A 72089-nucleotide genomic window follows, 5' to 3' on the forward strand; every position below is an offset into this window, starting at 1 on the left:
AATTCGAATATGTTGATGTCGGCATTACATATCAGTTAAATTTGAAGCGCTGACACAATACGACTCACCACGTGTCGAATATTGCCACACACAGTGACGGAATATAGGGATTTGGTAGGTTTCCATTCTAAAGGCTTTTTAATAAATATGGCAACATTTTGTGACGTTTCATCGTTGCTGACGCGTAGTGAAGTGTTTTGAGAGTCACGTGAAGGCAACAGAACTTGCTTAACGCATACGTTTTTTTTATAGTTTTTCATTTCTCGATGCGTCCTTAATGTGTCGGAATATACCACGTTTACCCTATGTAACTAGAAGAGTTCTACTACAATGCATCAAAACCTGGAGTTATTTAAAAAAAATAAAATAAATTGGAGGGGGTACTCCGACAGGCTTTAAATAATAGCTCATTTTTGTGGGTCACATTATTAATTTTTTAACCTATTAGATATGCAAACTTTTTAAATATTTCTATTGTGTTACGTAGCCTCAGTATTAGGCCTTTGATGACCATTGACAAAATTTTTCTATGTCAAATCATTTTTGACTTTTGGTGGTTTTTGTTAAAAAAATAAAAAGTGGTCAAAGTTACCCCACCGGTCAAAGTAACCCCATTTTATGGTATGTACCACTACCTCCTGGAGAAATACATTTCGTGGTACGCATATGTACCAATACGTAGCCAACGTGTTAAGGGACATCCTGCCAGGGTAGAATAGTGGACACCCCTAAAAACACATTTCTAGCAGGATCATTCCACATCAAGGGGTCTAAAATTGAAAAAAAAATTCCACCATCATGGTCTCCAATTTTCTTCAAATTTCAACTGTAGCGCTGGCCACTGGTGAAGTGCTAAACTAAGTTTTCCAAAATATTAGGCCTCTAGCAGCAATAGTTGCTGATCTAGACTGAGTAGGTAGTCCGCATACGCGGTATGCGCAACGTAGTGAACTGTGAACATACCAATGTTGAACAAAATGCCATTTTTGGGGTCTAATAAAATTAAAAACTAATTTATATGAAAGGCTAGTACAATGAGATCCTGTACAGTTTTTTGCTCTGATTCTGATGAAATTACTTTCAACATTATTCAATACTGATGCATAATTCAGCCAAACAAGCCGACTCAAGTTTTGTCATGACTCAACGCAACACATTTTGACCAATATTAAGACTGCAACAATTTCCTTGCAGATCAAGATATGGACTTGAATTTTCTAACAAGCTTTATGCTTGTGCTGGACATAATACAGCCGGATTTTTAGCTTCCCAAGTTCCCAGACCCTATAGACGTCGGTCCGTCGCGACTGGGCAGGGTGGCCCAGTGGTTAAAGTTCAGAGTACCAAGATTGGCGCAGAGAGGCGCGGGTTCGATCCCAGCTCTGTGTGCCAGTTTCTGGTCAGAATCGGCAAGGAGGCTGGGCGGTTAAGGGGATCGACCTCGTCACCTCAGCATACGAAAACTTCTACAGTTATTATCCGATTGTCATGAAACTTCACATACATACGTAAAATGTAAAAAAAAAACATTTTTACATCGAGACACGTATCATTCGATTCGTAAAGACCATATCTATCGACTCTAACATCACTTTTTTCATTTCCACCTAGTTTTTTTTATGACGTTTTTTTCCCATTTTTTACATTTTTCACCCCTCCCCCCCATTCTTCCCCATATAAAAAACGAACCAGACCGAAATTCAAAAAAGTGATGTTAGAGTCGATAGGCCTGGTCTTTACAAATCGAATGGTATATGTCTCATTGCTGTAGCTTGAAAACTGTAGGAGGAGATAGGTTTTCCGTGACAGTAAGTTGAACTTTTCAGGAAGGCGCGACAAAGTTCTGTGCGCCTTGAAATAGTCACTAAATGTAGCATAGCTACCAAACTAACCAAAGTACAGGCTTCTGTAGCCTAATTCCACTCAAGGATGCTAGGAGCGACTTGCAGAACACCACTCCGCACAAAGCGAAGAGGGTGACTGCAGCTTGATGCCAGATACACCAATATTTGAAGTCTCAGCAAGTGAATTACCTTGGGTCTATTTGTGAAGGAACTCCACCCCCCGCCCCTCATTAAAGCCCCGCTGTGTCCGTAAATATTGACGTAAATGGATCGCAGTGGTATTGTTGAAAAGCTCAGAATGTCAGCTTTAAGATGAGACTAAGCATGTAACTGCAGCACAACTCAAGTAGAAACTATATTCAAAGATTTCAGCAGCTAATTACTTTATATCTAATACTTAAAGAACTCTCCCACCCGCTTCCCTTTAAAGAGACGTTATGAACGTAAATATTGGCGTACAGCGATGGCAGTGGTACCATTGGAAAGAGCAGAATTGCAGCTTTCAGATGAGCACAAAAACCGAAAAACGCCAAAATTGAAGTTTTTGCTGAGGTCGATCCCCTTAAGCACAGCAGAATTGTAGCAGTGCGTTGCGAGTTCGAGACCTCAAAATGCTGTGAATATTCTGCGATGTTAAGAATCGGCGACAGGCCTACGGCCTAATAAACGCTGAAACCGCTATTATTATTATTATTATAATGCCCGGGCGGGCCGGGCCCTAACCAAACACACCGCACATCGAAACTCGGATAAGAGATTCATTCCGCAACAACCAAATGCGAAATATTTCGACCTACAAACTACAAAGGCCAAGCCATGGTTGAACTAGTATAATTCAACCGTGGACCAAGTATTGTATCTATCTAAACATTTTGAATAGTTAGCTAGTTTAACCATGAAAATTTTGACGTGATTACACAGTGTAGATGGTGAGTCGTTTAGTCAAGTTATTTATATACATTGACATTTATCAAGCTGACATGTAATTTTTAAGCAAGTTATTTTTTGTATGTAATAAAATAATCTCATTGAATGATTTTTTTAAGCATATCAATTTATTCATATGAACTGGAGCTCATAACAACATCGTTCATTCATTAAGAAAAGATTGAGAAATTTAGGCGTTTCCGACTGTAATTGCTATTTATCACTACCGAATCGACACTTCAGCGAACTCTCCTGCGAACTGGCCATCACTCAGCGTGCTGATTTCAGGACAACTCAGACGAAAAATCTTTGATGCTTCTTGATACTCTACAATATGAAAAAATCATGACCTCATTTGAATTTTTGCGTGAAACTGAGTATATACACATTAAGTAAACTATATTCTAAGTGAAAGCATTATGAGCACGCTAAATGTGAAAGGTATTTTTCCAAGGTTTACTTATTGACAGAGCATATGTTAGAACATTACCACCACCACATGTGATAGATGACTATGTACTTCTAGACGATTATATGAAGTCATACTTTTGATGTAATGAATAATATTTTACATTTCTGAAAGTTCAAACACAATATTACTATTGCAACGATGCTTTGTAATACTTTGATACTTTAACTTTGTGTCAGAAATACAGTACCGAAGAGTACGACAGTTTTGTAGAGAAAAACAATTCTAGAAATCTGGAAAATTCTATTTAATATTTTCATCATATGCATGTTTCGAAGATTAGGTAGAGGTAGCTTCAATACCTTCCTAGAGAGAATAATTCAAGATTGATAACAGTAAAATTACCAACCGTATAATAAAAAACTTATCATTAGTTTACGAATTGAGCACTTCACAAACACTTCACTTCACTCATTTTAAGTCACATGTCACAGCACATTTATTCAGCTAGAAGCATTCAATTTATGAGGTAAAACAATCTATCAATACACATATTGCAAATAAATTATTTCGAATTAGTCCTGAAGAAAAATTTTCAGTGCCTTTGACACGTACATCGTTTCAATATATTATTATGACTTACGTTGATCTGCCTGATCTTTATCGATATTGCACGAGTAATGCAGGATATTAATCACTTGCGTTATATACATGACAATCTCTCTTAAGATATCAATGTTATAGCTCTCAATTAACACACATATACACAAATAACAAGTCAGCGACACACGGGACGATTATATTCGTATCTTACATACTCAAATATGTATAATTATAATTCAATCAAAAAGGTCAGTTCATTGGAAACAGTAAATTTAACTCAAAACAATTTTTAAAGCCCCTACGTCTAATAGAAATGGGAAATGCACGAGATACTACCTATGTTCTGTTAAGCTATCAGATGAGTAAATTTCGAAAAAAATTATGATATAAAGCTAATATGTATTTCCAACGAGATACCTATTTAAAAACCTGAGCATGTTCAGTTTAAACCAAGGAGCTCTCACTCAATGTCGTTTACACGAACTTTATCAAAATAGCAATACTTCGAGAATCTGGGCCTTTTTGGTGACAACTAGCGTGTTGCCTATGATACATTTGTGTATTACTGATTAAAACGATATATAATAACAATGTATTAGAGTGCCCTTACCGAAATGCTGCGCCTATCCTGCCTAACATGATTGAATATCCAACATAGTTCGGCTGTAAAAATGAACTTCAAATGAAATTGAACAATCTAAAAGGCACGAGACATCAGGACGGCTGAAGAGGTTTGCAACGCTAGCCAGGCACATCTTAGGAGCATAGCTACAATTTTCTACGAATAAAATCGCACAACCGAACGTAAGATTTCATCAGAATTTGAATCTGATATTTTGTAGTGTTATTTGAAAATTGCACGATTTTCTTATTACCCTCGTTGAAGGCTCACGAGGCTACAAATTGCTCACGTTTTAATTGTAATTGTTTAGTTAAATTGCACAATTGATTTGGCCGCCGAGGTGTGTGAAGACGAAAAAAAGTCAACGTTCCTCTGTGTAGCCAAAAGTCTGCACAAGACCATACAAAGTCTATCAAAGAAATTCAACAGGTAATCTACTAAACTGATACCAAACACTCTCTTTCTTGGTAAATCGGGACGTCAAAATTCCCAAATGGTAATAAAACTTCATCTGGAGCTCCTTCAAAACAGATGCAATAAAATCAGCCGGTATTCTTGTAAACGAGAACCCATTTTTAGCGCATTTTCTCATGTATGTAAAAAAATGCGCTATTGTGTTCGTCATCTCAGTCCGCGACTTCACGTCCGTCGGTGACTTCACGGACGGACAGACGAGAAAATGCGCTGTCTGTCACTCACTGCGGTGAATACTGATCTATTTTTAGCGCATTTTCTCATTTATGAAAAAAATGCACTATTGTGCTCGCTATGACCGTCCGTCTGTCTGTCCGTCCGTTACTTCCCATTTTCGTCGACGAGAAAATGCGCTCTCTGTCACTCACTGCGGTGAGTACGGATCTATTTTTTTGCAGTCGAAGCCGTCAGAAGTCAGCGAAGAGAGCGACCTGAGCAGCAGGCGCGGCAGGGGTTGACTGCCAGTCTTTCTCAGGGTAGTCGTCGAAGTTGCGCGTGTCGCCGTCGTAGCTCACTTTGGGCACGATGGGCGGCTGCAAGGAGTAAAGTATCAAGCACTTGTACAGAGAGTACGGTACATTTTGTGTATTAAATAGAGCGTAATTTACATCACTAGCAGCCGGTAATTTAAAAAGACTAGAAGCAAGAACCAACAAATTTGATGACATAAGATTAGTAAGAATGAATTGAGGATAGAAAATACAAATTGCAATCTGTCATTGTTGTTAACAGACACTCTAAGCTTAGTATAAATTGTTATGGTTTCGAACATGAATCAAAATTTCCAGTAATCATTAGGCTATAAATTTTACACACTGATGAACCAACATCGGAAGTTATGTAGGAACAAGTAAAATAAAAACCTGTGTTTTCTTCTCATATACGTCGTCCCAAATAATGTGACGGAATAGCTTGTGACGCTTGATGTCCTCTGCGCCGTTCTAAATTGAGAAAATAAAGGTTACATTAGGGTTGAGTACAATTCTCACCCCATACATAAAGGGTATGCGATATGTTGAAGCTAGCATTACAGGAGAAAATATGACAGTTTCTGATACACTAAAAGTCTGATTTCATAACATCCATATTTAAGCTAACTTTCATTAACTTCACAATGTTTTACTTATATAGAACCTAGAGGCCATAATCGTTTTATACACACAGCAAATTTATAGTCAACAAAAACTGCAAGTTGTCAGAGTTTGACGTTCATGGTAAATGGTTCACTCAATTATTTTAAAAACGTGGCAAGAACCATGAGATAGCAAAACTAGATTAATGACATGGTGTAACAGGCCAAATTAAAACGTTAGTGCAACTTGTCTTTCTATTCACTCTGCAATCGTGGCAGAAACTAAAATAATGACTAAAATAATGAGATGTTACACCGAGCTGAAGTCGTACCTTCATGGCGCCCAGGCGCCGGGTTCTCTCAGCAACCAACAGTCGCTTGATGAGGTCGCGTGCGGAGCCGTCGATGTATCTCGGGAATTGGTATTGACCGCACAAAATTTTCTCGTAAATACCAAAGGGATTTTCATCGAAAAATGGCGGGTGTCCAGCCAGCATCTCGTATATAAGAATACCTAGAAGAAAGATGAACGAAATATTGAAAAACCCAGAGGGATGCTTGTTTGAGTTCCTAATGTAAGTAAGGTACTAGTAATATTTTCAGGAAGTAAGGATCAACATGTAGGAAAAATTAAGGTGAATTCTAAGTGTATGATAATGAAGAACTTCGTTCTCAGGAGGTTCGGAGAAATGTGATGCAATTAATTTCTTAGAATGATAATTAGAAAGAAACGAACTAATGACGCTTACGAATTAATTAAAATTGCACATCGTCGGTGACGGCGAACCTCGTAGTATATATAGGTAAACAAAAATAAATATAACTCAGTACTCACTGCAGTGAGTGACAGAGAGCGCATTTTCTCGTCGACGAAAATGTGAAGTCACGGACGGACAGACAGACGGACATGGCGAGCACAATAGTACATTTCTTCGATAAATGAGAAAATGCGCTAAAACTGACTCAAAATTAGTTCAAGGTTCTTTTCTGTATTCTGATGAAGAAAAGCTTAGGATGTGCAGCACTCACCGAGAGCCCACCAGTCAACGGCTTTATTGTGGCCTTTGCCCAGTATAATTTCCGGTGCCAGGTACTCCGGCGTCCCGCAGAGCGTCCACGTTCTGGTGGTGAAAAGTTTATTTACTAAGAAATGCGAGAAAAAACTTTCACTGTTTTTCACTTTCACTATTTCACAATTCGCAGCGGCAAATTTATTATGTATCTAAATTCGAAAATAGTTGAAGGCATTAAAGTAACGGTAGACAACTGGATACGCATTGCAATTATATCACTAGATACCGAACAGACGAGATAATGATTGTGTGCGATTAATCAACAGAAAATACATTGCATACTTCTTATCTCTCACCTGTCTGACAAAACTTTACTGAAGCCAAAATCTGTTATTTTCAGATGACCGTCTCTGTCGAGTAATAAATTCTCTGGTTTGACGTCTCTGTAGACGATCGACATTGAGTGGAGGTATGCCAGAGCACTGATGATCTCGGTCGCGTAGAACACCGCTGCGACAAACGCAAATGGATTACCATGAAACGGATTGCCAAAAGAACGCGCCTGAAAATCGAAATTGGTTGGGAAGTGCTGATAATATCTTGTATGATGGCAGTCGGAGTATGCAAAGTAGGTAGTTAGAATATATTCATGACAAACAAAACATTGAAAAATTAATAATAAAGAAAAATAACAAAAGTTGGATGATAAAAATATGGTTAAATTTATGCAAGCAATGAAGTTAAAAAAGGTTTTGTAGGAGACGAAGAGTATTCGGCTTGTTTGACCTTGGCTTCCCGCTGCAACATATGCAAAACATTCACCAGTGTTATAAGTTCTCCGAATAAGTGCGATCTATGTCGCACACGATTTAAAAAACACCTTATACAAGCCCCACACAGTAAGAACAGCGAAGAAATTAAATGCAGTTCATTAATTAATAGTGACCTAAATTTTGATAAAATTCTACTTAAACAATAAGTAAAACACGCCTCTCACAGCTTCTGTTCTAGACAGTAATGGAATGCTCAGTGTTTTTTTTTCGGTACCAGAATCCCAAGTTGAACCAGTTCCTCGTCGACATCGTCTGATGCGGTATTCAGAACTAGTTTTTACAGCGTCATGAGAACAGTTCATGTTCACTGCATATCTACCAGAAATTTAAGGAAAATTTGAGGTTTCCTAAACACAATCGAAATCCCCATTTAGCTAAGGTTTTGGGAATCACTTGTTGGTCAGAAAAACATCATTTGGACGTATTATAACTATATATAACGAACTTAAAACCTCTCCTGACAATACACTTATAAATGAAAAGTCTCGAAAAAAAATAAAATAATGTTTGTAATACGTGCCCAATAACTGGATAAGGACGTCAATTTATACTGTACTATACATAAAAAATAGATATAGGGTCTCAAATCTTATCCAATTTTTTTTAACAAAACAAACTATGTTTTTCTAGCTCTCTGAATAAGCTTAAACGCAGAATAACGAAAATAGAATTTTCTTATAATTCAAAAGATGACGGCCGTCACACGCTTCGAAGGATTCTCTTGAATATTTCTTGAACGCTGCTACACCACAAAAAATCAGATCAGCTTCAACAGGTAAAATTGGCTAGAGCCGACGAAAGAGCTGCTCCAATTGGGAGAAGATATTTTCAAGATGTGTTATTCTAAATAAATCAAAATATGTCCGCACACTATACGGTAATAAAACACGCACGTTTTAATTTAATAATAATGCAACGAAGGCTAACTCACCAGTGGCCAGAGGAAATCTGCCAGCACTTCTGAGGTAAGAGAAGAGTTCTCCTCCGCAGACGTAGTCGAAGAGCATGTAAACGAAGCTGTCGTCGTGGTGGTGCCACAGCCTGTATACGATAATACGACTCATTAAGTCTATCACTGTACGATAATACGACTCATTAAGTCTATCACTGTACGATAATACGACTCATTAAGTCTATCACTGTACGATAATACGACTCATTAAGTCTATCACTGTACGATAATACGACTCATTAAGTCTATCACTGTACGATAATACGACCCATTAAGTCTTTCATTGTACGATAATACGACCCATTAAATCTTTCACTGTACGATAATACGACCCATAAAGTCTTTCACTGTACGATAATACAACCCATTAAGAATTTCACTGTACGATAATACGACCCATTAAGTTTTTCACTGTAAGATTGTGTAGTCTTTCATCGGTTTGAAATTAATGAATAGCTTCTGAATTACCCCACCGATAAATAACCATTACAAACAAATTAAGCGTGCGAAATCTTATGCATTTACAAATTTTGCGTCAAATTATCTAATTGGCACTAACTATTTCATAGATTAGATTTTCTAATTACAAATACTTCTACTACTTCAATTAGTATAATTCTATTTCTCTGAACCACCAGCAACTCGAAAATGGGTTGGTGCATAAACTTTCACAGTGACTAATTCGCTTATTCAGTTCCGATTTGAAAGACAAACTTTTCGTAAAACAAAAACGAGATTATCGAGCATTTAGTGCTGCTAGGCCTTAGTTCAGGTAAAGCATGTGTGAAAACTTCAGTAGTCTTGATATTGATACGTTCTTTGTCAGCATGAAACTTAAAACCTAACGGGTAACATTCACAATTTTGAGAATAAGTATCACCAAACTCAATTTTAAACGAAAGGTAATTATTCCTCCTTCATACAAATAATTCAGAGTAAACTTAACATTCATAGTTTGCAAATTAATTCCACGAAATAACCTAGTCATACGAAATTAACTACTTATTTCGATATAATTACCACTAAAAGCCAAATAATTTCCTGAACGGCTAATTTTACTGACGTTTACCTAACCATGTAGATAATTTCTTTATAATGTCGCAATTGAATACCCATTGCTCACATGTCGACAATGAATGGATGATGGACTTGTTGTAGAATATTTTTTTCGTTCCAGCAATGTTCGACTTGCTTGAGTCTGACCAGGTCTTCGATGGCAAGCACCTTGAGTGCTCGGTACTGTCCTGAGGATTTGTCGCGACACACGCACACGCGTCCGAACGTGCCCGTGCCTGCACAAGACGCAAATTCATTATATTCGTAGAAATAATTCAATATAATAACCCAACATTAAACATTTTTTAAATATGCTAGTTTAGAAGAATATTCGTTACTGAGAAACACAACGTGATATTAGGCCAATGACAATATTTAGTGCTTGAAATATTATCAGCTTTCAATTTAAATGATCCAATTTGTAATAGCCAAATAAAAATATTTTCCATTCTTAAGTGACGTGTGCTTTAAGGAGAACTACGAGGCCACTAAAAATTTTTTTCCGATACGCCTCCGACCTCATCAAGTAGACTTGCACATTATCTCAATGTAGCAAAACAGTCAACGCTGACACAAGTTTGGCAAAGAGCCAACAAGATAAAGGCTCATCATGAAAAAAATGTGAATGACTGTAAATAGAACTAAAACTGCCAGCTTTAAATAAAATCGAGGTCAAGTCACACTCTTAGACTAATGTTGACCGATCAATCAGTGATCATGTGAACCATGCCTGGGTTGATGGTTCCGGCCGATGGTGTAATTAAACAATATTATTTCTATACGCCAAGGATTCTGATTTTAAACATGACGACGTGTCTATATGATAAGTCAAATACTGTACTCATTAGATAACGCTTGAACAATCTACAGAATTTGGCAAACAAATTTCATGTCATTTTAACAATTATCAGCAAAGCTGAACCAACTTCCACAAAAAACATACCACTCACGAAGTCATCCTGGAAGTCACTCTAATTGGAAACATGACTCCAACTTTTTAATAATATTCAGTACAATATCGAACGCAAAAAATTCAGGAATGTTAATTTTCACTTGAAGTTTGACCTCACGCGACACTTGCATCACGCTATTAAACTTGCAGCGAGCTATCATGCTTGTAACATGTTATTATGGTTGATAAACTCAATTATGATCGCATCACGCTGTTACACTTGCAACACGCGGAACTTGCAATAACTGGGCGACACTTTCCGCACGCTATTATACTCGCATCACGCGACACTTACAGCACGCTATTATACTCGCGACACTTACAGCACACTATTATACTCGCGACACTTACAGCACGCTATTATACTCGCGACACCTACAGCACACTATTATACTCGCGACACCTACAGCACGCTATTATACTCGTAACACTTACAGCACGCTATTATACTCGCGACACCTACAGCACACTATTATACTATAGCAGCACGCGACAATAGCGTGTAGGCGACTGGCGCAATGCCGTCTTCGATTAAATTCGGCTACCAAAGCAGGTCTCCGTGAACTTTATCGTATTCATCGGCGCAAGCTTCGAGCTGGGCGCGAGGGATGTTAAGCGGTTTTCAAGGTTCAGAGGGCAATACGGAATTATAACGTGCCTAGAACCGCGCGAGGTTGATGAACCTGGTGATAATTTCTGCATGATTATATTCTGGTTATTGTGATCAAAGGTCTGACCAGTTTTAGTCAAATTATGCTTAGTTTTTTTATGGTATTTTCTATGATTTATGGTATTACAAAAATTAATCGAAAACCAATTGATGCGAATTGATATTATTCAATCAAAAGCCATGCATGAGTGATACTTCAGTGCACAAAAAATTTAAAGCCGTTCACTATTTTATTTAAGATAAACCAATGGTTGCACAGTGGCACATCAACATTCCAAGAATTTTCACTATTTCGGAAAAAATTGACTAGGTTCAAGATGCGTAAAATGCTCTGCTGAGTAAAACATGGCTGAAAATTACTGTGTTTTTGAACATAAATTAGCTTGCCTACACATACGGTAAACAAGTAACATTCAGTACGCGCTCGTCGTCAAAAATCAATAGTCGCACGCATGAAAGTTTGTACGCAATTGTCTAGGTTGGCCAACTGACATGTCAAGCCAGTATATGAAAGTTTGTTTTGATTTTTTAGTTAACTTAAGAGCTTTGACCACCTAGTTCAGCTATAATATAAATGATTGATACGCTGACAGTTTTCCTGGAGGCAGAACACAGATGTTAATGACGCGAGTAAATATTGGAAATTATTCAACAAATGGTGTTCAAAACTAAAATTATGAATCGTAATTTAGCTAAAATCAGTATGACAGCTGTCAAAGTTTGTCAAAAATAATTTTGATCATAATATTACGAAACTAAAATAATTACATAAAAAGCTAAAATTATTTTTGAATTTTCGCAAATATCATGCTCAAATAACTGGTACATTGAAAAATGCAAGATTCCAGGCAGAGGCTTCCCCCAAAAAATTATTGAAGTTTCGAGGCCATCTATAAGTGCGTGACAACAAAAAGTCACCAGCACTAAATATCAGGTTTTTTCTATAGTTGTGAGCAGACGTCTGGATGCCACGAGACCACCGCGTGTCATGTTTCCTGGGTTTAAATTAATCCTAAATATCCTCGTGATGATAATCATGGAAATTATTAGTGTCAATTTTGGTTAAGTTATCATATAGACTCGCATGCAGGCTAGAAACGTGCAAGCAAATCATCACCACGGAGTCACATCTCCACAGTTTCGCCTTCATTGCCGCTATTCGAGTTGCCGCTGCTCGAGTCGCCACTACTCTATATTGTCGCCGCTACTCTAGTCGTCGTAACTCAAGTTGCCGCTACTCGAGTCGCCACTACTCTATATTGTCGCCGCTACTCTAGTCGTCGTAACTCAAGTTGCCGCTACTCTAGTCGTCGTTACTCTAGTAGTCGTTACTCGAGTCGCCATTACTCGAGTCGTCCTTGCTACTCTACTCTAGTCGTCTAGTCTTCATCCGTTACGTCGTCTCCTGAGATTTGATTTTGCACTACGAAAACATCTAGCGCAGTATGAGGAACAATCTTTTCGTTACAGCGCGTTTAAAAATTCTCATCCGATTATTTTACAGTACATTTGTCAATTATAAAGAATTTTGCATTTCGAGCACCTGTAAAATACGATGGTACACTGTAAAGCTTAACAGATTTTTTCAATATATATAATATATATTTGGGACCATATTTTATATTATTATTGCATCATGGTCATACAAGATTCCTTGAGTTACGCATAAATTTTTGATGCATTATGTTTTTTATTCCGAGTTTGATTGAAGTTCGACGAGTTTTGTTGTAGTGAAAGTACGAGGAAGGCCAGGAGGAGAAAGACCTATTCCAACATCTTGTGTCTCCTCAGATCGCTTCATTGCATTTTAGTATCCTGTTGATTATTGTTACTTTATTTTTCTGCTGGAGACTGGCTAGCCTTGGGTAATTTTGTTTTTGGAACTGGTACATTAAAATAAATATGTCATTCCCTAAACATCGTATACGATTTTAATGTATTATTTAACTGGTGCAACTCATCCAAGATTGTAATAAATTGTCCTGAAATGAAATTGAGCAGTAAATATAAACGCCCTATAATGTGCATAGCTGTGTAACTGATATATCAATGTAATTTCGTAGAAGATAAACTCCCAAAAATTTTATACATAAAAAATAGGACCATTAAACTTTTTCTTAAATATTGCAGTAATCTTTGCGTCTGTCAGAAAACGATCTCATACTTTCAATAATTTTTATAAATTTTGTTCCTGGGTTTGTATTGAGATTGGTGCTGAAACCGACCGGGTCGCACGTGTAGTTGTACGAATGTATAGGCAGACCAGGGAGCGGAGTTGAACGAACAGGTTATAGGGGTTAGGGTCATTGGGGAGGGAGGGGAGGGGAGAAGGAGTCTGAAAACGGCAGAGTAGTTGGAGAATTACAATGGAGCATGATGATAATATATAGCATTTGAGAATGCATGTATAAATGATGATTTCAGTAAATCAATTATTCATTTTATATACACTTGCAGCACTACCACACCCTGATATAAAGCCAGCTTTATTTTAAGTTTTTGCTTTTATTAAACAAAAATTTACATGATAATTTTTGACTTAAGTCTGGGTATAATTGGTTCCATTGTATATAGAGATTGTCTTCTACAGACGCAGTACGCGCCTGAAGCTTGGGTGCGAAGAGTTATATAATGAAAAATAATCTTCCAAAATTTTAAACACACACTACGACAAAGAGGAAAAAAGTCTCTAGGCAGTAGTTTGCCTGTGCGTGAACAACGAAAGATAACCACTGCAGGGTTTATGCATGTGGCTGTATTCGTGACTAAAACTAATTTAGCCACGCGCGAAGGAGAAATTCATGTCTCTTTAAACATGCAATTCATAAGAATGATATAGTGGTTCAATAGTGCGTCAGGTGTGAAGGTAAGTCGCATCGCATATAAGAAAATAAAACATCACCAACGAGGTAGAAAATGTAAATCATGAAATGATTGTTATTCAAAAAGCATTTTTTCTCCGGCAATTTTTCCACCAGGACAGAAGGTCTCGAAGGGCCAGACCTCTTTACATAGAAAGTAACGGTGAGACGCAACAGCAAAGAAGACCTGCGTGTAAACTGTCCTTACAATACGTCGGTCGTCGGCCACCCACTCGAGAGAGAGATAAGAAATAACGAGACTTAGTGCACCACCCACCCGAGAGAGAGACTGAAAAGAAACAACATGACGTCGTCCACCCACCACAGATATAGACAAAAAGAAACAACATGACGTCATCCACCCACCAGAGTGAGAGGAAGATAAGAAACAAGACGTCGTCCACCCACCAGTGTGTGAGAGAGATATAAAACAACATGACGGCGGCCACAAACCAAAGAGAGACAGAGCTTCGAGAAGTGCAAGGTGTCCGGCCTGCGTTAGAACTAACCACACGGGATGCCCGTTATTGACCACCACTGCCCTGCTTCGAATGGACCAGCATGATCCCTTCCCTCAAGAACTTCGGAAAGTAACCTTATCGGTCGCAAGCTAACAAGCAGATCAAATATATTAAATTAGATAAATCAGCCCGCAGGAAAACAGCATGATATAGTCTGGACTTGCATCGTCTGCCATTACGCGAGAAAATTCTGCACCACTCGGACAGAGCGCGCCGGAGCCTGGGAATAAATACGCTGCTCGCCACCAACCCGTCCGTATCTGGCCTGTGCATAGAATCAGCCCACGGTCGAACGGCCACTTGTCGAAGGATTATAGATTTTGGAACAGAACAATGCTATCTGAAACCTAACCTTAGATGCTGTGAACTTAAAGCTACGTAATTTAACGATGCCCCGGAAGTCATATTCATCCGCGGTCTTGTTGTGCACGGCAGGTTCCATGCAATTCCCCTGGCGTGCTAGGCTGATTGGTGGCAATCCATTGTTTGCTGGTTACAGTTCAAGCTATAGTCAGGGTATGAAGTGAAGTTTCGATGTAGCGTTCAGTGATGGACGATCATACACTCTAGGTTATTCGCTCACGTGTATGGGGGTGTTAAACTCAAAATATTTAAAAGGAGATGATGTCATGGGCTGGGTACTGACGGCTGCACTTGTCCCGCGGCTAATTGGTGGCCTTGCAGAAATATACTATGCGTTCCAGTCAGGGCTGATTGGTGCACAAAATTGTAGTGCACGCCGCACGGCTATGCTCCCAACCCCACAACTAAGATCATCTGACGGTAACACTGCAGATCAATGGTATAGGGCAGTGGTTCCCAAACTTTTTCAGGCTGGCGCCCCTTCGGCTCCCTCGTGAATTTCTATCGCCCCCCACAGACATACGCCTCTTTCTTGAAATTTAGTACGCTGCAATTTTAAAAGAGAAAGGCTAACACAAATGTGTATTTCACAAATAGAACCCCATTTAGTGAACCACTGTGTTTTTCAGCTGTTTTAACTGTTTCAGCACTAGAAACCTAGGACGTCTCGGGGAATTTACGGCCGGACTTGTTGCCGGTCTCACGACCAATCTCCAAATTCAGTTATCAAGTAATATCTCCCAAACTAATGAACGCAGCTCTATGAAACTTGGAACACGTATTCATCAGAACCTAACGGTGATGTTAGCTCGTAACTTTTTTTTATTTCACCTTCATTCGTGAGTTACGCGTATATTGCGAAACAGGCCGAAATTCGCAGTGAGTTTTTTTTCATTTTCTCCGTCATTCTTGATTTCACACTTCCTTATATTCGGCCCGTATCGCCGGGTAATTTATCACTTAAATTCGCGGCGATCAAGAAATTTCTTCTAAACTACTGAACAGATTTCAAGGAAACTTTGTATATAATTACCTAACCTCTCAACTCTGATGTTTAGCCGGTGACAATTTTTATTTTGCTTTCGTTCGCGAGTTATACAGATATTGGAGGAACGACCGTCTTTTCTACCGGCCGGTTTAACCAAGAGCCGTATACGTATAGCCGTATAACTCGCAAACAAAGGCAAAACGAAAACATTTTAACGAGCTAAATATAGGTTATAGGTTATAGGTAGCTGAGGTTAAGTATTTAAATATTAAATTTCGCTCAAATCTGTTCAGCAGTTTGGAAAAATTTATTGATTCCTGTGAATTTAAACACGTATTGCTGTTTAAATCACTAATGAAAGGGAAATGAAAAAAAAAAAAACTCGCGAACGAAGGCACAATCGAAAAAATTTTCAGGAGCTAAGCATTACCGTTCGGTAGTTAGGACTGCAAATTCAAAATTTCCTTCGAATCTGTTCAGTAGTTTTGAAGAAATTACTTGATAACTGTGAATTTAGGCCCGTATTGCCATATAACTCGGGCAAAAACAAACGATGGCAAAATTCAAACAATTTTCACGAGCTAAACATTATCGCTAGGTCCCAATGAATACGTGTAGGTACTAAGTGAGACGTAAACACAGGAGAGGTTAAAAAACAGATCTGGGTGACAAAACCATCGCTGGGAGTCATATGCTGCACGTGTTGTGTACAAATCGTCAAACTAACGTTCGAAATTCTGACTTCGACTCCAGACTATCGCCCCCTTATCGCCCCCCTACCGCCTTCTTCTTCCTTACCGCCCCCCAAAATCTTTCCACCGCCCCCATGGGGGCGATATCGCCCACTTTGGGAACCACTGGTATAGGGTCTCAGCAGCGGCGCCCGTGGCAACGTCAAATTCCATGTGACTTTTGACGAGCCAAACCAAGTGTTACAATCTCCCTTCGCACGGTGGCATTTGATTAATTTCTAGTTTTATGGCAAAGAGGCATTACAATTGACCGTTTATCGTCCGCTTATCTGGCAATATATTACAGTACGCCGGCATTCTAAGAAGGAAGTTGATATGAATCATATTGCTATTCAAGACGTTATTGATGACTTTACTGCACCATAAAGGGTGAATACAAATCCAATAAATAGATATCCAACTTATCAGTTCCGGATCATTCGCTATACCATTTAGAGACGCTATCAGGAGACGCTACGTTAAGAATGTTTATGCAGAAACGCTGCTAATTGACATTCGACTCAAATTCCAATGAGTCCAACAATACATTTACGGTGAGTCCGAAGAGATATATGTATATCAGATGCGACCTGATATAAAACTGGACCATTCCTGCTCAACTTTTCTGATAAGAGTTGAAAAATCCGATAGAATACAACTTCATTTCATACGGCTGCAATTTTTTTTGCCCAGATCGTATAAAAAAAGCTTGCTGATTTTATATCGATTTACTAATTAGATAACACTTTTGTTATGGAGTTAATCCAACTTAAAACAGTTATCAACTCGAAGATAGGTATCAGTATATCCGACGCATTATTTATACTTTATTCAACATACACGCGCATAGCGCATACTGAGCAGGGTGCAAGCATTTGTATGGAGTGCAAAATGCTCCCAACGCTATTCGCACTCCTGTTATGTCAAATCGCCTCCATTCGATTGTAAAGGGCACGCACCGCTGCTCGGAGTGCGAAAATAGCGTGCCTCTCATGCGAAAATACAGTTCGGTTAGAAAAATAGTAAGCAAAGGTTTCAAAATTTTTAAAGATAAGCAGCAGGACGCTCTGAATCGAATACTCAGTTTTACTACAATAATAAAACTGAGAGCTGTTATGCACGAGCTCTGCATTAATAAGGAATGTTTGTATTCCTTGCCTAAACAAATTGTAATAAATGAGCTGTTATATAATATCGCCTATATTGAATAATTTTTTTCTACACAAAGCACTGCAGCGTTTGCCGATGAAATTCAAAAAAGAGGTCTAAATGAAAGCAGAAGTGATTAAGTTTTACTTCCTCGGAAGCTACTGCAGAGCGCTGCACATTTGCTTGCAGCAAGCCACCACGCCCCTGGTGCTACTTCCGCACTCAAACTACTGCTAAAATGAACTGTTTCGTGATGTATCTTCATCTTTTCGGGTTACGACGGAACTAAAATGCTAAATTGTGATTACGGTAGCTGAAAGAGAAAACTGCACATCCAGAGCCACACATAAACCGTATGTCATTGACAATTTTCACAAGAATCGACAAGGACGACGCGATGTAACTGGGGTAAAAGCAGTACGGAAAGGCAGTCAGTATAGAGTCAGTAGTAATTTACGATGTAAACTTTTCAAAGCTTGGAGGACTGTGGCCGCCAGCGTCTGTGTACACGACGGGACCTCGTGTGAGTGAGTTAGGTTTTGTGGTGTGTTAAGGTGCCTGTACACAGGGATAGTACTAGCCGCTAGTTCATCCGCCGCTTGAACTGTCCACGCTACTAGCCTCGTGTATAGGGGTTCAGCCGCTTCAGAGGCATGCGCCGGCAAGTGCCCGAGGCGCGGCCGAGAGAGACAACGATGTGTTGATATCTAGGCTGGAGAAGTGGCTAGTAGCGCTGATGCAGCCATGGTGAGAGCATCTGTGCCGCTCCTGTGAAGTATCTTGGGTCACGTGAATCATGGCTTGTTTGAACGATAATGTTTCTAAGAGGAATCCAACAAGGTGGATTCCAGACGATATTCAATTATTCTTTGAAATATTCCAAAAATACGAATTAAAGTATAATGTTTTCCATGATGGTTACTCCAACAAAATGAAGAGAGAAACGAGTATTTTGAAACGGAAAGAAGACCTTATTAGTCAGGGTTTAGTTGTTCCCGACGCTGTATTTTTAAGGGCTAGAATATGGAGTATAAAAAAGACGTACAGACTCGAGTTGTTGAAGGTGATCACACTATCCATCTTCGCAGACCTCACTCGACGGCTTCTAACGACGCACAGGCGGGCGCGAACGAGAAGATAGCGGCACCTTATACTCTCCTCGTGTGTACAGGCTTACTAGCCGGATAGTCACCAAGCGACCGACACTAGCCAGATTTACTAGCCGTCTGCACTATCCCCGTGTACAAGCACCTTTAGTTATCATGTTATGAACACAGAGCGTGAACGCACCCTTTAAACCGCGTCTGTCACAAAATCGCCAAATCGTTCGCCCGCGCGTTGATAGTCTCACAAATGCCTTTGGAATATACTCTCAAAATTCCCAGTGCATGTGAAATTTTGTCATGCTCTATAGTTCGAATACCTACTATAGAAAGAAACTTTCTTCTATTTTTATTTGCGTTCAAAACGTAGCAGTTTTAGGAACAAAGAAAGGTAATATGCTCATTGTTTGATTGCAAATCTATAAGGATCAGTAAATTCTTGGCTAATATACCGTCTACGACAAAAATAAAAGGCAGAAGACAAGACGCAAATAAATCCTGTGACAGGCGTACAGATAAGCGCCTCTATAGTATAGTAACGTTTTCTGCCACGTAAGGAAGCTTCTTATGATTGAAATGCCCTAAGCACCGACTCAGGGTAACATCAAAAAGAAATGTCGTATACGCTCGAGTGGGGGCAAACTGATAACGCAGATAAAGAGTTCTGATCGTAGATTAGGTCGGACGTGGTAAACAAAATAAGCTTCCACTGCCATAGATCAAATTATACCGCCTCGGCTTCCATTTGAGATATGATTGAGATATCATTTTGCGCGTCAGAGGCTTCTATGTTAGCAGCTGTGAACGGGCTTTTGGATCAAGCAAAACTGAAAACCGAGAAGAAAAATTATCCATCTAATGAAACTCAAAATGTTTCGTCTATCTTGAAATGTTCGCTCTACGGCAGGAGATAATACTTCTCCACGACCTAAAATTAAGAATTTAACAGTCAAGCTGAATGAAGTGTTACCTAATTAAAGACTAGATGCACTACGCTGGAGACGAAAATAGAGCAGACTCGAGATTTGTCACGAAAAGAGGCGAAGATCGAGGCATATGCACTAGCAGCCCAAGCCCATGGTTAAACCATGCTAGCAGCATGCTTTAAACCTAAACTCATGATAGGTTCATAATTATTTTTATAATACCATTATTTCCCCACAGATTTAATTTGCTTGCATGGGAACTATGCACGTTTCAAAGTTTACTCCGACTGATGTTGGAACAGCCGAAAAGTGAACGTTCATGCGGAATATTATAAAGAAAGAATATTGTCAGAATAGAATTGCACAACACACGCACAGCCACAGGCATAAAATAAGTAGGTACATGAATACAAGCTATCAAAGAACCATTTCATACACCGACAATTTCTTCAGAATATCTGGTACTATTTAGCTCACAGTCTCCCAGATTTTAACTGGCTGCCCCGCACGAAAATCAGACAAGAGTTTCGGATTACTTCTCGTGCTTGTGGTAGGAAATTATGCACCACCAAAAAACGTGGCCAGATCAATGACGTCATGACTGTGGGCGGGAGCAGGTGTGTGACTTATACGCTCTGCCAAGATCCGTGCTCAAATAGCGTAATATTGCCCGACATACATTGCGTTACAGCAACTGCTCGAGGTGGTGTGAGCATGTCATATTGTGAGCACACCCGACAGATGAAGCACCACTTTCAGTTCTAGAGCAAGGTTAGGCCACGCTCAAAGTAGGTCACCTGCGTCTTATAAATTCTAATGAATTATCAACAACTTCCCACTAGCAAACCAGTCTCGAGCCGTAAGTCCAACAAAAGAATGAAAAAAAAATCGAAAGTCCAATAGGTAAAACAATGAAATTTTCGAAGCATAATTAACCGAAAAGAAAAGAACAAATTTGTACTTCATATACTGTAACGTGTCCGGCACATATATACATCCCATCCACCGCCAAAGTTTAAAGCTAAAAATCAATGCTTGCCCTCAATAATTCGTTATTGGAACCACCGTTTTGACCGACTGCTACCGATTGCAAATTCAGCTTTCTGAAGGCACTTCACAAGTGATAAATAATAAAAATAAGATAGTATTTGGAATTAATAAAACGTTCATATATAATGAGTCCTTTATTCAAATTTTGAGTGATTCTGCCAAGTGGTTAACTTTTGAAGCGAGAAGTCGGAGTTAATCACACCCATTTCAGATTAATTGGAAGGCAGCGATAAAATTTACTGACCCGTTTGGTCAAGCACTCGTAGAAGATGCCTTGTTTCAATTAGAAAATTTTTTAATTAAACACAAGTCGACTTATAAAATCACACGGGCCTGACCTCACCAAAAGCATTGATACGAATTTGATGAAAATTAGGTAGCTTTTACACGTAAGCAATTGGTGAAGGTTAAAATTGTTGTCACAATAGCTTTTTCCGCAATGCTGCTTATGTAAACTTTAGCTTCTTTAGTTTCAACCCCCAAATGAGGAGAGCGCGAATGTCGTTCACATTTTACATGAATGTTAGCGGCAAAAAAAAAAGAGGTTTCTCGCCCTAAGCATGCCAGCGAACTACGCAGATAAACCGATATGAAAGCTAAACGGTTTTAGCGCAACGAACACAAGGTGTAGTTTTAACGTGATAATAGTGCGAATCCCAGGCTACAGTGTGCAATGCAGCAACACGTGTCCAAAAGAACTAACGTAATGCGGCATTGTTCCTCCGACGCCTGACATGCAGCCCGTCAGACCGCCGCTAGTTTAGAAGTTAGGTTCCAGCGAAATGTCGAGTCACTTAGTCGCGCTCGGCAAGCGGGATTCCCATGAAGCTGTCGTTTCGTTGCAGCAAACGGTCATTGTAACGCTTATATTTAGAGCATGACAAGCAAAACATAAGCGCACAGCACGACAATAAGGAACTCAGTTTTATTATCGAGTCGCATATGACAAATAAATGTAATTAAATAATATATTGCAAGGACTGTACGCGATTCGATTTCACAATTATCAGCGTCGCAACTCCATAGTTTTATCAACATTGGTCTAACTCAAGAAAGTTGCCTCTTCAAGAGAAAGGCAACTTCCTTTACGTACGTCATACAGTCATTTAGATGACCAAGCAGAGGACATATTTGAATGCATTGACCGAAACTATATTTATTCTCCATCTTCGGCTAAATAAGAGACAGTGTGTTTACACTCTAATTATTAATAATAACTAATTTAATATATTTACTACGTAATATTGCCAGTAGCGTTTCGAAGGACAAAAATAGATTGTGTAATATATAATTCGAAGTGGTTATGTGTAAATTCATCACAACATTCGTTTCTTCTCAGGAAGCAAGTGCTAAATGAATTAAAAAGTCGACCTTATAAAAATAAATTAGTCTTCTGTGCACAAATAGGAAGAGGTGCAGTGTGGGTTTGCCCTCTCCATCTTGCATCACAAGGAGTCACTATGACCTACACGCACCCATTTTTAGACACGGGAATTTCCGTGCAAGATATTTCTATGCCATGTTTGAGGATGATACTACACTATCTGGTGATCATTGTGCTCATAATTATTTTCCCTAAGAATATGAACCGCGGGTAAATTTAAAGATTTCCCTTATTTGATATATCTGAGTTTCGCCAATGAATAAGCATAGAAAAAATAACGATTTTTTGTCAGAATCACATCTACTATTACCTTCCTTTGCTGTCCTAGAATTTTTTTCCTACCTTGGATATCACAGATAAAAAACTTGTATGATTAGATGCAATAAAAATTCGGTTAATTCATATGCCAACAAAATTCTTGAACATAATAATTTTAGGTACTATTTGTAATTATGTAATTCACGAGTATAATAATGATTAGCTGTGACGTATCTGACGAAATAACTTGAAATTACTTAATAAATTATCGCATTAAAAGCGGTAATTCATTTAATGTTATAAATTAATTAATATTTGAATTGAATAACATCATCCCGAAATTAATAATAAATAATTAACTGACAATCATAATAATTCATGTACATGAGCAGATGAAAAATAACTCATTTTTAATGTATTTTAAACTAATTCATGTGCGAAAACGCTTGGAATAAATGCTTTCTGGAAGCTAGCACGACGGCAGAAGCCTTATAGCTGTTCTTTCTGCATAAGGCTAGCCAACCCTCGACCAGAAAGGTCAGATTAGAACACCTAATCCCTAAAAATATATGAAATTTACGAAACTGTGCATTAGATAACATCTGATACTCGTAAGTCCAAGCGAACATTTCTTCCGAAATTATCAAATTATGAAATTCTGGTGCTCCATCTCTTTATTAATGTTCAATGAAGCCGGCGAGCATCCTCGCACTGCCATTGAAAGTTCAAGCATTACAAGAATGGTTGAGCTTGTGTTTATTAATTTTCTACCCGAATTAAGAATAATTATGAGAGGGAAGGCCTGAATGAAAGAGATTGCGTGATGGAGGAATACCGCTCAATTTTGTCCCCTTCCAGAACTCGTTTAAAAACGAGGTAAACGGGACGGTACTGTTAAAAGTCCGAGTGGCGTTAATAACTCTTACTTAGCAATTTCCGAGTGCAATTTCGAGCTTGAAATCGTTTCACGAATATTAGAGTACTTAATTTACAAATCAGTGGTTGGGAATATCCAAATTTTGTATAATCGGGAACAGCAGCCACACTAAATTTCTCTGAGTTCAGCGTGAGAGCAAAAAACTGCAGCAGCGAGTGTTCGTGGTTTGTTGCTGTAGTTATCAGAAGTTCAGCAACCTATCATCTGGCATTTCTCATGCTCCTTAGCATCAACAAAACATGTTTGTTATCGAAAAACAGAGATATACAGTATACTGTCGAAATATTTGGGCAGATATTTTCCATAGAAATTAACACGTGAGTCGCAGGTGATAGAGACTCGCCCATACTTAGGTGATCGGCAATTCGAAGTTCCATTAATAATGAAAACCCAAATTGTTGAGGGTGTATGTTTGAATCATGACGGTTTGAAATATTTAATTAAAATAGCCCATCTGCACTAATTAATTTATTCGTTAAAACGTACTTCACTAAAAACGTGCTTCACAAAAACCTGCCGATCCCTCAAGCTATATAGCGGACGGCATTTGCTTAAACGAGGCAGCTGAAAATAATTCACTATTTTGTACGGAGTGTCAAGAGAGACTGGTTTGTTTACGGCAGTAAAAGTGCACCAGCTTATGCCAGCTGGGGTTCTTTTAAACTATAGGTCTTCGTGAGATGAACGCTTCAAGAACCGTGAGTAAACCTCCGATTATTTTGACACCAATACAAAAATATGCTTTGAGTGAATATACACAGCATGGAAATAAAATTTCATTTTGTTTTATATTAGCATAAATATATTTATATAATGAAATAATATTAACCCCCGGACTAATTGAGTGGCTTTGTCTATATGAACAGAAGCTAATTATTTTAAGTCGTAGGGAGATCGCGATTCGAGATATGATTTGCGAGTAATAGGAGCGTTTGTTTTATCTCCTCATAATCAACACCTAAAGAGTAAAGACCGCTCGGCATTACTGAATATAGGAGATTAAGATTGAGGAAAGTTAATCCCTAAAAATCCGTTGCCATGATATTAAATAACTCACTGTTAAGCCAAGTACTTACAACCGCTTCCGTCATCCAGCAGAAGTGTCAACCGATTAAAATGTGGCTGCAATAATAATTCAAAATAGATAAATCACTCATAACTGGAAAATAAAATTAATTACATTTAATTTTTTTAGTTTATACATGGCGGAGGATAATAGACGGTGAATGGTACCTCATTTCATAAAAAAATTGAAGTCGCCAAACATAGATAAAAACCAGATGCTAGAAACGAATTCGAGAAACTGTCCGTCACTGATAGATAATGACGTCGGTCCACAAAAGAAAACATCAATCAATTCGTGTTGATCGTGCGCAGGACGGCCCGGTGTGTTTTCTTAGGAAACTGTCAATCGAGCTGACGGCAGAGGCCGCAAAAATCACACACCTACTTGACGACCGACACTGCTCCTTGTTTCATGCGGCTTAAGTTTGATCTCGAACAATCTTTGTGCACGATGATTAAAAGCTAAATAGTAATTGTCAACTTGCTTGGTATGATTGAGATCCCGATCAGGCAAAAAAATGTTGAATCTACCAGCATTTGGGAGACTTAAATTATTTTCGACATTTCTTCCCCATAAAAGGTTGTAAATTATATTGACTTTCTTCTTCACAAAACATTTGCAAATAAATTCTCGCGAAGACGCACTCACGCTCGAGTTGAAACAATATATAAATTGTAAGTTACAGATGCGTGGTCTCATGAAAAATTGGCTCATGTTTGTCTATCAACAGCTAAAACTGTCAGAACGGATACGATGCCGATGGCTATGCAATTGTTTGCATGTGAAAGCTTTGCTGACCATTATATATTGGCCTCGAGATAGGAGAATATTCTTATCATAAGGAGAATATCATCAAATGTTATGTTGAGAAATACTGAAACGTCGCTAGAATTTTTAGATGAATACTGGAATAAGTATCACTGCAATTATTGCGTGCATCAAATAGCAACTTCAGTCGTCATCCTGAATATTCATGTGCACACGGGAAAGCTGTCGTCACGCATCCCTGACAGCACCACGCGAGCATCTGGCGAGTACGTGGAAAAAGGGCGGCTGCCTGGCAAACGAAGCTGGAAAACAAACACCTTCGAAAGGTAGACCAGAAACCAGACGAATAGACTAATCGGAGGAATAATATGACTAACAATTCTCGCCTTATGCTATACGCACCAACTGTTTTGAGGACGTCGAAGTCGTCGAGTGTGTGATCCTCTTCATATTCCCCCAATAGGGTGCCCAAGGTGCCTCTTCTTTTGCCAGGTATAGACATCTTTATGTTGGTGTCAGGTAATACTCAGGCGAAATAAGTTTCAGCTATGTATTGTTTTCAGTTTCGCAAAAAAAAATACAATGTAGGTACGTTTCAAGCACAGTTCAAACGGTTTGCAAACAAATGAAGTAAATTATCTATCAGAGGAGCTAATGCGCAGTACCTGTAAATCCACCATAGCTTAGTTATCATATTATTGTCGATAGCTTGAGGAATCTCCTTGAAAATTAATGCTCTTGCGAGGCAATTGTTATCAACGAGAGTCGAGACCGAAACAGTAAATAACTAATTGTTGATTGGGGTCAGAAATATCTGTTCAGTCTACTATTGCTTCAGTTTATATCAAAGAAAGGCACTCACTCCGTTTATAAAAAGCACTGTTTTATTATGGTAGATTTAACATATTTATATAACAGTTCAGAAATTAATAACCAACGAGTTTCCACTCAAAATGATTTCCCCGCGTCTTCGAAGTAAGAAAATCAATACATAACCGCAAAGCGCCAAAAAAACAAATAGTCGAACGTGTGCTCAAATAACTTTTTACAATCTTCACATTATAAAATAACGTGTGAATGATACCAGCATCTGGAATAAATATCGCAATGAAAGAACACAGATGGTTTCTCGCTGGAATAATATTACTTCAAGTAAGCACATTTCATCACGTGCTGAGTTTATTAAGTACTGAGACTGGTGGCGTCGTGTTTCATGTGGCAACGCTTGTGAAGCGGGGCGTGGAGGGGAGGAGCTGAACATGATGCGCGGCATGAGTTAGGTGTCACTGAGTGGCTGAATCCTTTTAAATAGCCAGTGGTGGTTGTTAGTGAAACAAGTCAACTGTATGCATTGTTGAAAATATTTTATTCCGTTTTGACGCACTCTTCGTCATCCCCAATTCACTTGTCAAAATCTGATGAACGGTCTGGTGACTATAATTCAACAATTACTGTATCATTCAAACAATTGAGCAAAGTTATAAAAGCACATGGTTCCGACTTATGGTGACATTTCCAGTGGTTTCTCGCTCGAGGCTCATTCATACGACTCTCTTCCGTATGAAAATACCTCTAACCACGGAGAACCTTTGGCTGATGACAAGTACTCTTTTCGAGATTGCTGAAGAAGTCATGAAAATATTTTCGTTGAACTTTATACCAAGATCAAACAAAACCTGCTACCTCACCGTTGCACGAAATTATTTGCATTGCATAAAATCAAAATCTCAAGCAAGAAATGCTACCTACCTCGAAATTATCATAAAATATCAAAATGCCAGATCGCTGCTCGAAATAATTTTTACTAATTTCAGAACACATACTAAACTTGTTACACTAAACAACTCTCAACAAACAACTGAGGACAATAAACATGACTCAGCGACTTCTAAACCTAACTGATGGCGCTGATTGGCGCATAGCATACGAATTCTGCTGCTCCGCTCGGCTCGTGTCCAGCTTTTCCAGCGTGCCAAATTTAATACCAAATAAGTTTTTATGTATACTTATTTTATGTACCCAGCATCTCAAGGATAGTTTAAACTTTAAAGGTTGGTCATCGAATTAAAAATCCAACACAACTTTGCCAACAGATTAAATATTGAGTAGCTGGGATCATTATTAAATAGTTTTTGCAGCTAGCAACAACTCTCATATATTGAAGCTAGCCCGAACATTGTGGAATCCTTATCATTTTATTATCAAGGCTACCTTAAAGATTCAATAATTTAAGTTAGACTAACCGCTGATGCGTTTAATGCAGCATTTATTCTACCTCGGGTTGCGTTTATCTATCGCTGATGTTCGAGGGTTTATCCATTTGACTTCGCCTTATCATTAACTGAAGCGTCTTGTACGTCTATTTACCGGAACTTTCAGACACGTTCATTTTTAGACTATGAGTGAACATAGATTTATCAAGCCTTGTCTAAACATCAGTAATTATAGCTTGCACGGAAATGTATACATTGCTCGGATAAAATTCGCATTAGAAATTTAATTAAATTATTTATATTTTCCGTCCGGATAGTTGAATGAATGAAGATAAATAAGGTTTTTGATATTTCCTATCTAAATAGTTTCTAATAGATGACATTAAATATTGAACAAGCGTTAGCATGGACGTTCTAAGCAACCACACAGAACCGGCGGCTCTAAGGCAGTGCCTCTGAATACACAGGGGTATAATTGATTATGCTCTTCCTTGCTATTTATTACTCGCCAAGTCACTGCAATGGCGACTAAAGTCATCTCTATGCAGCGTTAAGTCATCTTAATGCTGGCCAAAGTCATCCAAAATTTAAACAAGTCACCCGATTGAGCTGTAATTATTGCTAGGCCATATACGCGTCTTACTTTTAACAAATTACAAAAAAGAATTTATTATTCCAAAAAATGGAACTAAAACAAAATTAGTACTACATCACGAACAATGAGACCATTCATGTCTGATCAATAAGAAACACAGAAAACGACAACAGAAGTACTCAAGGTAATTTGCAGAATTTCTCGGAAAAGAACTTCGAGACCTCAGCGCTAGTGTCAAAAGGATTATTGACAGAATGACTATGGTGACAGAAAAAAACATTCCGATATGTCAGACATAATGACATAAGCCGACTCGTATTCCGAGTTAATAAAAATTGTGCAAAACGGCAAAGGACGATTTCGACTAAGGTTATGTCACTTATGTGTAACAGTGTACGGTTGCAGCTCATCACCTCGACGACCTCGCATTATCCTCTACTCCCCAAATCCTACGTCACTACTGCAGTTGTTCTGGCTCCATGCACAGTTTAGAGGCCAGACACCGTGTAACTCGATCCTAGTTAACAGTAAATAGTAGAGGTCAACACACTAGGTTGTCTCTCCAATACTTAATATCGGCCATTTCTATGCAAATAAGACTTTCGGAGCTTTTCGAAGTACATTTATTAAATTACAAAAATAGATAAGGTGAAAATAACATTGAGATCACATTAAATTTTCCTACTCCCGATTGCGTGCCACTTTCTTTCTTTCAGAGACAGAGATTATGCTATCTTATTTTTTTTAACATTATTGTGTCAATTTATCAGCAATGTAGGCAAAATTCACATAAACGAAGGACTCTGAGCAGTGAGCAATGGAACAAACTTTAATAAGTACATGGGTAAAATCACACAAAAAATATTACCATGACTGAGCTCGTGAAAAGCCAGTCGAGATTTTCACAGAACGATTACCAAATCAACCTGATCGTATGATGGTTCATCAAGATTTACTGCACGAAACTTCAATCATAAACTTTAGGACTCAAGAATGAGACTAGCAATGGCATCTCGGGAAAACAGAGAGTAACGTCCGCTTGTGAGAAAAGTTTCTGCAGGCTCGTAGACAGTGACAAGAAAGTGTATACGGCACCCTCACACTCTGGTGGACGATCAACGACTGAGTAGCTGCTCACCTGCTGATTGTGATTATAGGCAAGACGGTCACCCAAGTTACCTGCCGCAACTACTAAAAAACATCCACATAGCAAGTGGATGAAAGCTTTATCAATAAAACTTATAAAAAAAGTACTCAAGCATCAACTCACTCCTCCTGGCGGTTGGTAAAACCAAAGCAAATCAATCAGCTCATGGAAAAAGTCTATCAAAATTGAGGGATTTCCGTTGCTAGCGTTTCAAAAGTTTGTTGATAGCGAACCGAGAATGCGTGCAACCTTGAATTAAATAGGCCTATCCTTTATTCAGGGATTCATGAGTCCAGAGATCAATCCAAGGTTCATACATACAGTCCATAGTCCGTTTTATGCGATTTGTTCATATTTTTGGAGTTTAATTTCAAGAAATAATGGTGTTGATATTAAAGAGCGCTGAAATAACGAGTCATTTTCTGACTCGCCAGTTGATAAGAAAGTCAGCTGATCTTGCGCAGTGAACTATTTGATGTCAAATATGGATCGAAGTGTCTTTCGGTAGATTGTCATCATGTCTAACATTAGCGTTTTTTCGAAAATACCTCACACTACTCCAATTCAAACTCATTTTCATTTGGTGAGAGTTATATCGATCAATATAAACATTTGAAGTAACAAAATGCCGTGAAATATTTCAAAATATATTCAAAAATTGTAAGGTTTTCTTTTACTCAAATGAGAACAATAAATTTCGCTTTCATTTAATTTCAGCTTATGACTAAGGGCATTGCTGTTTCAACATCAGTCATGCTGAGTCCATTCCAGGCATCATTATTCTTTACAGTTTAGACAAGGCATAATTTCTCTTATCCCCCATCTTCGTCGACGAGTCGAAATGTAAGGTCACAGCCAAACACTAACCTAACTGCTTGACAGGGTTTCCACCAGCTGCGATAAGCCCACTCATCATGATCTTCATCGATTACAAACGCTGCAATTCATCAAAAAGCACAGCTGTTTCTCATACTCCAACCAACGCATGCACGTTAAATTATGAAATTCAACGTATTGAATATAATTTTGGTAGCTCATCTTTAACGAACACGCGAGCCTCGCCTCGACGTCCGTCTTCAAATGCATTCGACAGTGAGAAGAATTATAAGCTGCATTTTCTCATTTATGGAAAAAATGTTCTATTGTGCTCGTCATGACCGTCTGTCTGTCCGTCCGTGACCTCAAGTTTTCGTCGACGAGAAAATGTGCTCGCTGTCACTCACTGCAGTGAGTACGGATTTGAATTTTTTTACAATTGGCTCAATTACTACGCTGTTGGGACTACAAGAGACAAAATAATTGGATCGAGCTCATCGAAGAATAGTATATAATAAACTTTACAGTAATTTTGCGTAAACATGCATCACATGTATTAAGGTTATCATTTATCAAGATTTATTTACGCGTGATTATCCGCGTACAATAGCACACAGTATTCGTATGTAGTGATCTAATTCAACGGAAAGTTCATTCCGGAGTTGCTGAGTAACAGGGCAAGATGCATGCCAGCAGAGTAATTTTATATAATTATCTGTACGACGCATGGCAGAAGAACAAACGACCGACAGCAGGGGTAATGAATGCACAGGAAACTTTCCAGAAAACTTTATTTAAAAAAGACTTAGAGTGGGTCTGGAGCTTCCTCGGCCTCTTCCACGTTGGAATCCTCGACCTCGGTCACTTCCAAATCCACGACTACCCCGTCCTCTATCTCCACCAAAGCCTCCTCTTCCCCGATTGCCTCCAAATCCACCTCTCCCTCTGCCTCCACCGAATCCTCCTCTACCTCTTTCCCCGCAAAATTTACCTCTACCTCTGTCGCCACCAAATCCTCCTCTACCTCTGCCTCCACCAAATCCACCTCTTCCCCTTCCATCACTGAGCCCACCTCGTCCTCTAGATCTTCCCCCAAATCCTCCCCTGAAGCCTCTATCATCACCGAAGCCTCTCCCTCTATTGCTGAACTGCGAGTCTCTGTCTGAGCCTACTCGGTGTAACGCAGAACCACGAAAGCTCCGCGACGAGCCAAAAGAACCATCTTCGTCAGAACGATTGTATTCCTCCTTATCGTCATCAGACTCGAAGCCTTCTTCGCTCGCAACGCCTTCGTCGTCCCAGCTGTCGTTACCATTATCATTTGCATTGTCTTCTTCTTCCGAATGAACAGGCGCTTCTTGTACATATCCAGCGTCTAAATCTTCTACATGAGCGGCCTTCGATTTCTTTTTCTTCTTCTTCTTAATTTGAGTCTCGTTCGTTCCTTCATCGTCAGAAGCCATTGAAACATCGCTATTATCAAGAGTAGATCCGATTGCATCGTCACGTTCTTCTTCAGATTCTGATGAATCAGACGAAGAATCATTTTTGGCCTCTGGCTTTTCTTCTTTAATGGGTTGAAGAAAGTTCAGAATGGCCATGTCGTCGATATCTTCCTCTTCTTCGGAACCCAGCCTGGATATAAGTATTGAATTAATAAGAATATAACATCGAAATTAATTGGAAAATAGTATTAGGCACATAAATTATGGTTTAACCCTACGCCTTTGTCGACTATAGCTAACTCAAATTACAAAGCCATTAGATACGAAAGCATTGAGGGCGGTTAAATTAAGTTATCCGTAGACACAGTGTTAAATTAATGATCATGATGAGCGGCGGAGCTGAAGTGGTGAGAGACAATGTCTCTCGCACCCAGTGACCCGTATTCGAGTCCCATTTATACGAGCATTTATATTTTTAGCAACTTAATGTATTTTTTTCAATGATGAGGCAGAAAAATTCAAGGACAATATTTCATTTCAATAATTTCCCTAAGGACTCCAATGCGAGGTCAAGCAGTATACAGCAACTGTGAGTGATACTGAAGTAAGGTAACTGAATAAACTATATGCAGAATCTACTACAGAGAGCAGTAGGTATCATCCTACCTTCACTTGATTATCTCAAATCCAATCTTCATCGTGTCCCTCAATCATTTCTGACGGGACTTTCCATTTGAATTCTAACTAAATGCCATTAATTTAGTAGAGCAATAGTTCCATTTTGATTATTCGAGCAAATGCAGTGATTTTGTGGCCTAACCCTCTGTCTTTCCCGCATAATGACTTGAAAGAATAATCCAACCTACACCTGTCTCGTATCCGAGATACCAGTCCATTGCTAATTATCACTTAGCAAGCACGCAGCTGATAGCCATCTCTTCAAGCTTACCGGCAACGTCTTTATTTACTTCAATATCTCACTTCTTGTCTATTCAAATTCATCTCCACGAGCCAGTAAAGAATTGCTAAGTGATCTGGAGCTGGCAGTGGTTGCCATTTGGGCAGTAAATAGGCCACGACAGAGCACACTGGTACAATTGCTGATACACTGGGCAAGCTTTTACTACTCTTCGGGGGCTATCGGACCGAACACAAAGAGCCTCCCGTCAGCATGGGATACCAGTACGATGAGGCTCAGGGGTCGAGGACCAGCTTTACTCGTCATTGAACAAATCGGCTCTGCATTCATGGAGTTATGCTATGAGAACTAATGCGCAGTGCTCAGAAAAGCTTATTCATGATGCCTTGACCCTTCATCAGAGGGCAGAATCTCCACTTGTGTCCAAATAAAGAACTCAACTAAAATTATGTTATCTATTTAATACTGTACTATTCGATTTTTACTAACCAGTCTTCATCAGCACCTAGTCTCGCTATCTCTAAATATTCTAATCCCTTTCAATACGGTAGCTAGGATGGCTTGCTAAGCATCTTCAATCTAAGTACTGATTTGATAAATTAAAACGAGCGTTTATTCCATTTTCGCAAGCGTGATTCTGATTTTCTGTTGTTAACCGGCAAGTGGTTCAAAGCTCGACAAGCGCGCCAGTTGCTAGGCACTGCTATCCTCGGCTCCCGAGAAGCAACTTTTGGATCATTGATAAATATATAAAAGTCATTCTATTGATCTCTTTCCAGACGGCCTCATCGTCTGTGGTTTTCAACAATAGGTACTCAAAATTCGTTCACTGTGTGAACGATGAACATCGTTCACTAAGATATTCATTGCTCGATTGATACGATCATTTATTCCCATGTGCATCTTTTTGGCTAAATTGTTCTGTTGCGTCTGGCGAAGCTGCGCTTGTACCATTAGAGTCAGACCTTCCAGCCGTTGGAACAACGTAGTGCAGGGTCAGGTCCGAGGCTCCGAGCGGCTGTGAGTCGGGGTCAGTTAGTCGTGTCCCGCCCGCCCTACAGTGAGGTTCATACGTGAACCCGCTCAGCTCTGTCAACTCTCAGCATTCTTTGCTTTAACGCTGGAGTCGTGGCTGTGCCGTGAGGATTCAAGTGTTCTAACCATAACTACGTGCATTAATGCTGTGCAATAGTGAATAGAATTGAACGTCTATAATAATAGTGATTTTAGTCGGAATTTACGCTTTCCCTTTACCACGTTTTACTGTGATTTCACAAATAAACTATTTATCCGGTTTGTGTAAAAGATTTTAAACAAAGTGAATCAATAAACTATTTTCAGTGTGCTTTGTCGTGATTCTATTCCATAGCCACTGAACCGGCTTTAACTGACGATGACTGGGAGAGTTGAACGGCATTGTAGGTTAGATGAATGAGCACAGTTGCCTGAAATTTATTCATATATTGTCCTGGCCTATATGAGCAGTGAGCGTTCGATCCTGATTGTGAATTACAGGCCTAGAATACCGGTACGTTCAGATTGGCTTGGTAGCAGCTTTGGCCGGTGACAACTGTACCTGTCAGTGATGTCAATAGCTTGCACGGCCCGCGTCATAGAGACGAGGGACGCACAGTAATTGATGACGCAGGCGGACTGGTGCAGCGACGCAGCGCGGCTGTAGTGCCGGCTGCTGTAGCTGCTCAACGCTGCTAAGCTCGACGACCAGAAAGGAATCTCGTCCAGCTCCTCGGGAGTACGAGTTGATAACAACAGGTACATGATTTCCTGTTGATATATTTGCTGGCTATTATCAGTTTGCCACTGTGTAATTTCATATGAACGTTGTCGAAGAAGAAAAGGTATCTGCATACTATTCAAAGTTGCGAGAAAATTGTCACAAATACGTGTTGCATTCATTTAACTAATTTCTGGCTTTGAGACAAGTTTACACGATCAGAAACGCATGACAGTTATGGAATCTTTGAACACTAGCATTGTCGTGAACGATCTTTCACTTGGGAACAGTGCATATAAAAGTATATCAATAGATTAGGTTTAAAATAGGCAAATAGCTGGACGACTTGCCCATGGACAGGAATGGCTAACCTGAGCATAGGTGCACGTAGCCGCTCTCGTGTTCCACTTGCAGGCAAATTTGATGAGAGCGCCGAGGTGATGAGGTTCTAGGCTACCTAGAACCTGGCCCAGCCCGACACGTCCTGAGGACCTCAGCAGGCCTTTGATTACCTGAAACAAAATTAGATATTTCACTGATGTGCACACGCCAACACCTTTTGGTGGCAAGAAATTTTCTTCAAGATGCACCATTAGTGAATAAATATGGTTTTCAGTACAATGCAATGGAATCGTCACTGGATTTGTTCAAATAATGCACTCGTAGTGCCTCCTATGAAATTATTACAGCTTTACATTCACGTTATATAGTAAAAGGAATACAAAACGTAAAATGAGTGTTTATTGCAAATAGACTTAAATTATGTCAAGCTAAGTTAACAGCAGTAGAAAAATTTGAGTCGTACCTGTCCCAAGAACATATCGATAATTTTTTTCTATGAAACCATTATTTTCACATTTAAATAATATTTTAGAGATTAGAGAATTGAGGCAGATAGGACTAGAGCAAGACTAATCAACTGACAAAAAAGTGGCATCGCAGGATGATAATACATACAATAATTATAAATTATTATCAATCATTTATAAATTATTATCAATCATTGCGAACCAACAGACTGCGATGCATTACCTTGAGTGAATTGAAAGGCTGGTCGAGCTTCAGAGTGAAAACCAAAGCCTCAGCCCATCGTTGCTCCCGCATCAAGTTAGCGAGAGTTTGCTGCTCGCTCTCAATCCTGCAGATTCACATTAGCATCACAAAAACAAAAAAATAATCAAGCAGTTCCCGTAGATGCAGCGACGCTAACTTACTGAAAGTGCAGGAATTTAGCAATAAACTAAAATCTACTGAGCAAACTTTACATAATTTGTAATGGTTATCATAGAACGGCAAGAGAACTTCTGAATTTCCTTAGATTAATGAAGATTGTGAACAAATTTGCATTCACTTTTTCCCAATGTGAACCTACAAAATAGTAACGCAAATAAAAAAATTATTCATATTTGAACACATTAAGCATTGACTTAGAAGTAATGCTTGAAGCAGGTAACAAAGCAACCAATTATTATTAACTCCTCAATTATACAATTCACTTCATACGCAACAATGAAACAACTTGCTAACTCTTATCACCAGCAGCAATCAAAAAACCATGTAGAACATTTGCCAAATACTATGTTCTGCTTCTCTTCAGGCAATCAAGAACCATGTAGGAGATTAGCTTCACTATCTTTTGGTTCTTCTCAGTCAATCAGGAACCATGTAGAACAATAGCTCAACACTAACCTCTGCTTCTCCTCAGGCAATCAAGAACCATATAGAACATTAGCTCAACACTAACCTCTGCTTCTCTTCAGCCTGCTTGGCTAGCACCGTCTGCGTCACGTCTCGCCACACGATGATCTTGGAGTCTTCCCCTCCAGTGACGATCTTCTCGCCGTCGTGCGACACATCGACCGCCCACACGCGCTGCTCGTCGTGAGCAGACAACGAGTCGAGGCACGTGGATGTTTTCACCTCCCAGATCTTCACGATGCCTGACGCAGATGTCGAGACGAGCTGCAGTCCACGGTTGAGCCATGACACGTTCAGTACTCCGCACTCGTGGCCTGACAACGTCTGTGTACAGCATGAATCAGGTCTTAAAAATACTTCAGTGCTTAAATGCATTAATATTAAGCAGCATCTCCTTTTTTAATTAATTAGGATTCACCATAAATGACTCGTATAATAATTTTTTATTGAAACAAAAATTTAAAATAATAAGAAAATCATTTTGAATTTATTATTAAGAAGGGAATAAGGGAATATTCTGACGGCAACCTGACTAAATAATAATCACGACTAATTTTTACCAAACAATTTTTTGAAAAATCTACACCAACATTCACCTGCTAAGTAATCCACGTTTTAAAAGGAAAGTAAAATCTGTAAATAATTTGCAATCCAAATCTGAAGATGTGTCTTCAATCAATTAAAGTAATGAAGTCACTACTCGGAAACTAGGCACACAATATCGTTCGTCAATTCTGCTTATAACTGGAGGCCTGGTGACGCTAGTTACCGTCGATAGACAAAGGGCTAAGTTTTAACCAATAAATATAAGATTAGTACTAAGTTCTAAACTCCAAATATTACTCTTACTCCTATATTAATACAATAATTCTGATTGGACACAAGTCCGACTCACCTTTGCGAGCGTCATGGATTCAAGAAGCCAAATAGCCAGCGTGCCGTCAGCGCTGCTCGAGACGAGGAGTTTGTCCACAGGAGAGAACTGGACGCTCCACACGCCACGCTTGTGTCCCCGCAGCGTGCCTTCCAGGGATAGTCTGTCTCCACTCCATACCTGCACGTAGACACGATGTTATTACTCAAGACCTTAAGATTCTCCCAGGTAACACATACTAAATTTCGTCTAGGGACACCAATTCAAGGCAATGCTGCAAGCCCCACCTACACTCATCATGATTATTGCAAGTCATGTGAGCCTGTCACACATGCCTTATAAGTCATGTGTGAAATTCCAGACTTTGACTGATGTCACTAATGATTCTATTATAAAAACATTGTACGTCACGATTAAAAGACGACTAACATTACTTTGCCAAGCAATCTATTTGTAAAGGTAAAAGTCAAGTAAAAATACGAAACAGAAATTTCTCAAAAACTGTTTTGGTTATATTAGACTACTTCTGTACTTCGTGATTTGAATCTTTTCATTATTTCAGTCATAAAGCATCTTCTTCGATGACTGACTCCTTCGATGATTAATTTACTGCCATTCTTATTATAATTGCTACGGGCAAAAATGCCACACTTTCAAAGAATTGCACACTCTACCTCTATCAAGAGAAAAGCTAAATTCAAGGCAAGCAAGAAAAGGTTTCTTTGGAGGCATGAAAACATTCCTTCAAAACTAAGCAAAACGTTCTCTAAGTTTACACATTTAAGAAGAACACACACCTTAATGGTTCTGTCCTCTGAAGCCGTGGCGACGAGCTTGTCCTTAGGAGCGACGCAGATGCAGTTGATGTCTTTCTCGTGCCCCACTTGCGTGGCAGCGCACACCAGCGAGTTGGGCACCATTGCGTCTGTGGGAAGTGAACTCCAGTAAGTAAAGTATGCAATGAATATATGCTGAACTCGAGGAAGATGGTAATACACTTACGTCCTGAAGTTATCAAGAACGATGGTTTATGAAAATATGTGTGAATTATAAGGGTTTTTTTCATGGATATTCCAAATCAACGAACTACAAGGATACAGAGAATTTATACACAAAAAATGAATTATGAGTAATGATCATGATTTGAGTAATTAGTTTCTATTAATTTTAAAGATGAAACTGATTACAAATTTAGTAGCTTTTATTTTGATAAGAAAAGGTCCAAACTACAAATATAAATATATATTTATTTCAATTCGTTACCAGCATCAGTTCCTTTTTCGCCACTAAAATTCCACTCTACAGCTCGGAGTAGACACAATTAAGCGCTTTAATGAATTGAAAACAGTTTTGGTTCCAAACTAAAAACTATCATCAAGATTTAATTACTTTCTAACATTTATTAAGATACAGCCAATGCTGTACAATGATTAAATGATTATGTTTCAATGCATATTCATAGAGAATTGCTTCCTTTCACTAAGTTATTAATAACGAATTAGAGTACAGAGAACTTGATGTGACTGACCAGCAGACGAGATGAGCTCTTGCTTGATGGCTGCGTCTTTGCTGCGTTTCTTCTTGGCTTCTTCCAGCAGTTCCTTCTTGATGACGGTGAGCTTCTCTTCGTTGATGAGCCACCGCTTGATGCACGTGTCTTTGCTACCACTTATTAGAATGTCTGCAAACAACAAAAATGAGAATAAGCTTAATGTCAAAACCCAAAATTAATTGATAAATTATAATGCTGCGCGAGGCCTGGGAATAAACTTGTATAAAAAATTACCTCAAGATTACATATTGAGTTGAAGGGTACACTAATCTACCAGTTATTCATCATGCTTTTCACGTTATGAAAAAGTTCAGTGTGATACTTTATTGAAGCTATTGCGTTTATCTCGCAAAATTCCCTGTATCGATGGCAGTGCAATTCAATTCCTTTTAGAATTCGTAAGACTTTTACATCGTTTACCAAATTATCCTGCATTTTTTGTCTTGTGTGATGCTGTCAAGTCTGTCCTTCACGCATTCTATTAATGAGAACATAGTAAATAGTTTACCTGACCAACAATACTCAACACATAGTGACATTATTTTCTATTTTCAGTATAAGATTTCAGAGCAGTGTTGCACTCACCCATTCCAAGTGCGATGGCAGCGACGCGGTGCGTGTGGCCGCTCGCCACAGCCACGCACACGGCGTCGAAGTCGTCCGTGACGCGCCACACACGCACGCTCTCATCGCGGGAACTGCTCGCACAAACAAATATATGCTCATGTAGAAATTAAAGATGTAGGTCAATGATGTCACTCCTAACTGTGAATGTTTTCACATTTAATACATGCACGACCTTAGAATTCCAGTTTTCTCAAGCTTTTGGCCTCAAACTATGTTCCTTCAACCTTAATGATGCTCGTAATTCAAAGCTAAACCATTGTCAAGTTTATTGGAGGACTAAAATCACAACCGATTTGGTACACCATTATTCGAAAATGTGGACTCTTATTAACATTCTTGTGCTTGAAAGTAAATCTTCTAAAAAATTAACATTTTCCGCTAACCTGGAGGCAAACACGTCAGTGAGATGCGGATGCTTGGCCAGCGCCATGACGCCGTCCGTGTGGCCGTGCAGGAGACGACAGCTCATGTCGCTCAGGCGGTACAGGCGCAGCTGTCATTAGAAGATAATGTTATACACTCATGACTTCAATGTTTATTCCAGAAGTTAATTGTGTCTAAAGTAAACTTTTATAACTTTATTTACGAGAGATAAAAAAAGTATGAGCAAGGTCCAAAATTCATTGTGGCTCAAAATAACACACGTGGGATGGTGATGTTTATTTTTTGGTGATGTTTCTAGGTGTTACGAATCAAATAAATAAACTAAAACCCACTAATGGTATGTCAACATTATTTCATCGTATTGAATTAAGAAAGCACCGAACATCAAGGTACCTGAGAGCTGTTAGTAGCTACGACCAGAAAAGAATGATCTCCGCCATCAACATTGCACTTCTCTTTCTTCTCTTTTTTCTTCTTGGCGGGAAGGGACGTGACAAAAATTGTAGCTAGCACTTGCTCATTGTATCCACAAAACTGAAAAAAAATGTAGCGAGTTATTGAATACTGAAAAAATGTAAGTCATGCTAAAAAGATGATGACATATATCTTGATATATAGTTGCATTCCAAAGAAATTCTGGAGTTACAAGTAACAATCTGTATATACAAGGAGAACAGCAAAGGGCAAGATCCATGGCGACCACGAGTATTTAGTTTGGAGCAAAAATTTTCATGAAATAGGTAAAATAAGTGAAATTTCTTTATTGGTGATAGAAACATCATCACAATTTTCATGATTTTGGCGATGCACCATTACTGGACGTAAACTCTCATTTGTTTCTTAATAATAGTCAGCAGCTACTGTATTACTTAAAACTAGTTAATTACAATCACCGCCACAAAAAAAAAACGTCTTACCATTTTCCATAGCTTTAGATGCTCAGTGTGGACGAAGAGAATGTTGTTGTCGTAGGAAGACACAACAACAGACTTCAGGGCGGGGCAGAGCATCATGCCAGTGATGCAAAGGCTGCCTCGTTCATCTCCTGGAATGGGCTCCACGAGGGGCTTGGGCGTGCGGAGTACTTCTTTTCCTGAGTCTACTCGCCAAATGCTTAGATTTCCTGGGTGAAAAGCAATGACATGATTAGAAAATATAGTATTACCAAGTACTGTTTCACTGTAATGTCTATAGTAGGTGCTGCTGATCTTGCAGCCAGCTGCAGGCTCCAACGCAAGCATGAGAAACTCCAGTATTATTTTAGAAATGCAAATTGCTTTTCCTCTTCCCCTTGAAAACTTTGAGTTGGACATAAATCTCGTTTGCCACACACCAATTTTTTAGCTTCAGCAGTACACTCCAAGATGTTTCACAAAGCTAGAGTAAAATTGGAGGCCTAAAAAACCATACACGATGATACAAGTCAGTAAATCGTCATTCACCTGTTTCTCCTCCCAGTAAGACTGAGACACCTTCAGTTTCATCTGTCTTGGGTAGGACGACAGCAGCTCCCACTGCCTGACCCACCATCACCACCTTGACTTGTTCCATTGGTGCAGCATTCCATAAAATAACAATACGGTCCAGTCCGCAGCTCACCAGATGCTTGCCATCTCTTGTAACCTCAATGCAAGTTATGTTCATGAAGTGAGCGCTGTCAAACTTGTGCACCAACTCGGAGCTGCCAGCGCTGAGCTTCCAGGCACACAGCACGGTCATGACACCAGCATAGACATATGGATTTTCTTGCAAGTTTGAATGAAAAGTGACGCATCTGTGGACCAAAAATGTAATTATTTATAGTTATAAGGAAGCTGAATGTAAATTTATTCAAGGTAACATAATGAAAATTCGTCTAGGTAATATTTCTCATTCAATTTCATATCTTAATTGAAACAACCGTGAAAATGAAAAAAAAACTAAACATGATTGTTTAAAATACACATCACAGCAGCAAAGTTAAAGGGTGACCTACCCAAATACACCAACAGTATCTCTGAGGCTGTGAGTTGAACATGATCTTCTAGTGTCCCAAACACGAGCAGTTTGATCAGCAGAGCCACTCACAACAAGCGTTGATGAGAGGTCCCAGTCAAGGCATGTAATGTGAGCTCTATGATATGAACGAAATTGTTTTATAAGTGTTCTGTCTGGCCATGAATAAAGTTTCAACAGGAGTGTTTTGGTTGCGATTATTAATTTGGTACCATCAGGAGAAAGTTTAAATGATGTCACACCATCAGCTTCATCCATCTCAATCCTGGCATTTTTGAAAGCATCTTCTGGGCCTTCATCTTCATCATCATTTTCTGGTAAAGACACAATATCCTTGTTTTCAATAGTTGCAGTTACATTAGGATTTTTCTTAGCAGCTTGTCCAGTTGACACATCAACAACTGCAATGTTGGATATGTTGTCACACAGTAGATGCTCTCCATCTTTGCTGATCTGTAAACATTAGGTAAAATTATTTCAAGATTATAAGATTATTAATAATCTAAATAATGCTTAATCTTAATAAGATTAAGCATTTCTTAGGAGAGAAAAAGTTTTCTCTCAGAAGAAATGTAGAATCTTTTTGCCGTTTTATTTGCTTTTACATTCATGAAAACTTGCAATTTAAGCAATCAAGTGATCTTAAATTTATTTTTAAATAGAATAAAATTTTGAATCCAAGGTAAATTCTTCATCTGATTTATATTTTAACACGTTTTTCTTAGCTTAGCTTCACGTTTGTTTGTTTGTTTGTTTGTTTGTTTGCTGTTAACATGGACAACGAAAATTAGCCCACTTCTGATTGTTCTAGAGATCTGAAACTCGGCATGCAGGCTATTTTCGCCTAACAATTTCAGATACAATCATAAAAACTAGTAATTAGATTACTTAATCAAGTTTTAATCGTTTTTCTTGTGGACTAAAAAGTAGAAAATAAAATACTTAAAAAAACTTTTTAAAAAAACACGTTTTTCTTGTGGACTAAAAAGTAGAAAATAAATTATGGTTCGCCCCAAAAAAACGTGGGTCGGGCTGTATGTTCACCATCAAATTTCCAAAATTTAAGTGTTGTGTGCTTTTCTCTTCAATCATAAATCTGCCTGACACACGTTTTTTGGGGCGAACCATAATTTATTTTCTACTTTTTAGTCCACAAGAAAAACAAGGTTTTAAAAAAAGTTTTTTTAAAGTACTTTATTCCTAATATACTCAGAGTCTCTGATTTTTCCAAAATAGTTTAGTCTTAGTCTTTCTTAAACATAGTCACAAATTGAGAAATCAATACAAATTGCAAAAATAGTCAACCCACTTGTAACAAAGTGCCACACACAAATTTTAGACAACATCCTTCTTTTATGCAGTTAATTGATAGCAAGTAGAGTAGGGAGAATTTATTATTTCAGGTAGTGGTTCTATGCAATGAATGAGTAGTAAATCATTACTTCTCCTACAATAACTAATACAATTAAATCTTGCCTAAGCAATGGACAGACCAAAATTTATGTGCATGATTAAAATTTGAAGCATATCAAACTTTGCTAACAAGATACTTCTACTTTACTCTTTACAGAAATCATCCAGCAACAGGTACATATATTCTTTTAGACACAAAAAAAAATTGATCACTTACCTGGAATTTCGATCCCACAAAGAATGCAGGGCAATTTTTGTCAACTTCATATCTGAAATGGAAGGAAGAATTAATCAGTGGAAAATTCAACATGCATAGATAAAGGCGGCAAGAGTAAATACCCTATATTAAAAATTTGTAATGAAATGCTAGAAATCCAAGGCATATATCTTCAAAGGGGAAAGCTCCACTTGGCACAGCACTTTAGGAAATAAGCAAATTCACCAAGTTAGAAATTCAGTTAATTTCTATATACAGTTTCACTAAAAAAAATCCAAACAATTTACTTCCTCACTATTTTTTTTACTTTCCACTTAATCCATGCTACTTAGCAAATTATTACTGATTTTTCAACAATTCTAGTTACATTAGATTGTAAGTCAGCATGGTCTGAAAATGCTTGCATGTCATATTTCTAAAGCTTCAGTTCACATATTTTAGAACATGGTATAGAGTGATTGTGAGTGCTTGCTGCCCTACCAAAATAATGTATATATATATATGGTAATATGCCATTAGATTCTGTTCAGAATGAAGTCTTCCAGGGAATTTGGCCATGGCTTCTGTGTTGAGGCAACTAAACTTGGTTCCCCAGAATAGCAGTGCAGAAAATTCTAAGCATCCGCTGGAAAATTGTTGACCATCTTCTAGGTGCATCATCAAGTGGCTAGGCTCACAATCAAGCTGTTATTGATACTAAGGATAAAACGGAGGAGCAAAGCTGAATACAGAAGGTGGCAGTCTCTCATGTGTCTGATGCTTTGGCTTGCATCAAGATGAAATTGGCAGGAGAGAACTATGAGAATATCATATCGCACTTAGCAGGCCTGGGTGTCAATCAGATGTACTTATTAGTCCTAGCATAGGGTGCCTGGTATAGGAGGGCACAACCCTTCCCATCAAGACCAGAAGGGTGGGGGGCGTNCCATCTTGCCACAATACTTTATGGCACAATATGTCTTGAAGCAAATATTGTTAGATATGCTTTGTTGGCCATCCCTGATTTAAATATGCTCCAATTCTTATCAAATTGTGTAAAATTGAAAAATTAATTACATGTTATTGTTTAATAAAAGCAAATAAAATTGTGGCAAAGTAATTTTATTATACAGTTTCTCTTATGGCTATAAATTTTAGAAAACCTTTCACAGATAGACTTTACTGCATACTAGTAATGAAGGATGAGGAATCCATCTAATGTGGGTTTTTACATTTTACTTGAATATCCTCATTTCAGGTGACAAATTTCACTTGTAATGAAGCATGGAAATATGAGGATACAACTTTTATGATAAATTAGTAGCATAAACACATATCTAGTTCAATAGTAGCATACCATGATTCTTTGGAATAAGTTTTATTATTAATTCATTTTATTACTTACTAAGATTTAAACCAATATCTTATGTATAATGCTGGTATCCATGATATTTTACTGGTCTACTAATAGGACTCAGAATAAGAAATGAATTTGAGGAAGTCTAAAAAAAGTCTTTGCTTTGCCACTATGTCTAGTTCTTTACATTAGCAATCAATTTCAGTTGACTTTTGTAAACCATACATTTGATTAGATAGAGTGAACCGATTGGTCCTGAAAGTGGTTTTGAGCAATGTATGTATATAGCCAAACTATAATTTATATAACAATTATATATAAGAGCATAGTGGCAAAGCAGAGAGTTTTTTAGACTCTTCTACAAGTTCAATTTGAGTCCTAGAAGTACACCAATAAAATATTGTAGATACCAGCATTATCATACTATTATTCATAAATAAGATATTGCTTTAAATCTTGAGTAAATGAGGAAATTATAAATGAATGGGTTCTAAAAAATATCTGGTTTACCACTATGGATAAGAAAGATACTATGAAGTTTTTCAATTTTAACAGCATTGAGATCTATGCAGCATGGTACCATTCTCTATGCCTTTTTAATTACCATATACCTATGGAATTTCAGAGCATGGCAGCCCAAATTGGAGCATGCACCCTGGAATTGGAGCTCATGACCAGGATGACTGGAAAAAGAGGGCCTCAGCACCAAAATCATGGTTCCCAGTACCCCATTCCCCAATCTTGCTTTGTGCCAACAACTGACAGCATGGAGGGCTCCGGTGGTCAGGGTGTTGCTATGAGACTGTCCCCATCCTCAAATTCCACCATGCCATGCAGGAATATAAATTTTTTATATTTTTCAGATATTTAACACTTTGACTGCAACATGTGCTATACATGGTACATGCATGCATGTCTGTCTCAAACTGCAATGTGTGCCAAATAAGGTACACAACTACATGCTTTAAAATTTTAATTACAAAACCCATTTAAAACCTTAGCCAGAGCATCAACTTGGAAAAAATAAGATAGGGTATTGACAAAAAGGCTTTAAAAAGCCTGTACAAATGTCATGCACTCAAATCTTAAGATTCTTAGAGGTTGAAATCAAGCCGGAAATAATGTGTGGGCAGAAAAAAAATGAAAAATCATGAAATGAAAGGTGTTATCCTATTCCAATATGCTGAAAATTATTTTTTTTGGCATTGATATGGATTATATAAGTAGAAAAACAGTTACTAATAGGACATCTGAAAGTTCAAATTGGCTGAATGCCACTGTGAAAAGCAAGGTGCAGATTTCCAGCACAGGGATAACAATTGGCAGTTACATTTTTAGCATTTTGCATTATTGCAGCACTAACTTCCTCCTTTGCAAGCATGTTACATCACTAAATCATCAGGGCTCAGAGCAGCAGGTTGTCATCCAGGTTTCATAAAGTGGCAAGATTCGTTGGAATTTCAATGACTTTTTGTAAAGTTAACGACCATTTTTTGGTCATTACAACGACACCAAACCTGGATTAATAGGGAATTTATATATTTCAACGACTATGAATAATTTATTACACGATATTTTTAAAAAATAATACACTGACTGCTATCACTCATGCATTTTTTTGGTTTCAGATGCCAGTCAAGCCACCGCTGGAAACAGAAATGTTCAAGGCAGCATCTGCCGATTAAGAGTCACAAGTTTACAAAATTCTGGTTCTGTCTGTCGTATGTGTTCAAGCTTGGAAGAAAAATCCAACAGATGGCGCTGGTTGTTGACTTCTTTTCAAGTTGAAACTTGACTACAATAAAATTTTCTGTGTGCCTCTTTTGTAACCTTCATACCATTCGTACAAATGGAGGTAGTTTTTGCACAAAGGGCAAAATTAATCGCACAATTATAACCAATATAAACCAATCACAACGATATTCAGAGAAAATTTAAACTAATACATTCGTGACATGCTGACTGTATGTAGCAAGTAATAAATTTCTAGACCTCAAACTTGAAGGCTTTAAGTTGATGTTCTATTCGAAATTGATTCCTTCCCTACAGTTTATAGCTCTTTTCATATGAATGTCTAAAGATCAACCATATAACTTGAGAATGCAGCGGTAATCGGAAAAAATATTGCGATCTTAACACATGCAAAAAAGCTTTAGTGAGTCCGTGTTCTTGAGTTTATTAAGATTTGTTAAGTAATTCGGAAAAATTTGTTGGCCACAGGAAATTCTTGCACGTATTGCTGTGTGACATGTGATTGGAGTCGAAATTATAAAATTTGTCACAAGCTAAACACACCAGAATAATTATTTCATTTCATGCACAAATTTTCATTGAAATATGATCAGTAGATGGGGATAAAATAGATCTGGTCACAACAACCATGCCACGTTACCTGCTGCAAAAATGTTCAAAGTGTCATTTTACTAGAAGGAAAACACTAGCAAATGCTTTTAAATGATCAGTAAAAAGCTACGAAGCACAATTTTTTCAACCAGATAAGTATTGAGATCACGAAACCATGTTGACCAAACCAAATAAAGCAGCACCAGCATTGGAAATAAATGTGCAAGACGTGGGAATGCTAGCATCGCGGTATTGAGTCCCATACGGTCTGTGACTCGTGCCAAACGTTCGGTTGTACCAAACACACTGTGGTTCGGCTAAGACGTGTAAGTCAGAGACCAGACTGCGCTAGCATCTTACAATTTTGTATTTTGTATTATGTAATGAAACACAGTATGAGTTCTCCTAATTGACTGGGTCAAGGTCCGAAGGCCAGATTACGAATGGTATTACAGATATGCAAATGATTATGACAACTTGAGTTACTTGACGTGTAATATCCTAGGTCGGTGCTAATAATATTAATATGTACCCAAATAATATTTAACAGGAAATCAACTGCAGTTGCTATTTGATTATGATGCTTAAGGCAATAACATTGATAATAATGTTGAGTCAGAGTTAATGGGTAACTCTGCTAAAATTCACTAGGCTAGCAACATTCCTCAAAAATGAGTTACGGGGGTAACTGGAGGAAATATATATACAAGGTCACTACAAATGTATTGTTTTGATAGAATAGAAGTGTCGGCGCTGAAGAAATAGGCCCATGGCCTGTTGCCGATTCTTGAACTTTTCGTGACTTGATTAACAAGGGATCCGGCCTTTGGAACCCGATCTTTCCATAGCTGACGATTGATTGAGATATACGATTGAACAGGGAAGTCATAAATTAATTCGTTCATTCATTATTAAAAATAAAGATGTAATTTTACTGTATATATCAAGTTCTGTTTACATGGAAAACATTTTCAAACATTTCTAATGCAATGATTGATTAATCCCTGTATTTAGTTTTCCAAGAATTTTCAACCTGTAGATCAAGGCAACATTTGCAATTTATTTCATCGCCATCATTGGAAGATGCAAACCCATTTGATGCGACATGCTTAGCTTTGGATACGTGATTTTGAATTGGATGTTCATTGTAACTTTAATTGTGCAAGAAGTGCTACTGGTTATGAAATTAAAATAAAAATTCTTAGTTTTGTTATAGTAATTGTTGCTGATAAGTTGATAACTGGTCAGTCGACCAGGACTGGACCCTAAACTAAAGTTAAGTTAACTAACTTCTTGACTAAAAAAAGCCCTTGTAATAGCCAAAGAAGTTTGTCGTGGCTTTTTATACATTGCACAAGCTTCATTTGCCTATTCTGTGCATCTTTTTAATTTCAAGTATTGCCAATTACTATAACATATTGGAATGTGCTGCATTGATGTCTTTTATTTTATTGTCAGGTACAGCTGACAATGCTGAAAATGAATAAATTCTAATGAATAAATTCGATGCAATCTGCATAGGATAAAGAGTTGAAAATGAAACAAAATTATTATCTTAGTTTTTGTATTTAAAAATGAGTTCGCATTCCGAGGAAGCTGTGCCCTCTGCATTTTAGGGATAGCTTGCGTTTGATTACGCGCAATATTTACGTATCAATATTAGAAGCGGTCAGACGTCAGTGTTCAGGAGTAAAGAAGGCACGGTAACTGGTGTGAAGAAATTAAACCATTAATGCATTATACGTGTGGTTTGTTGCATATTAACAATCCAATGTACAAAAACTTGAGGTTATCTACTAATCTTCTTATTAACGATGTTTTTTCGTTGTTAAGTGACCTGTGACCAAACTAGCTACTAAGAAACCTACCGACCAACAACTGGAAAACCTACCAACCAACGACTGGAAAACCTACCGACCAACGAGTGGCATGTGGATTTTCAACGACCAGATGACCCCTGAGATACTATTACAACGACTCTTATGCCACACTATTAAACCTGGGTTGTCATGAAATTCGGATTCTCAGCTTCAATTGGTTTAGTGCTGGAACGCATATGTCCAATATGTCCATGATTTGGTGATAGGTGATAAAACATTTCATTGCCTGGCTGACCTATTATGAGTGGCAATACATTCAGTCATGTTAAACACATTCAATGATTCACATTGAATTTTACTGACTATCAAACTGATCATAAAGCACCCAGGCATTTGCTAGTTGCTACTGCAGTTTTTGCCAACAACTTGAACAGTTGTCAGTACCACTTATAAAGTGGTACTGGAATTCTAGAAATTCCACCACTGCTTCATTTTTTATTTATTAAATAAATAAAAAATGAAGCACCTCTAAAGTCTGGCAAAAGATGTAAAAAGGACAAAGCACTCAATTTGAGGCAATAAAAGTGAATTTACTGTCTGCCCCCGCCGCCGCCCAGCCCTGGCCCACCACTTAATGCTTTCTCATAATGCAGTTTGTAAGATTAAAACCCAGACTTCATGATGTAAGTTTCTTTTGAAAAAATTCAAATTTCTTGTTGGTTGAACTATTGTTAGATGATGCCATCTTTTGTTTACCTAGAATGTGGTCGTTTCTTTCAATCTTCATAAAGGTGTTGCTAGTGTGCTGTCACTGCTGTAGAACGCTGCCAGGAATGGGCCGTTTTTCAGTCCCTAATCTTAAAATTCTTGGCTTTTAATAATTATATATTAACCATTATTAACAACCAGGGTAAACGCGGTATATTCCGACACATTAAGGACGCATCGAGAAATGAAAAACTATAAAAAAAATGTATGCGTTATGCAAGTTCTGTTGGCTTCACGTGACTCTCAAAACACCTCAATACGCGTCAGCAACGATGAAACGTCACAAAATGTTGCCATATTTATTAAAAAGCCTTTAGAATGGAAACCTACCAAATCCCTATATTCCGTCACTGTGTGTGGCAATATTCGACACGTGGTGAGTCGTATTGCATCAGCGCTTCAAATTTAACCGATATGTAATGCCGACATCCATGTGTTCGAATTCCGTTCGCTGTGTGAGCTGTATTGGGATACAACACGGCTTTGAATTAGAACAAATTCCGTTTGCTGTGTGAGCTGTATTGGGATACAACACGGCTTTGAATTAGAACACTAACGAATATTGAACACTACTTAATTACGTTTTAATTAACAGCTATTAGGCTTTTAATTAAGCAAATTTCAATTTTTAATAATATCACTCGTTTGCTTGAATCGCAAATTCACTAAAAACTTAATAGCAAAGAAAACTTTCAATATTCATTAGTGTTCTAATTCAAAGCCGTGTTGTATTCCAATACAGCTCACACAGCGAACGGAATTCGATCACGTGGATGACGGCATTACGTATCAGTAGAATTTGAAGCGCGGAAGGAATACGCCTCACCACGTGCCGAATATTGCCACACACAGTGACGGAATATAGGGATTTGGTAGGTTTGCATTCTAAAGGCTTTTACATAAATATGGCAACATTTTGTGACGTTTCATCATTGCCGACGCGTACTACGGTGTTCTGAGAGTCACCTAAAGCAAACAGAACTTGAGTAACGCACACGGTTATTTTTTAAAGTTTTTCATTTCTCGATGCATCCTTAATGTGACGGAATATACCGCGTTTACCCTATACTTAAAGGATTCCTAATATATTCACAGACGTATTTAAAAGTCTCAAACCGTAATATTCTTCCTATAAAAACAGTTATTCACTATTTGGTAGAGCAAGGTCAACTGTCAAATTTGACACATTTTTCGATGATCTCACCAGGTGGCATGCATTGTCTCTCTTTGGATCTCAATATTTTCCCACTAGATGGCCAAGACCTAGTGTTTTGGCAGTATTTTGATGCGCAAATGTATGATGTATCCATTTCAACCATCAACAAACACATGGAACTAAAACAAAGCTTGATACATGGTGGCATTCCATAGTATAAATAAAAGAACATGAGCTTTTGGGAAATTGGAGCACTCTGTCATAATTGGAGCGTCAAGGTCACTACACCTTCCCCCACGAATTCTACTCCACAACTGCGGGCGGGCTGCGTGCTGCAGGCTGCGGCTGGTTGCCGCTACCGTGCGGTACGCGGCTCCGCCTGGTTGGGTAAGTCAAAAGAATAGTAGCACTCCAACCTTTCTTAAATGCCTACGGGTTATCCAAACCAAAATATAAGCAATGGACTTCCTATGGACTCAATTCATAAGAAATGGTCATGAACTGGATCAATTGCAGTAATAAAAATAACCATTATAACTTATTACCATTGCTAGTATCACTCTGCTCATATGTACATGTTAAATCAATTACAGGAGATCCGAAAAAGCAAGTAATAATCAACAGAAAGAAACTCCATAAGAGTGCCTTTGGCAACCATGCAATATGCGCTACAAACTATCTGCGGCTGGCAGCAAGCACACCGATCCCAATGACAGACGGTTACAAAGTGTAATATTAGAGAGCGTATTTTCTCGCCGACGAAAACATGAAGTCACGGACTGACAGACAGGCGGACGGACAGACAGACGGACAAAGTGTAATATTAGAGAGCGCATTTTCTCGTCGACAAAAACATGAAGTCACGGACTGACAGACGGACTGACAGACAGATGGACGGACGGACAGACCGACAGACAAAGTCTAATATTAGAGAGCGCATTTTCTCGTTGACGAAAACATGAAGTCACGGACTGACAGGCAGACGGACGGACAGACGGACTGACAGATAGATGGACGGACAGACGGACAAAGTCTAATATTAGAGAGCGCATTCTCTCGTTGACGAAAACATGAAGTCACGGACTGACAGACAGATGGACGGACTGACAGACAGACGGACGGACTGACAGATAGATGGACGGATGGACAAAGTCTAATATTAGAGAGCGCATTTTTTCGTCGACGAAAACATGAAGTCACGGACTGACAGACAGATGGACAGACGGACTGACAGACAGACGGACGGACAGACAGACGGACAGATGGACAAAGTCTAATATTAGAGAGCGTATTTTCTCATCGACAAAAACATGAAGTCACGGACTGACAGACAGACGGACGGACAGACGGACGGAGACAATTTAGACTGACCTGATGGACAGGCCTGAAGAAACTGATGGCACATCTAGAGCCATGTTGCCTTCTTTAGTTTTGTAATTTGTGTCCGATTGAATTGTGATCTATGAATGAATATTCATAACTGTGCTGACTCTTAGAACCTGAGTTGACGCGTTAGCAATCTAGTTAACTCATATCCAACCACAACACAATGCGGACACGGGACACCTACAGGTTTGTGTGTACGGTCAGTGCAATTGCGTAATTTGCGTTGCCACGCATCCATATTTAAACTATTTTAGCTTTCTAAAGTACGGCGCATTTTTTTACCAGCATAGTACGGCGCACCACGCAGGTCATTAAAATGACAAAATAAATTCCCGCGCACCTGGCGCATCTTCCTGACCATGGACGCAGGGTTAACATCTTGCGGAGTAAGTAAGGTGATGACACATTACCGTTTGGTACAGTTCACATTTGCAGCAATGCAGTGTGGTCAGCGGACACTTAGGATAACAGCATGTGTAACAGTGTAAGAAGTGATGTTATGAGTTATAAAGCATTGGAGAACAACGTATTGGCCGTTAAATATGTGGAGTAGCAGCTTGTGCTGAAGCAGTGTTGGATTAAAGTTTGTGTGGATGTGGTGAGATAGGTCAATTGACTACAGCTGCTTAGGTGCCAGGATGACAATATCTGACTATAGCATTTAGATGGTTGATGTTGGCTCCAGGGCTGATTCGAGCGTTAATTTGCTGGTCTACGGCTGCTTCTTCTTTTCAAGGTGTCCATGTTGGGTGGACTTAAAGCCGCAGGAGTCAGGACAACCACAAAGATGACCCTTGGGACTGAGAGCTTATGGTATACCTATTGGACTTCTTGGTGAGGAAAGCTAGCCTCTTTGTCCTTGTTTGTACAAGGTCAATAGAGGTCAATAGAGGTCACTAAGAGGTGATGGATGATCTTGACAGCATGTAAGAGAAAATTTACACATGACATGGATAAGTTACATGCACACAGAAGTTCAGAACACAGATGACTATGCACTAGTACTAGCAGTCACTAGGGAAAGTTACACATGACATGACCATTGCTCCTCAGAACTGAGCACTAGATTTAACAGTTAAGTTAGATGGATTTATATACATACCACACTCAGGATGATGAATGTTTTCGGTAAATTATCCGGCGCATTTTCACTTTTTTTGAGCTATTGCTGTGCACAGTTGGCGCAATGTAATGAAAATTGATTCTCTTCGCGCACGTGTTTGCGCAATCCCGGCCATAAATTCTACGTTGCGCTGCCGCGCACGAGCAGTTTGTGGAGGAACAGACGTAATACTCACATTACTCAGTACAGTATGCCTTTAATTATCTTTCAATAATATATGATTTTTCTTGATACGGAAATTTGGTGAATGAGAAATCTAGAACTTTATTTTAGAAGAAATTTTCTTCATGTGAAATTAAAGTATGAAATTAAATCAAAAGTATGTATCAATTTCAGTGTTGACATCATAGTAAACTGCTCACTATTTGATATGCATCACTAACTTAATCACATTAAAGTTAATGTAACTGATATTTCTTATGGATGAGTGCACTCCTTAGGTTTAACATGTTAATCTTTTTTCTATTTTCAGACTGGGTAAAGCAGGCAAACTTGAATGTACCATTATACGATGATATAGACCCCCGTGCCTCAGTTTTGTGCGTGTTCTTTTCTTCTCTGTTCACTGTTTATACCTAGTTCTTTTGTTGTATTGTTCAATAAATTGTTAAATAAACACAAGGAAAATTCTAATAAAAAGATGGTTTGGGATGGTTGTAGGGGAGGTGGAGACCATCACCAATTCCTTGTTTTCTTGACACCCTTGCAGCAAACACCCTCAGGCCCAAATGTGGCTGGTAGCACAATAAATATAGTTCTACAACATGGTGATGTCATACATTTGCGCATCAAACTACTGCCAAAACACTAGGTCTTGGCCATCTAGCAGGAAAATATTGAGATCCAAAGAGAGACAATGCACGCTACCCAGTGAGATCATCGAAAAATGTATCAAATTTGACAGTTGACCTTGCTCTAACAAATAGTGAATAACTGTTTGTATAGGAAGAATATTATGGTTTGAGACTTTTAAATACGTCTGTGAATATATTAGGAATCCTTTAAGTATACTTGTATTTGCTGACTTCAAGTGGTAAATAAATTAATAGATGATTAAGTTGAGAAAAGGATTTAAACACATGAAAACTAATTCCATCACAACTTGAATTGGACACACACAGATCGTTCCAAGCTTAGACATGGTGGCATTCCATAGTATAAATAAAAGAACATGAGCTTTTGGGAAATTGGAGCGCTCTGTCATAATTGGAGCGTCATGGTCACTATACCTTCCCCCACGAATTCTACTCCACAACTGCGGGCAGGCTGCGTGCTGCAGGCTGCGGCTGGTCGCCGCTACCGTGCGGTAAGCGGCTCCGCCTGGTTGGGTAAGTCAAAAGAATAGTAGCGCTCCAACCTTTCTTAAACGCCTACTGGTTATCCAAACCAAAAAATAAGCAATGGACTTCCTATGGACTTAATTCATAAGAAATGGTCATGAACTGGATCAATTGCAGTAATAAAAAATAACCATTATAACTCATTACCATTGCTAGTATCACTCTGCTCATATGTACATGTTAAATCAATTACAGGAGATCCGAAAAAGCAAGTAATAATTAACAGAAAGAAACTCCATAAGAGTGCCTTTGGCAACCATGCAATATGCGCTACAAACTATCTGCGGCTGGCAGCGAGCGCTTCGATCCCAATGACAGACGGACGGACGGACGGACAGACAGACGGACAAAGTCTAATATTAGAGAGCGTATTTTCTCGTCGACGAAAACATGAAGTCACGGACTGACAGACAGACGGACGGACAGACGGACAAAGTCTAATATTAGTGAGCGTATTTTCTCGTCGACAAAAACATGAAGTCACGGACTGACAGACAGACGGACGGACAGACAGACGGACGGAGACGATTTAGACTGACCTGATGGACAGGCCATCACTCCGATGTAGACTGACCTGATGGACAGGCCATCACTTCGATGTAGACTGACCTGATGGACAGGCCATCACTTTGATGTAGACTGACCTGATGGACAGGCCATCACTTCGATGTAGACTGACTTGATGGACAGGCCATCACATTGACGTAGACTGACCTGATGGACAGGCCATCACTTCGATGTAGACTGACCTGATGGACAGGCCATCACTTTGATGTAGACTGACCTGATGGACAGGCCATCACCTCGATGTAGACTGACCTGATGGACAGGCCATCACTGATCGCAGCAAACCGCATATATGTGTATGCTCTAATTATTGCGTGAATAAAATTCATATATATACAGAATGATCTTTTTTCACCAATATGAACAATTATTTCTTTCATTTAAATCTGTATTTATAGATCATTATTCTTGTTAATTACAAAGTTACGGCACTCGTTGTAACAATTTTTGTGTCGCGTCGCGCGAGTTAAACTATTGGAGTTTAGGGTTTACAGCGCTCTGCCTTCTCTCAGAACCATCCGCCTAGCTCTACTTCCGCTCGCTAGGCACGCTAGCGTGCAGCATGAGGCGTCTCATTTAGTGGTGACGAACTCCTGCGGTGTCTCATTTAGTGGTGACGAACTCCTGCGGTGTCTCATTTAGTGGTGACAAACTAATTGCTGCGTGATATTTGCTTGCAAATTATAGATTCGATTGTGACGTTGTGCATATTTTTGATTGTGATATTATCAACATTCTTTTCAACGGTGGTATGAACCGTAAAGCTTGAAAGAGACGGAACTCCTGCAGGGAAGGGAGCCTGGGCCCTGAAAGATGACTCGCAGACTCAGCAACTGATGAAAGTAATTAATTGTCATTTTTTTCAATCATTGATGGAATTTGGCAACTGATGGAAGTCATTAAGCAATTTTACTGTTCAAATCTTTTTTTTATTGCTGCTGCTTGCTGCTCCTGCTTGCTGCTGCTGCTTGCTGCTGCTGCTTGCTGCTGCTGCTTGCTGCTGCTGCTGCTTGCTGCTGCTGCTTGCTGCTGCTTGCTGCTGCTGCTTGCTGCTGCTGCTTGCTGCTGCTGCTGCTATACACATCTAGATGTGTATAAGAGACAGCAATAATTGTGTGCCTAGACACCAATAGTTGTGTGCCTAGACACCAATAGTTGTGTGCCTAGACACCAATAGTTGTGTGCCTGGACACCAATAGTTGTGTGCCTAGACAACACTATTGGCATCTATTGATATAATTCTTCTTATGTCACATTGGCACTTAGAGGCTTGCTAATTCTGGCAAATTATCCATAATTTGCTGTACAAAATTTATTCTTCATCTTGCCCTGCCGCAGCACTGTCATCTCATTTCCAATAATTATAAATATATTGATGCATATAGAGGCAATCTCATGTTTTAAATTTGGGAATATTTTTTGGAATCTCTAATAAGTTTTTATTTCATGCATTTGATGAGTTGTATTTTAAACATTAAATTTCAATAGCTTTGAGCAATATATATACCGTACTTGTTTTGTTGAAAGCCTTTTGATGCATTTTAAATACTGTTTCCACCATAAGCTAACGAGTTTTTGTTTTTACAGGGCTGACTTGCGTTATAATGTTACATTGCTGAGGGCCAAATTTGATGAGAACAAAGACGTCAAAGACCTGCGTGTTGCCAAACAACTTTACGAGGATGGAGAAAACTTTCTCTTCAAGTCCATGCATCCAATTCCAAAGAAATGTAAGAGAAAATCCTGCAATTCTTGCTGGTCATCACAGCTTGTAATTAGTGGTCATCTTATCCCATATTTTGGTCATGCTTACTCCTGTGCGTGTCCCATTAATTTTTCTAATAGTTGAACTTTCACGTGGCATCAATGTGAGGCTGAAGAAACCCAAGAAGAGAGATATAAAGACTAAGGATTATTTGTAAGACTAAATTCACATTTACAAAGATTTACTTGTACTTCAGGCATTGGCTTCATTCATTTATTGGTAAATTACGATGCTCAATGATGTTGAAAATATATAGGTATGTAAATATTTGAATATATGTACATTTAACTATTGAAACATTGGTTTCAGTAGGCCATATTGATCATAAATGATGTATATAAATGTAAAATGTAGCAATGAGCTCTCACATTCACTGTGAATGTAGGTAATTTTTATTTTTTATGATCGTTGACAAGCCCATAAAATATGTATTGTTTGTGTTCCTGCAGTCCCACATTCTCCTGGAGGAGTCGCCTACGGTCGTGTAGTCAAAGTGCCGGACTGGCTGCTGGACTACTGGGATCCCATCGAGAAGGCTGCTTATCCGAAATATTTCGCGTTGCGCGAGAAGCGCAAGAAAGAATACCTCGAAATGTGGGACAAGAAACATGGACGTCCCGAACCCGTTGAACGTTAGACCGCATTTTCTTAGAGTGATCTCAAGGCGAAACAATAGTGGGGAAAAATGCGAGATAAGTTGTACAGGCAAATTCTATTCATGTATGCTATGAATTTACTCGGGATTATTGAACATATTGTGTATTTCCTCTTCGATTTATGTTTCAGGATATGTTGTATTCTTTAAAGAATGTAGTGACGGGACAACGGAAAATTAAAATTAAATGTATAGTGTGATGAACAGTAAATCCTGAAAACGGTATTTAGTTTTTTTTTCTATTTTGAAGATGCTTGAATTTTTTAAAATCTTGTTGCCATAGGATTACAATTATAATTTGTTGGTTGCTTTAAACTCTACTAAGCGTGATTGTGATTTAGTTCTTGCTTGTTCAATCATATGAAACAAAATGGAGTCATAATATTGAGAATACCAAACCGTGGATTTTAAACAATCATATTGCACACAAACATATATAAATAGATAATCATACGAATATTTACATAATGACATTCCGTAATAGCGAGAAGTGTTTAAAGTATCAAATCAAAGTTAACTGAAGCCGGCGACATCAAGCCTTCTTAAAATGAACATTGCGGAATAAGTATAAATATGAATCTACATATAAATCTAAATGTCCGGTTCTGCATCACAAAACCTGGACCCAATAAGAACGCAAACGTCATTCTGCCTAAAAATGCAAGAATTTAAGTTTCCTTCTATTGATTGTAAGAAAGATGAGCCTGAAAGTAAAACTCATCGGAAAGGTCTAACATGATAATTTGACATTTGCAAACTGAAAACTGAAATAGGAGGCCCGTACGTCTGGCAAGTGATTGTGTTGATTGATTATACTCTATAGAAAAAAGGCTTCCAAATATTAAATAATAACACACGCGGATAAATAGGTATATATACATAAGGAGATGTAACTACTGCAGTCGTAGGAGTAACGTTGATAAACCACCACGTAGAAAACAAACAACTGAATGAAGTACATTATTATGATGCTATCATTCTCATATATTGTAAAGTGAAGATATCACTATTTCTTGGGTCGATACCAGCGCGCTATCCGTAAATAACGCTCTTAACCCCATAAGATATTTTTACAAAAAGTTTAATTTAAAGGATTTTATTTGTGTGAAAACATTGACGATAGACCAATGTATCAAGTTTTTCTATTTTAATTGGTTTGTACTGTCATAATAAAGATAGAATCTTCATGATATTGAAAAGCATAGACGAGTTCCTCCACACAGAAACCAGAGAGCACCGAGACGGTATCTTTAGATCTGCGTCTCAGCACCAAATAATCTTACTCGTTAATATCTCATTAGGCATTAAATTAATTTGGATACTTAATATGTTCAGTAAATTGAGGGCGGAGCCGCTACAGAGTGAATCTTACAAATTTAAGTTTAGTTTGTTTAATATTTTGAATTTTTCTTAGCGGCCTGGACGGCAGTCCGAAAATTTTGCATCACAGCACAGCCACTGGATACTCTGCGTTTAACATGCACCTGGCACGGGAAGAGCTTGGGAAACGAAAGTATATATAGGCTGGAATAACGTAAAATTCAATACTACTTTTCGAACATTCAATGGTTGATGGAGAAAGCGCAATGAATATAAGCTACATCCATCATCAGTTTATTAATGCAATTAATTTTTTGAAGAAATAGTTAATGCAAAATATATAAAACAAGTAAATAATTCCCTCTCGTATAAGTTGAGGAAAGTGATGAGCTGAATAGCTTACTGAACATGAATAGGCTGAATAGCTAGCTATTGATTCAAAATTAATAAAGCTCAAACCTCTACAAAATGATGTGGTAGAAACACAAAAGATCAAAGATGTTAGGAGTGTTGGTATCTAAAATACAATTTCTAGAGATTGCTCTATTATATCTATATGAAAAAATTATCACATCACCAAAGTTAAAAATACACAATATCATCAACACGAGATGAACAATCCTGCATCAAACTCTTCACGAAGTATCTGACGATTCATTCTATAATATACACTGCTCTAACAATTGCGCAGTGAAATATTCTTATTTTTGAACATGAAGAATACCCAAGGAAAGTAAGAATGAAATAACCAAGACTTTAGCTAGTCATTATACCTTCCCAAGCAACAATCACAGATCTCCCAAGCTGTACCAACTTGAGCATCACTTGAGCTTTATAGCGATTACCTTTCATCTCAGGACTTGCGCATACGGGCTCATTCTAGACAACGCAAGTATTAAAAGTCGAAACGTGAACTATTTAAATGTTTACTAGTACTTCATAGTTCTGAATGAGCTAGCTAATGTATACAGTATATACTACCGCGACCCGTATATACATTGCAGTGAAAACCTACGCTCGCCGATCACAAAGTGAGAAGTTATCCATTAAGGAGTTTCCTCTTCTCACCTCACACACTCATTTTCGATTAATTATTTTTTAAACCAATCGGTATAACCAAATATACATTAAGAAAGTTCATCGATTTTCAGAACCTGATATTGATGATCTTCACTCGCTTTATTAATAACGCGCAAATCCTTCCTCGTGAAGCACCTGACAATTCGATATTAAACAATCAATATTTAAAGCTTTCTTCTCTTTTACGGTTCTTAATCATGATATAGTAGGTAATCCATCGATATTTCACGATGATACCAGATGGCAGACCTGCATCTGTCATATTCAATCTGCCAAGTTACATTTAATTAAATCGACTAGAAACATCATAGGAGAGACCAAGTTACTCGCTATGATATAAAGAAGGAACTAAATTTCAATTACACTAATATTTACACTCTGAAATCTGAGGTAACTCAAGCGTTAAGTGAAACTTTTCGTCTCTGTTTGCTGTTAAGTGGCAACTAATAAATTTTTAAATAAATGCGCCATAAAACAAATAACATAAAGAGTGCAGAATAACACTTGTGTAACTCAAGTGCATTGGATATAAATAGTGCTGTTAAAAATAACAATAAAATATAGTCACAATATATACTAGAAACCTATAGTTTATAACGCAGAGCGAGGTTATTATTGCAATACGGTACTCTACTTTGACGAATATAATCAAATGCAAGTTATAATAAAAGACGAACAAGGTGATGAATTGCAGAGATTTGTAGGAAGATGTACAGTATGCAGCCTGACAGGCATACCAGTAAACCTTTAAACTCAAAACTTTAAAATTCGCACCATTGGGAACCAGCACTAGTCTTGCCTCTGACTGTAAAAAATGGGAAAATCAAGCTCGGTTGACACGTTCATGGACCAATGTTTCAGTAATAATTTCTTAAATAGCTCAAGTAGAAATATATAATCGTTTAGATATACATTTATATCGCTAAATCCTGATCAACAAACTCCTACCAAAAAACTTTCACAATATCAGGCATTTCAAAACAAATTTGGCCAAACATTTATAAGTGGGAGTGATAAGTAACACTAAAATTTCCCGGTAATTCCAGACATTTTCTTACCTCAATAGATTCGCTCAGTATTCAAAAATTGGAATAATCCAAGATTTCATGAAATCTTTACACTTCTTCATTATTTTCATGCAACTGTTTTAAATTCGGCACTCCATTCACATATTAGTCCTTCCAGTTAGACTATATATAATGCAGTAGGATAGTAAGGAAATTGAACCCAACAGCTAAATGAATAACTTAGAGACCTGATACAAGTAAAATACCTATATGAAGAGTAAAGCGTCACTTGAAATATAGAGACATCATAAAACAACTTGAAGGGAGACAACAAAACTTCCAAGCGCAACTAAACACACAGCCAATTCCCCTAGACATCACGATACAAATGAGCTGATGCCGACAATTTCAGCTAATCTTAAGAAATTCATAACAGAACTAACAGTGTCCGTTAACTAATTAGTCTCTTTGTTGCCATTCTATGGGATATTTCTTATTATTGAACTTTTGAATCTAATAGTGAATCCGAAGATCATGAATTCAGACTAGTATGCCAGCCAAAAAAGGTACCAATAAAATTTAACATAAAAACCAAGCTATTGATTTTTTTATCGTTTGCGCGCCATACAGATTTTAAAAATAAAAAAGATGGATAAACTTCAAATTAAATACCTACTAGAAAGCAGAGATGAAATTACAGATCCAATTTCATGAGAAAAGTGCTTTTTATACAATTCTCTACAAGTTCAATTCCGTAAAAAATTACAGGAGCCACTGCAACGATGACTAGGACTAAACAATTTCAATGATTGATCCAAAAAGGAATTTGATTATTCGCCAGCAGAGGCTAGCGGTCGTTTAAATTGATGCAACAAGCTTCTCTAACAACAACTATAGAGAAGTAGCATCATACTCTCCTGACGTGCCCGCCACTGAAACCATAATGATAATGGGCCCAGAAACTTACATGATGCTTCAAAACAATTCAAACAAAGCTGCATTTGCAAACACATAAGTCATTTTACAAGACATTAATATCTTGCCACAAATATTTTGATTAATTCTCTCAATTTGTGAAAATGGCCTTCATTCTTTGTATATTCATCATATTTTTCATCACCAATACCTGGTGGTTTTATTCCACTTTGTTAACATATTCTCCACCTAATAATTTCCCAAGTGTAGCCTTATAACAGATTATAGTGCAATGATTTTCCTGCTATTCTTCACCAGGTTGCTGGAACAGAAGATGATCAGCAACAGGCACGTTTGGAGGTATTATTTATCTGGTCGTCATCATCTGTTAGCTGCAGTCCGCCGCTGCTGCTGTGTTGCTGCTGTTGTTGCTGGGTGGCAGAGACTGCCAGCATCCGGCGACTCAGGTCAAGGAAAAGCTCTTCAACGCCTTCATTGAGACGAGCTGAAGTTTCAAAGTGAAATGCGCCCACCTCTTCTGCATACCTGCATGAGGAAGGAATAGCAATAAAATCTAAGGCAGTACGTAAGGATTTAATAATTTCGGACTATGAAGCAAGCTCAAAGAATTTTCCCTCACAAGTAAATATAGGTAAAGTGTTATGTAAATGGCTTGCATATTACATGGAAACTGATATCTTCTCATTCACAGCCAAAGCCTTAGCTTGAATGAATATTTTTGAACCCACAGTTTGAGTTAAAGGTAGTCATCCATGTTATTCAGTTCCCAAAGTAGAGCGAACACCACTGTACTTTGGGTAATTTTAAGCTGTAATGTACTGTACAGTACAGTATATATAAATAGTGGAATGGGCCAACTCATAAGTTTTACTCTGCATTGACATTGAGATCCTCATAGCAAATGAAAATGACTAAGTCTAATTGAGTTTTTGAACATAATTTTTTTACTGTGTCAATGCAATATTGACTCGTACTCAATAAACAAGCACCTAAAACGAATTCATTGGAGTGATGCATAAAAATAATTTATGCATTTTTGTAATTCAAAGAAAAAAAAGTAAAGCATTTCAGTGGAGAAACCAGCCACTTCTCTATACTACTAATTAGACTTGACAAAATTGTTTAGCATGAGATTCATGAATGAGAGCTTGAAATACTCACTGTTGAGCAGTTGTGCAGTCAACCACTCTGTTCGCACTTAAATCACTTTTGTTTCCAGCAATTGCAAGGACTATGTTGTCACCTAGCATTCGTCGCAATTCTCGAACCCAATCTTGAACCTGCAAATATTTGATGAATGAGACTCGAGGTATTATTTTCCAAAATTTGATGCTGGAGGCAACATTTGTATTTCAAGAAAAATTAGAGATCAACTGGGTGAAAATTGTGTGGTAAATGTAACTAGTCTAGTCTTACATTTATCAAATTATCCTCAAATAATTAAATTTAGGAATCATCTCATACTAATTATATGTATAACAATAAAAAGAATTGTCAAAGCCATGGTTATTTTCACCCTAATCTACAACTACAAAATGAAGAGTAAAGAAACTTAAATACCTTATGATAAGAATCCATATCTGTAATATCATACACAAGGATAGCTCCCTGGGAATCTCTGTAGTAAATTGGACCAAGGGCATGGAAGCGCTCCTGCCCTGCTGTGTCCCAAATAGAGAGCTGCAACCTCTTCCCATCAATTGAGATTTTCTTCATCAAGAATGATGCCTGGAATAAAATTTTTGGTAAGGTCACACAATAGTGGAAACCAATTCCTGTTTTGAGTATTTTTGTTTGATGAAAAGAGTAAGAAAACACTGATGGTAGTACTTGAGGGCAAACACATCTTTACTTTATCTTTTAGTTTATTATCATTTTTTTTAGATTATTATTTAGATTATTTTAGATTATAGATTATTATTATATATTATATTATTATTTAGATTATTTTTAGATTATTATCATTTCTCAATAAAGTTTTCAAGGAAACTTTCCACAGATGAATTTTATTGTCTGATTTTGACAACATCTTAAAGAAAATCCTTGTAATAGATATGACAAAATCTTAAGGTTTGCTATCATGGAAATAAACTTGATGATAGGTTTTGAAAATTATTTAAAGGAAATTGTATACAAAATTATACCCATTCACATTTTGGAATAATTGCTATGGTTTGAAAGCATATTTAGGCAAATTTCATGAGTAGTATTCAACAAGTCTTGAGGTCTTTGATTGTGCACCTGTACCACATAGCAGCATTGATATTAACCTGTCTGGCTTATAAACCTAACATTCATTGGGTTTTTCACAATATAAATTTACATGAACACCAAGTCTATGACAATTTTTTGTAAATTGGGCATTCATAAACAGATAATCAAGTTACAGAATATTATGGTCAACCAACTAACCTGTATAGTGCTGATGTGTCGTTCATTGAACTTATCTTCGACATATCTTAGAACTAAACTAGTTTTTCCAACACATCCTTCTCCAAGAAGAACTACTTTGAAATTCTCGAGTCCACGACTCATTATGACACCTGATCCTATCAGGGAGATAGTACTCCTGAAAAGAATTTGGAAAGTTATGATACACAAGATTGAACATTTTAATACTAAAATCATAGTTTAGGTTAATTGCTTTCCATTCTATGCTGCCCTGTGAACAATTCTATCGATGACATTCCATGCACAATTTTGTGATGACCAATGATGCATTAATATTTTGTTAAAGAGAATTTTTTTCACTGAGCAAGGTAAATGTTATCAAAATTCTTTCTTGTTACTTGATTCTTTGTTAACTAGTGCCTTTGTTAACCAAGGTTCTACTGTGAATGTGTTTTTAGCCTTTAGGGGTGTCTCTTATTACTCCGTCATGTGGAAATGGCAGCAATCTTTTTAAATGAGCTACACAAATTGGGTCAATCACATTTTTAAGCCAATACCTTTGTGCAATTTTTATGTAAGTAAAATTTTTTAATACGGCAATTATTTTTTTGCTACAGAGTCTGACCTTACAGAGTCTGAGTACAGACCTTAGCAGGGGTACTTTTCTAAAATCTCACTTTTCACAATTTTTTTTCAGGAATTTATTAGAGGTAGTAAATGCATGATTTTTTAACTTGCTTTATACTACATAGATAGGAAAAATAGGTATTACACTTTATGCCAAAATTTTTAGTTTTACAATATTTTTATTAGTTTAGCTGCTACAACATTTCTACAAAATGTTAGAGGACTGTCCCTTACTACCCAACCCATCCCTTATTACCCATTTGCCCATTACCCATTTGCATTTGATGGTATCTCTTGACTGCAGAGGTAGTATGTAATGTTGTTGGGGACTAGTCAATAAATAAATAAACACTCTCTGTCCCCGAACACTTGGCCAATGATCACAAATAAAAAGGATGAATAAAAACTGATAAATAAAGAAAAACGAGGTCACGTAATAGTAACTTAAAACAAAAATGACAAAATCCGTAGCCTAACTATCGATGAAATTATTATATTTAAAAGCGGTCCCTAACAATGTCTTTATGTTTCTATACACCTCCAGGCTCCATGGCAGTCCATGCTGCTATTGCTCATGTTGTTGTTGTTGCAGTTGTACACTTTTATGCTATACTCACTGTTGTATATGGTCTTTTTCATGAGTCTCATTGGCTTTTGATTTATAGGGTCAGTGGGTGCCTTTCTAGTCTGACTATGCTCTTCTCCCTCAGTTGCAAGGCCGTCATCTGCATGTGGTTCTTTTTCAAATATTGAGCTATGACAATATTTTTTTCAAGGATTTTTTAGAGCTAGTAAATCTATGATTTCTTTGCTTCCTTTATGCTACATAGATGGGAAAGGTATTGAAGCTTATTCCACTATTTTCAGTTTTGCAATAGGTACCTATTTCAATTAGTTTTACTGCTGTAACATTTTTAGTCACTTGGTCTGGGTCTGGCAGACCAGTCCGGGTCTGGGTTTTAGTCTGTACATTTTTACACCATGGCAGAGGACTGTCCTGATTCACCCTGCCAATCCCTTATTACCCCATTTGACAGTATGTACATAAAATATATCTGAGTACCTGCTCACTGTCTACAACGACTCGTCATTATTTTTTTAAAGAATGAACTGTGAACACAGGAAACACACTCCCGTAGCTAAGCAAAAGATAGTTTCAGACTTTCAGAAGGCACATTAACCCATTAATGCCGAGCAGTTCCATTTGGAACCAGCAGAAAAAAATGGATTCATAATAAAATTGTATGGTCAAATCAATATACTAGTGGATGTGTAGGTTTGATACACATCTTGGACGTTTTCTGGTAACGTTTGGTTCTGCTGCGCCGACTACCACAGGTACTCCCTGCTCAGTTAACATTAAAAGATTGTAAGTACCGGGTGTCAGACAGAAGGGCTTGACACCATTGCAGAGAAAGGTAAGTAGTTTGTTCTAAGAATATATTATTTATAAGTTAGATGCAGAATTTTATCAATAAAGAGAGTACGGTACTTTTAATTCTGTATATGGTATTACGTGATATAATGTTTCTAAAGTCTTTTAGATCATGAAATATTTTGTCTGGTTCTAAATGCTCGGCAGTAGTGTAAGCATTCCGGTCATCTCACTTTCCCAGTAGATTTTTTTGTGATATAGTTACGCATTGTATTTCAAAAACTTGTTTGTACTTAGAAATTATTTATTTAGATCTTAGATCAACAGTTTTTCTGTTATTTGATAGTGAACTATTATCTTTAGAGCTGTTAGGAATATATATCCCAAAAGTTGAAATATTTGGAAGTAGGTACGTTGAACACTATATGATTATTCAACCCAAGTAACTTTTTTTCTAATTGTATTTTGGCAGATCATCACATGAAATAATTGAGATTTTGAGAGAAGAATAACACGAAGATCAAATATTTGCTTATGAACCTTTCAGATTCAGATAACTCAGAGATTCAGATAACTCAGATGACACAGCCACTAGCAATTCTGCTCGCCTATCGAGAATAGTCACTGTAGGCTTTTGTAGCAACAGTAATCACCAAATGTGAAAACAATGACTTTTGATAGAGAAGAAAGTCAACTGTGGTCATATACTACAACATATACGTGGCTAGCCCGTGAGATTTAGTTATAAACTTTGAGCAGCAGATAAATCAGATGATATTTTTCTGCAATTGAAGCCAATCGGAGGATCTAATAGAAAAAGAAACTTATTCATGGGCTGGATTTACTGGAACATGGATTGGTCCCATAAACATGATACAATTGGTCCCAAGCCAACATATTATATGTGATATCTATTCTGGTTTCATTTGGCTTCTCAAAAAACATTTGAACAACAAGAATGGCTAGTGCAATAAATTTTCAAAAAGATTGGTTATGAAATGCAATAATGCAGGAGACCCTAAATAAAAAAATCAGGGTCTATAGTGCACCCTTCTACTTTGATCCTTGATGAAGTGCAATACAACAATCAACAACATTGGCAAGCAAAGAGACATCAGAAGCACTGCAAATGCAGTATTTCGTACATAGTGGCAAACCAGAGCTTTTTTGGAATCAGTTCATTTTTAATTTCCTCAACAACTCAAGATTTAAACCAATTTCTTAAGTATGATACCGCTGGTATCCGTGATAGGGTAAACGCGGTATATTCCGACATCGTGGATAATTCCGTCACCTCTCTAGTTTTTCCTTTATATTAAGCTTTGTTTTAGTTCCATGCGTTCGTTGATGGTTGAAATGGTTGTTGTGGGAAGCCCATTCAGCAATACTGCAAGGAAGTAGGATTTCCTACTAGGGGTCCTGCAAACCCCCCTCTAAGTCGTACAGCTCAACGGAACTGCAACGGATCACACGCTTTTCCCCGGTAAAATTAGATGAGTTTAGATGATGATGATTTAACTGTTAGATTTCGGACTGTGATTATGTTCAGCTCACCTTTTTCATACTAGAGATAATTGTTAAAGTAGAATGTGAACATAAATTTCTCAATTTAATATGAAATGTATCAGTGTTTCATTACAACCCTCTCTTTGTATTTTCTTTGCCGTAACGCTTCCAAAAAAAAGAGAACCTTATTCACGTGCCAAATCCAATGCCACTCGGAAACCAACCTGACAAAACGATAAGTAATGAATACCGGTATCTTGAACCTGAACCTGAACGTAACATAAAATAGGTGGAGTAATCACTCCGATTCACCCAACTTTTAAAAGATATGAGACGATAGGAAACGTCTTCTCTCTCTATAAAATATATCATATACTTTATTAAAAATCCCTATTTAATCAACATCGCAGTTTTTTACTTTGTATGGGTTTGATTGTCATGATGAGTTTGATTTATAAAATGAAGCAAATTGTTTTTAGTTTTCAAATTATTTCGACAATGAATGGCAGAAATGTATGTGCGAGCATAATTTCTTTGTCTTGAAAATGCTTCTAGTGTATATTAGTTCAAGTTTCCTAAATTGTCCCTTGCTTCGAAGTTGAGTAAAGTTGAAGAATCAAGCATGTAACTTCCGTGGGTAAATCAACACTAAAATTTTTTTAAATGACTTTTCGTATGCATATGTGATGATCAGACGTTCATGTTTGATCATCACAAGCAAATAGCCGAGTTACATTTAATAAGAATGAGACTTCCATGCGAAGTTGAGTAATTAATATTACTTGTTTGTTTTCTTGAATTAAGTCAGTAAATATTACCTGTGGTGTTTGCTGTGCTTGGCGTGCAGGGAATGGCCGCAGAGGAAACGTCTTTCCACAATGGCACGCAAGTGTCCTGCACTGACCCAACTCCAGCTTGATTGCGACTGGTTTTCTGGGCCTCCCAATTTCAAGACATTCAAAAACTTGAAGGTAGGAAATTGTTGCAAGATTACGAGACTTTATTGGCAGAGACTCTTGACAAGACTACTGTTTGATACGTGTGTACGAAGATTTGTCTGATTAGTCGAAATCCCGAATCCTGATCAACTATTCCTGTCATGTAATTGTTAGTTTATCCTTTTTATGGTTTATTTGTGAGGCAAAACAGCTTTTTGTTGTCACAGGTGCTACATTTTCATGCTTCGGACAAGGATCAAATTGAGGATCTTCTCAAAAGCGGTCTGCCTGACCTCGAGGACCTCTGCATCGAGTTATCGAAAGAAGTTTTGCATGTGTTTGGGAATGAAATTGTAAGGGAAATAAGAATTTTCAGTTGAAACTTGACAACTTTTAATTGAAAAACCCTCAGGTGGGTCTTCTGACGCGTGTCTGTGCTCGTCAGAAGTCCTATGGGATTTCGCGCTCCTAGGGGGATTGTTCCTGAGCGCCCCACCGCTGAGCTCGCGGTGTCTCATTGCAGGTCTCAGTTGTGGGGTTAAGTTATTATGTAGGTAGGATTCCTTACATTAAGTTATTATGTAGGTAGGATCTGTCTCTTATACACATCTAGATGTGTATAAGAGACAGGTATATTAACACGTGCTGAACTTTCAGTAGAGACAAATTTTATTGTTGCCGTTTGACTGTTTAAGGGTAAAATTAGAGATTTGGGGTAACACGTGCATAAACTTTGTAAATAAATTTGCATTCGCACCTCGTAAATGGCTTTTCATGGCCGAGATATGGAATTCACGGCTCGGTGAAATAGAATCACGGCTCGTAGAAATGGAATCACGGCTGGCAAATCCATAAAACCACAGCTCGAAAAATTCAGTTGCGGCTCACCAAGTAGATATATTCCATACTAGCTGGCGGAGGGCTCCTCCACACTGTACATGTAACAATGCATAACCGAGTTAAGTCGATTCTTGAAGGCGTTCAACGTTGTCGCCTCGGCAATATTCGCTGGTAGGCCATTGCATTATCAATCACGTGATTAGAGAAGAAGTGCCGCCTCGCAGTAGTATTACATCTTGATTTCTTTGTTTTAAACTGATGGCTCCTGGTGAATGTAAAGAAACCTGGGATGGCTCCTCTGTGTCTAGCGTGAGTAAAATCTTATTCCTGACTCCTGTAAGAGCCATGAGTGTATTGGTAAATGGTAAGTCTATAAGGCGTCACGAGTTCTCCTATATGCCATACTAGGGACCTTTATCCTCTCCAGGCCTTGCTCATAAGCCACATCCTTAAATCCAGGGACGACTCTAGGTGCTCTCCTCAAAACACCTTCAATAAGTTTCTTGTCTTTCTCAAGTTTGGGGGAGGGGGACCAGGCAACGTTGCAGAACTCAATGTTTGGTCTAACAAGTGCCACAATTTCAAATAGTGTTTTTATTGTCGGAGCGACAGAAATTCAAATTATCTTCTAATCAAAAAATACTCTTCGCCTTACTACAGACGCTACTATAACTATGTGCTTAAAATCACTAATAAAATTCTCGAAATTTACACAAAGAATTTCTAGAGTAGAAACGACTCTGAAACGAGTTCAGGCCAGGGAATCTTGTTTTCATCTCAATAATTTTGTATGTCCACACGCGTGGATCAATGAATAATTCTTGGAAATATCTTATTATGGCTGATAGTTTCCTTTCAATTTTGGAATGAATAAGTGTACACACGACATGCCAACCAAAATTGGATTGCGTGAAATCTAGTATCTTGTACATGGGACTTGCTTTGAATTGTGCGGCTCTGAATCATTTGGGTGCAATGCAATATTTTAATTTAGTGTGAGGTAGACGGTATTTCATGAATTTTCCTCATTCTAAGCGATATTTAGTAGCCTAGCCTGAAGACAGGTCAAAGTGGCTTTTTGCTATTAGATTTTTTATATGTCTATTCAAGCAGAACACTGAGGACACTAAATCTTCGATTAATATTTTGAGTTGGAGTTAATACATTGATTTTTTATTCTGATTTTTTTCTCCCAGCTGCTCGGATATAGTAATACAGTCACCTTCTTCTTCTTTGCAGGGTGTCCACTTGGAGTGGACTTAAAGCCGCAGGTCTGCCAGATGGATGACCGTTGGGCCTGAGAGCTTATAGCTTGGGGTTTTCAGCTTCTTTGTATATAAAGTTAATTGCTGCCATTAGCCGTGCGCCGTACTTTAGAAAGTCGACAATATACGCGAGTATATTGACTACGCGAGTCGAACTGACAATAAGAAAATGTAAGACATGTCCGGGTTACTTCTGACTCTTCCGCGTTCTGCTTGTCGGATATGGAACGTACGGTAATCGTAAACTGCGGCTTACGTCTGTTCCTCCACAAACTGCTGGTACGCGGCAGCGCGTCTTCCGCGTTCCGCTTGGCGGATACGGAACGTACGGTAATCGTAAACTGCGGCTTATGTCTGTTCCTCCACAAACTGCTCGTACTCGGCAGCGCGAAGTAGAATTGATGGCCGGGATTGCGCGAACACGTGCGCCAAGTGAATCAATTTTCATTACATTGCGCGAACTGTGCACAGCAATAGATTAAAAAAAGTGAAAATACGCGGGAAAATTCACCGAAAACATACATCATCCTGAGTGTGGAAGCTATGTACAAAAATTGAAATTTGCTTAATTAAAAGCTTAATAGTTGTTAATTAAAAGCGTAATTAAGTACTGTTCAATATTCATTAGTGTTCTAATTCAAAGCCGTGTTGTATTCCAATACAGCTCACACAGCAAACGGAATTCAAACACGTGGATGATGGCATTACGTATCAGTAGAATTTGAAGCGCGGACGGAATACGCCTCACCACGTGCCTAATATTGCCACACACAGTGTCGGAATATAGGGATTTGGTAGGTTTGCATTCTAAAGGCTTTTAAATAAATATGGCAACATGTTATGACGTTTCATCATTGCTGGTGCATAGTACAGTGTTTTGTGAGTCACATAAAGCAAACAGAACTTGAGTAATGCATACGGTTATTTTTTTTATAGTTTTTCACTTCTCAATGCATCCTTAATGTGTCGGAATATACCCGGTTATACCGCGTTTACCTTACTTTACTGGTCTACTTATAGGAGTCCATAGTGACAAACCAGAGATTTTTTTAGAATCAGTTCATTTCTAATTTCCTTATTTACTAAAATTTTGAACCAATTTATTATGTATATATAGGTAATCTTGCTGGTATCCATGATACTTTGCTGGTCTACTTATAGGTCTCAAAAAACAAAAATAAACTTGAGGCCTAGTTGAGGGAGAGCCTAACAAACTCTCTGCTTTGCCACTGCCCACTATGTATAGGACTCAAAAATGAACTTGATGGAGAGTCTAAAAAACTCTCTGCTTTGTCACTATGGCTTTGTAAACAATGTTGACAACGGACCCACAAACATTCGTAAAATGGGAAACCTTCCTATTCAATTCAAATGAATGGAAGC

At 38.1% G+C, this 72089-nt stretch overlaps 4 protein-coding genes across 4 annotated transcripts; 1 reads left to right on the forward strand and 3 right to left on the reverse strand.

Annotated features, from left to right (window-relative positions):
• Positions 1-5246: 5246 nt before the first annotated feature.
• On the reverse strand, positions 5247-26211 carry LOC108679431 (cAMP-dependent protein kinase catalytic subunit 3). The gene is made up of 8 exons (XM_018168054.2): positions 25935-26211; positions 9873-10041; positions 8729-8838; positions 7321-7474; positions 6981-7072; positions 6284-6465; positions 5743-5820; positions 5247-5412 (listed from the first exon to the last, which is right to left on the reverse strand). Exons 1-8 carry the CDS (start codon positions 26032-26034, stop codon positions 5287-5289), a joined length of 1011 nt encoding a protein of 336 aa, XP_018023543.1. The 5' UTR covers positions 26035-26211; the 3' UTR covers positions 5247-5286.
• A 4866-nt stretch (positions 26212-31077) lies between these two features.
• LOC108679370 (transducin beta-like protein 3) lies at positions 31078-52000 on the reverse strand. The gene is made up of 16 exons (XM_018167990.1): positions 51957-52000; positions 43163-43214; positions 41513-41985; positions 40980-41311; positions 40455-40660; positions 39931-40071; positions 39537-39646; positions 39112-39224; positions 38503-38655; positions 37772-37899; positions 36996-37154; positions 36147-36424; positions 35435-35540; positions 34774-34914; positions 34244-34452; positions 31078-31938 (listed from the first exon to the last, which is right to left on the reverse strand). Exons 1-16 carry the CDS (start codon positions 51998-52000, stop codon positions 31098-31100), a joined length of 3486 nt encoding a protein of 1161 aa, XP_018023479.1. The 3' UTR covers positions 31078-31097.
• A 4520-nt stretch (positions 52001-56520) lies between these two features.
• LOC108679378 (NADH dehydrogenase [ubiquinone] 1 beta subcomplex subunit 9) lies at positions 56521-57646 on the forward strand. Its single transcript, XM_018168000.2, has 2 exons — positions 56521-56731; positions 57216-57646. The coding sequence occupies exons 1-2, from the start codon at positions 56536-56538 to the stop codon at positions 57401-57403; spliced, it is 384 nt and encodes a 127-aa protein (XP_018023489.1). The 5' UTR covers positions 56521-56535; the 3' UTR covers positions 57404-57646.
• Positions 57647-61470: 3824 nt separating this feature from the next.
• LOC108679520 (ras-related protein Rab-21-like) lies at positions 61471-64334 on the reverse strand. Its single transcript, XM_018168153.2, has 4 exons — positions 64177-64334; positions 63325-63492; positions 62926-63044; positions 61471-62289 (listed from the first exon to the last, which is right to left on the reverse strand). Exons 1-4 carry the CDS (start codon positions 64297-64299, stop codon positions 62082-62084), a joined length of 618 nt encoding a protein of 205 aa, XP_018023642.1. The 5' UTR covers positions 64300-64334; the 3' UTR covers positions 61471-62081.
• Between the last annotated feature and the right edge of the window lie 7755 nt (positions 64335-72089).

This window comes from Hyalella azteca, unplaced genomic scaffold (assembly GCF_000764305.2).
Source record: "Hyalella azteca isolate HAZT.00-mixed unplaced genomic scaffold, Hazt_2.0.2 contig6661, whole genome shotgun sequence".
Classification (NCBI taxonomy): Eukaryota; Metazoa; Arthropoda; class Malacostraca; order Amphipoda; family Hyalellidae; genus Hyalella; species Hyalella azteca.

Coding starts and splice junctions, on each gene's coding strand:
- LOC108679370 (XM_018167990.1), bottom strand. CDS start 52,000: ATGGCTCTAGATGTGCCATCAGTTTCTTCAGGCCTGTCCATCAG. Junction 39,225..39,536: donor ACTGACGTGTTTGCCTCCAG/GTTAGCGGAAAA, acceptor TTGTGCGAGCAG/TTCCCGCGATGAGAGCGTGC. Junction 34,915..35,434: donor AGCCTTTCAATTCACTCAAG/GTAATGCATCGC, acceptor ATTTTGTTTCAG/GTAATCAAAGGCCTGCTGAG.
- LOC108679520 (XM_018168153.2), bottom strand. CDS start 64,299: ATGAGTCGTGGACTCGAGAATTTCAAAGTAGTTCTTCTTGGAGAAGGA. Junction 63,045..63,324: donor ATATGGATTCTTATCATAAG/GTATTTAAGTTT, acceptor AAATATTTGCAG/GTTCAAGATTGGGTTCGAGA. Junction 62,290..62,925: donor GACTGCACAACTGCTCAACA/GTGAGTATTTCA, acceptor TTCCTCATGCAG/GTATGCAGAAGAGGTGGGCG.
- LOC108679431 (XM_018168054.2), bottom strand. CDS start 26,034: ATGTCTATACCTGGCAAAAGAAGAGGCACCTTGGGCACCCTATTGGGG. Junction 7,475..8,728: donor CAGATTTCCTCTGGCCACTG/GTGAGTTAGCCT, acceptor CGTTTGTCGCAG/CGGTGTTCTACGCGACCGAG. Junction 5,413..5,742: donor TATATGAGAAGAAAACACAG/GTTTTTATTTTA, acceptor TACTCCTTGCAG/CCGCCCATCGTGCCCAAAGT.
- LOC108679378 (XM_018168000.2), top strand. CDS start 56,536: ATGCATTTTAAATACTGTTTCCACCATAAGCTAACGAGTTTTTGTTTT. Junction 56,732..57,215: donor GCATCCAATTCCAAAGAAAT/GTAAGAGAAAAT, acceptor GTGTTCCTGCAG/TCCCACATTCTCCTGGAGGA.